Raw genomic sequence first — 55,364 nt, forward strand, 5'->3', positions numbered from 1 at the left:
TAAAGCCGAGAGCTTAAGTGAATATTTTCCTTAAACCGGATGTTGGATTTCAAGTTCATATGATAGAATGTGAATTTACAAGCATGTAGGAAGAAACGGGAGGCTAAACGGGTAAACGGTTCAAAAGTTATGCGTGTTTTAGTGCGTACGGACGACGAAACGTAGCTGCAGCAAGAAACACCTCTTAACTTAAGAGGAGTGCAAAAGAAACACATCTTAACATAAGAGGAGTTCAACAGAACACCTTTTAACTTATGCACAATGCAGAGACCGTTGGCGACGGGCGTCGCCGACGGCTTAGGGGGCGTCGCCGACGGCCTTCCCATGTTCAAAAAACCTGAAAATTGTTACCTAAGTTGATTTGGGTATAGTAGGCTTCGGTTTGTTATCCGCGGACCACGGCGGGCCTCTCAAACATGATTTTAATCGTTCTTCTGACATCTATGGGCTATAAATCTAAGTCTAAGTACCACGTGATTAATATATGGATATACAAGAGGTATGTAAGATCTTGAATGTGTACGTAAGAGTGCATGTACATATGCAGACATGTATTTGGTATATATGAAGGTACGTATGAGTGTATGCATGTATGTAGAGATATAAGAAGGTATGTACGTATGTAGATGTGTAGGTATGCATGTAAGAATGTATGTATGTTTGATAGAGATACGACGAGTAATACGTTATTAATAGTGTGCCTTGAGAATGAAAAGTAATGCAGGTACATTATCGAAGCCTCACCAGGATATGGATACACAGATGAATTGCTTAAAGTCAGAAAGATACCGAAATGGGAAGTGTACGAGACTGAATCTTGTTTATGTATTATGTACTAATGTTATGAATGTATGTGGTGAGTGCAGGTTGTACGAATCACGGGCGGTTATCACGAGCAATAGAGATCGAAGACCGAGTCATAAGATAGATTGTACGGGGATAATTGAGTATTTACTTTAGTAAACAGGACTTATACTTTAATTTTGTAAAAGATACATATTAAGACGAACTTTCAAGTAAGTCGAGATGTTTTTAATGAAATAAATTTTTATGGCACAAATTTCCGCTGCGACTTTTTGTCAAATACGTGTTAGGGTCTTACAAGTTGGTATCAGAGCCCCGGTTTGAGAGAATCAAGTACGAGAGGATAGGTACTTGGACTCAAACCTGTGTGCTCTTGTGATAAGGAACCCGTACAATCCATGACTCGATCAAGATCTAAAGGTAGAAATGGAATGAAAATGTGTATGTATGTATTCACATGAATAAAACTAACAGTATGTTATGTGTAAGGTAAGCATAGTTGCTTGGAAAGGATGATCCGTGAATGCGGTCTAGGACCGGCATCAAGGCAAGTAATAATACGAATTGACCCCAGGTACGTAAACTTAACGTGTGGGCATATGAAATGGTATAATTAAGTAAGTGAGAGCATATTTTAAATGAAATACAATAATGACATGGTAAATAAGTTTTGAAAATATTACACGTGCCGAAACTTAATTCTGCGGACATAAGGTGGCGATTACGCGAAGACACGAAACTAGTATGTGGATTGTGTACCTGGCCAGTACACAAGAAACGTATGACGTTCGTGAGACCGTGATAATTGTTACAGGTATGTTCGTTAGAATTAGGTAGTAGGTGGACGTGGGGGTGAAGAGAAATGCAAGACTTTCATGAATGAAAGTATGAATGATATGTTAGAATCTGCGGGACGGATTCGAAACATGAAGGAAATGAAAGTATGAATGATGTGTTAGAATCCGCGAGATGGATTCGAAGCATGAAAGGAATGAAGTATGAATGACCTGTTTGAATCCGCGAGACGGATTCAACACGCGTAAGGAATGAAAGATATGAATGGAATGTTTGAATTTGCGAGACGGATTCAAGGAATGAAAGGCTTGAATGGAATGTTTGGATCCGCAAGACGGATTCAAGGAATAAAATGCAGAAATGATATGTTTGAATCTGCGAGACGAATTCAAATCATAGAAGGAAGAAAATGTATGAATGGTAGGTTAGAAACCGCTAGACGAATTCAAAATATAGAAGTAATAAAAGGTATGGGTGTTACATTCGAATCCGCAGGACGGATTTAAAACATTTAAAGGATAAAATCTACCCACATCAGAGTTGTGTCAATAGTTGACCGTAGTTATGTAAAACGAATCCTATGAGTAAATGTAAAGTAAATGAGCAAAAGAATGATCGTAATGGGCACGCAAACCTAAGTTTTAAAATGAAAGAAAGAAGTTTTAAACCCGTTATGTGTTAGATGTGTTGGTAAATGACTCTTGGGAGTCGGAACGAATGACGGGCTACGACCCGAACAATAACTTAAGTATGGATGGGAAGGGGGATTTTTGCAAAAAGGTTAATGAAATAATTATAAGAATGAAAGATTTGTGAGCATTTAAAACCCCGAATAAAGTAAATTTGGAGAAAAAGTAATAATGACAAGTATCGATGGAAAATACTAATTCCGATGTTGGGCTTGTTGGCCATGTTCATCTGAACAAGACTTTGTTGAAAGGATGCGCATAGACGGATGCTCAACAAATCAATGGAAACAATCAATGTAGAACTCATGAAGAAATGGGCCGATTCGGGCCACAAACCGTTGGGATACGGAACGAAATCAAGGTTAGTAAGATGTTTAGCTTGTGGTTATGCGTAAGTATTGATATAATTAAATGTTTATAGTATGCCTATGATGATATGTTGACCTCTCGTATGTATATACGAAGATAACTAGAAGTAACATTAGTAATGGGATGTTAAGGATAACTCAAAGAGAACAAAATGAAAGATCGTATATGATGTATGAGTAGAATGAAATAAATCGATTTAGTTCGATTAGTAAATGTATGAATGTATTATGCTTAATTAGAAAGGTAGAAACAAACTGTCAATTTAGGTTTGTGCGACCAAAAACCTGAATATAACCTCGAGTACGGTTTTGCATTAGTACGCATATTGAATGAATTCAATGAATGAATCGCTAGTAAGGATGTTTGCTTGGAACTAGCTTCATACAATGAAAACGACACTAATAAGAGCTCTGGATCAGACTCTGGGTTTTATGGGATTGTGAAAGTAAATTACATAATTTAACAACGTAAGGACAATGCGTACAATCATGTCTAGGTATGAAACAAACTTTTGACCAAGATCCCGAATGTATTCATGTTGTAATGAGCATCGTGAATAAATAGGTGAAAAGTAAGAGTAGTATTGGTCTACTAAGAATGGGAAAGGTTTCGGGGACGAAACCTTCTTTAAGGGGGGTAGACTTGTAACGCCCCAAAACTCGAATATTTACATTCATCATACGATTCCATATGATGAAACATAAAACAAAATGACTAGACTATTTAACCATTTAAATGGTTTAGTTAAAACAAATAAAGAATGAATTTGGGACAATTATGAATACATAACAAACATGAGGGGCTGAATTTGGAGATTTAGGATGAAGTTTGGATTAAATGTAAAAGGCAGAATTTTACTATGTGTAATGTGTGTGTGTGTGTCGTATATGGAGAGGAAGAAAGAGGAGAAATCCTCTCAAGAACAAGAATGCAAATTCAGCCAAATCAAACCCAAGATCAAAGGAAAAACATTGCATGGATGAAGATCTCTCATCATCTAGCTCTAATAAGCAAGTGGTAAGTTGAATTTAACGTTTTGGTGATATTTGATGAAGTGGGTTATGTGTAATCCGTGAATGTATTATGAAATTGAATATGAATGTTAGTTAATATCAATGTGTTAAAGTTGTAATATGCTTAATTTGGATGGTATTGATGAGTTAGGATAAAACCCAATTAGAATTGTAGGAAGATGAAGTATAGTGAAGATTTATGATGAATTGTGTAATGTTGATGTTAGAGTAGTGTTATAGAAAGTAGTTAGATGGATAAATTGATATAGACATATGATGCTTGGTTATGATGATGATTTGTGAAAGATTATGTTAATCCATGATTGAACTACGAAGAATGTGCTTTAATTAGTTGTACATTGTGCTAAGGTAGTGGTACGCACACCAAGTGTTTGATGAAATGTCTAAGTGAAGTTAAGATGTGAGATTGTATGAAATGGCTTGATATATATATATATGAATGAGATGAGGTAATGATGTAATTAGTAGTATACTAACTTGAAGAATGTGCTTTAGATGGAACTCATACAAGAATTCGGGTTGAATGTGTGTCTTGGTCAAGACTATGCATTAAGGACTTGTACATTGTGTTTTATATCACTAGGTGATCATGTGATTGTAAGCACATTTGCATCATGAGTAAGAAATATATATAGTGTCTTTAATATAGCATAAATGATGTTACGGATATAGGTGAATAAGTCGGAAGTTCATATGATAAACTGTTGACTTCTGAAAGTCAACTACGAATATGAAGCACAATTTGACTTGTTGTTGTAAAGGTAGGATATTAGAAAGTCGTATAGTACATGTTACATCTATACGCGTTATATGAAATGACATGGTAAATTGTATGAGTTTGAAAGGACGTGAAATTGGGTATATGTCTTATACTTGTTATAATTGACTAATGAAAGTCAAATGTGAAATATGCAATTGATATGATCTTTAACATGTACAATTGTGTATGCTAACGAGAATGTGAATTGGTGGCATGAAAGCAGAGGAATCATATCAAGATGGACTCAAGCATGAAAGGCTAACGGGTCAAGAGGAGGCAAGGAAGTGGATACGGACACGGATGCACAAGGTAAGTGATTTCCGAATCACTTCTTAGTTTGTTAAGTAAGGTTATGATCTAGTTAATTAGGCATGATAATTGAAGTCAAATAAGAAGGGTTGTATGAAATTGATGATTTACGTTAAGTAGGCCGAATGGGTCAAAGTTGTGGCTTTATTACTATACCGGAAGGGTTGTATAAGTAATTGATTACGGTACTATAACCGGGTATGGGTAGAATTGTACATAAGTACGCTAACCAAGAATCGGAGACGCGGATTGATAGTCTAAAGACTCGGTTGTGAGTCATGGTTAATAGACAAACAATTTCGCATTTGAAATTGTATTAACAAAGTTTGCTTTCGTAAAAATGAATGACATGAATAGGTTTAATGCATACCGGGTATCGGGTGCATAAATCCCAAGTACGAACCCCGGATAATGTAAAAGTATTATAGCTATAACGTTTATGTAAGTTTTGGGTTAAAACAAATGAGTAGTTTGACGAAAACATGAACGGGTCGAATAAGTGAAAGCGGGTATATAAAGCCGAGAGCTTAAGTGAATATTTTCCTTAAACCGGATGTTGGATTTCAAGTTCATATGATAGAATGTGAATTTACAAGCATGTAGGAAGAAACGGGAGGCTAAACGGGTAAACGGTTCAAAAGTTATGCGTGTTTTAGTGCGTACGGACGACGAAACGTAGCTGCAGCAAGAAACACCTCTTAACTTAAGAGGAGTGCAAAAGAAACACATCTTAACATAAGAGGAGTTCAACAGAACACCTTTTAACTTATGCACAATGCAGAGACCGTCGGCGACGGGCGTCGCCGACGGCTTAGGGGGCGTCGCCGACGGCCTTCCCATGTTCAAAAAAACCTGAAAATTGTTACCTAAGTTGATTTGGGTATAGTAGGCTTCGGTTTGTTATCCGCGGACCACGGCGGGCCTCCCAAACATGATTTTAATCGTTCTTCTGACGTCTATGGGCTATAAATCTAAGTCTAAGTACCACGTGATTAATATATGGATATACAAGAGGTATGTAAGATCTTGAACGTGTACGTAAGAGTGCATGTACATATGTAGACATGTATTTGGTATATATGAAGGTACGTATGAGTGTATGCATGTATGTAGAGATATAAGAAGGTATGTACGTATGTAGATGTGTAGGTATGCATGTAAGAATGTATGTATGTATGATAGAGATACGACGAGTAATACGTTATTAATAGTGTGCCTTGAGAATGAAAAGTAATGCAGGTACATTATCGAAGCCTCACCAGGATATGGATACACAGATGAATTGCTTAAAGTCAGAAAGATACCGAAATGGGAAGTGTACGAGACTGAATCTTGTTTATGTATTATGTACTAATGTTATGAATGTATGTGGTGAGTGCAGGTTGTACGAATCACGGGCGGTTATCACGAGCAATAGAGATCGAAGACCGAGTCATAAGATAGATTGTACGGGGATAATTGAGTATGTACTTTAGTAAACAGGACGTATACTTTATTTTTGTAAAAGATACATATTAAGACGAACTTTCAAGTAAGTCGAGATGTTTTTAATGAAATAAATTTTTATGGCACAAATTTCCGCTGCGACTTTTTGTCAAATACGTGTTAGGGTCTTACAAGTTGGTATCAGAGCCCCGGTTTGAGAGAATCAAGTACGAGAGGATAGGTACTTGGACTCAAACCTGTGTGCTCTTGTGATAAGGAACCCGTACAATCCATGACTCGATCAAGATCTAAAGGTAGAAATGGAATGAAAATGTGTATGTATGTATTCACATGAATAAAACTAACAGTATGTTATGTGTAAGGTAAGCATAGTTGCTTGGAAAGGATGATCCGTGAATGCGGTCTAGGACCGGCATCAAGGCAAGTAATAATACGAATTGACCCCAGGTACGTAAACTTAACATGTGGGCATATGAAATGGTATAATTAAGTAAGTGAAAACATATTTTAAATGAAATATAATAATGACATGGTAAAGAAGTTTTGAAAATATTACACGTGCCGAAACTTAATTCTGCGGACAGTACACAAGAAACGTATGACGTTCGTGAGATCGTGATAATTGTTACAGGTATGTTCGTTGATCGGAGTGTCGCGCTCCGGTCAAAGATAATATTTATATGCCCAAATTACCCTTAACAATGTGTTAGTGGTAGTAAGGGGTCGATCCACGAAGAGTATGTGGTTTGTGTATGGATTTGACTGAATTATAAGAACTTGTCACAATTATGAAGCTTGCTAAAGTGTTTTTGTATTTTTGTTTAATAAAAAGATGTGAATTTGAACTACGGGAAATGAATTACTTAATTAACAACTACTACTTAATGATTGCAAGAAATTTTGATATGAGAACAATAATAATAAAAAGGAATCACACCCGGGTTCGGTAATTGCTAAACTAGGATTTCTACAAGTTTTAGTTTCAACTCAAATGCATTTGATTAACGGATTTAGTGTACCGTGACTTAGGTGCTACTAACTATCAACGCTCCGAAGAACGGACAAGAAGACACTTTGTAATCAACACAAGTAAATCCTAACAATGATAATGCACAATTACATATCACCGTTTCGTGAAGTCATAACTTTTAACATCGCTCGACAATTCACGAATTCACAACAAATGTAACACTATTATCAAAAGTTTCAAAAATCAAATACAAATTGTAACTAAGTTAAAACATGTACAATTCGAAACCCTAGAATTAACAACTACCTACACCGGGGTGAAACCGAGATGATTAGCCGCTCATGGTTGAAGAAGCTTGATCACCGGATGTTTGGAACGCGGAAGGATTCATCTTTGAAGCTTGCTTGGATGGAGAATTGATGGATGATTGGGGTTTGTGGGTGAAAATGGTGAGTGTGAATGAAGGATGGAGAACTAGGGTTTAATGGAGGAATTGGGGATTCGATGGTGATTCGGTTGTGTAGATGATGGATGATGGAATGGTTCGTGATTGAGAGTGTAAGAGATGGTGTATATTGGCTCCAAGATGATTATTCAAACTCAAGAGAAGTGTAACCCCCGAAATCCATGAGTCCCCACCAATAAAAATCGAACTTGACCCTTAATTCCTCAAATTTTCGCGTTGCTGGTTTTGACAAGCCGTCGCCGACGGCCCTCAACCCGTCGGCGACGGACCCTGGTTTTGTCTCCTGCTCCGACGCGTTAATTGACTGGTTACGGGAAAAAGAGAGCCGACGGGTTTATCTGGGGGGCGTCGCCGACGGTCTGGACCCCGTCGGCGACGGGCTCTCCTTTGTGAATCCTCCATTTTTCGCTCCCGACTCTCCCGGTTGATCCATGACGCATTCTGGTGCTTCGGTTTTCAACCTGGTGATCCGTAAAGCTCCCGAAAAGTTCCTTAAACTTCATTAAACCTGCAAAACACAAATCTAATTAAAAGTAGGCTATTCCCGATTAAAAGTCAAGTAAAAACATCAACTTAAGCATTAACGAACACCGGTTTTCAACCACGCATCATTCGTTAGAATTAGGTAGTAGGTGGACGTGGGGGTGAAGAGAAATGCAAGACTTTCATGAATGAAAGTATGAATGATATGTTAGAATCCGCGGGACGGATTCGAAACATGAAGGAAATGAAAGTATGAATGATGTGTTAGAATCCGCGAGATGGATAAAAAGCATGAAAGGAATGAAGTATGAATGACCTGTTTGAATCCACGAGACGGATTCAACACGCTTAAGGAATGAAAGATATGAATGGAATGTTTGAATTTGCGAGACGGATTCAAGGAATGAAAGGCTTGAATGGAATGTTTGGATCCGCAAGACGGATTCAAGGAATGGAATGCAGAAATGATATGTTTGAATCTGCGAGACGAATTCAAATCATAGAAGGAAGAAAATGTATGAATTGTAGGTTAGAAACCGCTAGACGGATTCAAAATATAGAAGTAATAAAAGGTATGGGTGTTACATTCGAATCCGCAGGACGGATTTAAAACATATAAAGGATAAAATCTACCCACATCAGAGTTGTGTCAATAGTTGACCGTAGTTATGTCAAACGAATCCTATGAGTAAATGTAAAGTAAATGAGCAAAAGAATGATCGTAATGGGCACGCAAACCTAAGTTTTAAAATGAAAGAAAGAAGTTTTAAACCCGTTATGTGTTAGATGTGTTGGTAAATGACTCTTGGGAGTCGGAACGAATGACGGGCTACGACCCGAACAATAACTTAAGTATGGATGGGAAGGGGGATTTTTGCAAAAAGGTTAATGAAATAATTATAAGAATGAAAGATTTGTGAGCATTTAAAACCCCGAATAAAGTAAATTTGGAGAAAAAGTAATAATGACAAGTATCGATGGAAAATACTAATTTCGATGTTGGGCTTGTTGGCCATGTTCATCTGAACAAGACTTTGTTGAAAGGATGCGCATAGACGGATGCTCAACAAATCAATGGAAACAATCAATGTAGAACTCATGAAGAAATGGGCCGATTCGGGCCACAAACCGTTGGGATACGGAACGAAATCAAGGTTAGTAAGATGTTTAGCTTGTGATTATGCGTAAGTATTGATATAATTAAATGTTTATAGTATGCCTATGATGATATGTTGACCTCTCGTATGTATATACGTTATTAATAGTGTGCCTTGAGAATGAAAAGTAATGCAGGTACATTATCGAAGCCTCACCAGGATATGGATACACAGATGAATTGCTTAAAGTCAGAAAGATACCGAAATGGGAAGTGTACGAGACTGAATCTTGTTTATGTATTATGTACTAATGTTATGAATGTATGTGGTGAGTGCATGTTGTACGAATCACGGGCGGTTATCACGAGCAATAGAGATCGAAGACCGAGTCATAAGATAGATTGTACGGGGATAATTGAGTATGTACTTTAGTAAACATGACTTATACTTTATTTTTGTAAAAGATACATATTAAGACGAACTTTCAAGTAAGTCGAGATGTTTTTAATGATAGAAATTTTTATGGCACAAATTTCCGCTGCGACTTTTTGTCAAATACGTGTTAGGGTCTTACAAATATAAGAAACTGTACTGACTTATCAATATGTAAAACATATTGAGTAATAAAAGAAACTGGACTGATTGAGAAACTGATGATTCAATAAGGTGCTGTTTGTTTTTTCAGAGGTAAAACGTCTGCAGTCCGCGGACAACATCTGCAGACATCTTGGCAGCATAGGTGGACCAAACCTCTGCAGTTTGCAAGAAAAAGACTGTTTGTTTTTTAACTGCTGCAAACTGCTGAAATAAACAGAAATACAAATAAACGGATTTATTAAACTTAAACGGAGTTTATAATAAATTTTCACTTCATTTTAAAACATTCCAATAAATCACCTCAAGAACAATTCAACTTCTTACAACCTACTATTAAAACCATTCACATTAAACAACATATATTTAGTTAAAAATCTAACAAGTCTAATGGCCAAATTAGAAATCAAGTAAAAGTATGTTGGTGCTAATTGAAATTAATCATACTGCAATGATAACTGCAATTGGAACTGTTTAACATATAAACACCATAATTGAAAGATTAACAAAATATAAACACCAGAATTAATGTTTATGAACTAATATTAACAAAATAACAATTATAAACTGACACTAGACAAAAATTAGATCTGAAAGAACAATTATAATAAGAACAATTTTTTGACAAAAATTAAAAGTTAAGAACATACCATGCGTGGTGTCGGCTGGGAGGCAGAGAAGCACCGATGGTGGAGGTTGACGACGGAGAAGGTCGATGTCGATAGTGGAGGCAGTACAGCGACAGTGGAGGCAGAGAAAGTGGAGGTCGACAACGGAGAAGGTGGAAGTCGAGGTCGAGGGCGGAGAAGGTGGAGGTGTCGACGGTGGAGGCTGAGAAGGTGGAGGGGTTGACGGAGATGTGGGGGTGGCGAATGAGGTGGAGGTGTCGGTTGGAGAAGGATGCTTGGGGTTTGAGTGTTTTGAAAGAGCAGAGAGGTATAGAAGAGCCTTGAAGATGTGATGCCAGGTCTGCGCGAAGAAGATGTATAGAAGAGTTTTTTTAATGAAATCATTTCCAAAAAACAAACACGTTACAGACTCAAACGTCTGTACGTCGTCTGCGTGGGGCAGATATAAGAGGTTATGAAGTGTATTTCACAAAAAACAAAACCCTCTTATAAACCTAAGATTAACCGAAGCCTTCTTTCGGTTATCTTACCATAATTTTACAATTTTAACCCCCGTAAGCCTCCTTTTGGTTATCTTACCCTAATTTTACAATTTTAGCCCTTGTACAACACAAAATTTGAGAAATCACAACTCCGCTTAATTCGCCCGCCAGTATTTTCAGCAACCACTCCATTAAATCCCCAAATCCACATAAACCCTAAAAATCTCTTCTTCCATTCACAAAACCCCCAAATCTTCCAAATTGCAAACATCAAAACCCTAGCGCCCAATGCAACAACATCTCCTATCATCATCATCATCGTCAAATTAGTTCCACACTCTTCCAGATTATCATCATCATCATCTCAACCGTCAACAATTAGCATTCTCCGACGAAGATGTCGCGCGAAAACGAGATCGGAATACGCGATATTGTCAAAGCGAGTGTCGTTGTCAGTGACCGAATCGGTAGAGATGTTTCAGCGCAGCTTGATTTGGAAGAAGCTCTAGAAGCTTCTAGATATACTAGTCATCCTTACTCTACTCACCCTAGAGAGGTATACATTGAATGTTTGTTGTTAGGATATGTAATAATTAGGTTAATTTGAAAATTGAAAGTTAAATTAGCTCTTATTTGTTTTGCTAGTTTTTATATAGGGTAGTGTAGGCTGCTTTTAGGACAAAAAGGTAGAACTTTGGGCTGAATTTAATAGGATAAGTAAGTAAGTAAGTAAGTTATGAACTTGTAATTGTTAGTAGATAGTAGTTTAAGAGCTTTAATAGAACTGATTTATAAGAGTTTGACTGATTGACTCAGATAGTCAAAGCTTTTTAAGAGTTTGCCTAATGGTCAGAAGTTTGATTTAGGAACAATAAGGATAGAACTTTGGACTGACTTCATTGGGATAAGTTATGACTTATGAACATATAATTGTTGCTAAATACTAGTTTACGAGCTTCGGTAGGACTGTTTCTTTAGAGTTTGACTTGGATAGTTAAAGATTTTTAAAGTCGGTGTGCATACTAGGTGTTTTATTATGGCTGTTGAGTGTTGAATAGGTGTATCGGTAAACAATGGTTAGAACTCAGAAGTTTGATTTAGTGACCTTGTTACGGTGGTTGAGTTTAGGCGAGTGAAGATTTGAAAAGCTTAGTGTAATAATTGTGTTAAATTTTACGGTTCATGGAGCAATCATGTGTTAGACTTTGTGTGGATTTTTGGTTGTTTCAGTTTTAATGTACGATTCAGGTGTCATAATTGACTTATTACATGCTTGTTCCAAACAAAAAGCGGAGTGGCATTACCTATATTCCAAAAAAAAGATTCCGGTTTCCTTTTTTTACTCAGATTAACCGATTTGCAGATTTGTATATATAGCGTCAAGGGTTTAACAAACGGAATGCCTTGTAAAGCACTGCCAACTACAAATCACAATAAAATTATTTTTGTTAAGAAAGATACAACCGTCACTCATGTTACCACTATCTTATGAGTGGATACAAGCATCTGATCTCGTGAGAGTATTTCTTTATAACTTGTTAGTCAAGCTTCATCAGAACGATGTAGATATATCTGATAACATCATGCCAATGAAAAAGACAAAGTTGCATGCCTTAATTGATACTCTTGACTTATATCTATTTTTTTCTAATGTTATTGCAGTGGCCTCCATTGGTCGAAGTAGTAGATAGCAGGGAATTACCCTCAGTACTCATCGAAAGATATAATGCTGCTGGTGGTGAAGGCACGGCCTTATGTGGAATATTTCCTGAAATCCGTAGAGCATGGGCATCTGTTGATAATTCTCTATTCCTCTGGCGGTTTGATAAATGGTAAGCAGTATCATTACAAATATTATTGTTCTTTTTCACAACGTCTATAACCATCTTAACCTTATTCATCTTTTAATTCAGGGATGGTCAATGCCCCGAATACAGTGGTGAAGAACAAGCTATATGTGCTGTCGGTTTGGTCAAAACCAAGCCCGGAATTTTTGTAGAAGCTATTCAATATCTTTTAGTCTTGGCAACTCCCATTGAGGTAATTAGTTGTACTTTTTTTCTTGGTTAATTTAATTTTATTTGTTACTCAAGTTTAGTGTTTCTCAGTTGCTTCTTATTGGAGTATGCTGCTCTGGAAGTGGTGATGGATCGGACCCGTACGCAGAGGTTTCACTACAACCGTTACCTGAATACACGATACCATCTGATGGAGTTACTATGACATGTATTGCATGCACAAATAGAGGTCATATTTTCTTGGCGGGCCGTGATGGGCATATTTATGAACTGCATTATTCTACGGGTTCGGGTTGGTACAAACAGTGCCGTAAAGTTTGTTTGACAGCTGGCCTTGGTAGTGTGGTTTCAAGGTATACATACGAGTTTTTTTATGTGCATAGTTTCCTTTTTCTGTTAAATTTTGTTGACTGTATTTTTCCACTTTACGTTTCAGGTGGGTGGTACCAAATGTATTCAAATTCGGGGCTGTGGACCCCATTGTCGAAATGGCTGTTGATAACGAGAGGCACATTTTGTATGCCCGGACCGAAGAAATGAAAATTCAAGTCTATTCATTAGGTCAGGATGGTAACGGGCCACTTAAAAAGGTGACAGAGGAGAAGAACTTAATCAATCAGCGGGAACTGCATAGTAGCGGCAGGCAGGCGGCAGCATCCAGATCTTCCGCTAGACCAACAAAAACTTCTATAGTTTCAATATCTCCTTTATCTATCGTAGAGTCAAAATGGCTGCATCTTGTAGCAATTTTGTCTGATGGAAGAAGAATGTATCTTACAACCACTAAATCCAGTGGAACTTTCGGTAATAATCTTCAAAAACCAAGTTGCTTGAAGGTTGTCACGACTCGACCCGCACCTCCGTTGGGTGTGGGTGGCGGGTTATCATATGGGCCACTTTCTCTTGCTGGTCGATCGCAAAGCGAAGATCTTTCGTTAAAGATTGAGTCAGCACATTACTCATCCGCAACACTTGTTCTTTCTGATTCATCTCCTTCGACTACTTCATCACTTCTAATCGCAAACCGAGATTCAACTTCAACCACACAGTCAACATCTTCATCCACTAACTTAGGGACAAGTGTCAGAAGCTCAAGGGCATTAAGAGAATGCGTTTCTACTCTCCCGATTGAAGGACGAATGCTGGCTGTAGCTGAAGTTCTACCGTTACCCGAAACAGCTGCAACCGTGCATTCATTGTATTCGCAACTTGAGTTTGTCGGATACGATAATTTCGGTGAGTCGTTCGAGAAGTTGGCTGGAAAACTATGGGCTAGAGGTGATTTGCCAACTCAGCATATACTGCCACGTAGGCGGATGATTATTTTTAGTACAATGGGGATGATGGAACTTGTTTTCAATCGACCCGTAGACATTTTAAGACGGCTGCTTGAGTCAAACACACCAAGAACAATACTCGAGGATTTCTTTAACCGATTCGGGCCCGGTGAGGCTGCTGCCATGTGTCTAATGCTGGCTGCACGGATCGTACACACAGAAAATTTCATAAACAATGTTGTTGCTGAGAAGGCGGCTGAAGCCTTTGAAGACCCACGGGTCGTGGGTTTACCCCAGGTTGACGGTAGCGGGGCATTGGCTAACACCCGAACTGGAGCCGGTGGGTTTAGCATGGGTCAAGTGGTTCAAGAGGCTGAACCCGTATTCTCCGGTGCACATGAAGGGTTATGTTTGTGTGCTTCACGGTTGCTTCTGCCTGTTTGGGAGCTACCCGTTATGAGTTCCTCCGACGCCGCTAACGAAAATGGAATAGTCGGGTGCCGACTTTCGGTGGAAGCAATGCAAGTTCTAGAAGATAAACTTCGGTCTCTCGAAAAGTTTTTACGATCTAGGAGGAATCAAAGAAGAGGACTTTACGGTAGTGCTGGTTTGGGAGATTTGACGGGCTCTATTTTGATTGGGACGATTGCTGACGTGGCAACTGGTGATAGGAGTATGACAAGGAACATATACAGTCCGTATTCTCGGAATTTAGAGTCCGGTGCAGCAGGCACGTCTAATAAAAGGCAACGACTTCCTTACAGTCCTGCAGAATTGGCTTCCATGGAGGTAAATAACTAAATATAAGTCTAATGTAACATGTATAAATGCATATTTGTTAAGTTATTATTAATAAAGATATGTGGCTTGTAGGTGAGGGCTATGGAGTGTGTAAGGCAGCTGTTGCTTAGATGTGGTGAAGCTTTATTTCTCCTCCAGCTTCTTTCGCGGCATCACGTCACTCGGTTAATTCAATCCTTTGACTCAAGTACGAAGCAGGCGTTAATTCAGTTAACTTTTCACCAGCTCGTCTGCTCTGAAGATGGTGATAGACTTGCTACAAGGCTTGTATCTGCTCTAATGGAGGTAGTTAAATTTAGAAAAGAGTAAAATGCCCTTTCTATCCCTAAGGTTTTGCCAGTTTTGCGACTTTCGTTCAAATGTTTGTTTTTCCGCATCTGGATCCAAAAGGTTTGAAATTTTGCCATTTTCATCCGGCTAGTTAACTCCATCTAGTTTTCTTTGTCAAGTCAGGGATATTTCTTCCTTTTTTGTTAACTTAAGGGCAATTCAGTCTTTTTCAGAGTATTCTATTTTTTACATAAAGTGGAAAAGACACCGAATTGCCCTTTAAGTTAGCAAAAAAGACGGAAATATCCATGACTTAACGGAGAAACATGGGTGGAGTTAACAAGCCGGATGAAAATGGCAAGATTTCATACCTTTTGGATCCAGATGCGGAATAACAAACCTTTGGATGAAAGTCGCAAAACTGGCCAAACCTCGGAGGGATGAAAATGGAAATTTACTCTTTAGAAGAAAATTAATAATTTACTATATCATGTTTTTAAAACTATGCTTGTATAGTTGTATCCCTAATATTGGATTCTTGATATTATAGTATTACACGGGTCCAGACGGTAGGGGAACGGTGGATGATATTAGCGGCAGGTTACGTGAAGGTTGTCCAAGTTTTTATCAAGAATCTGATTACAAATTCTACTTGGCTGTTGAGTGTCTCGAGAGAGCTGCTGCTGCTACTAATAACGATGAGAGAGAAACACTTGCTAGAGATGCCTTCAGTAAACTGAGCGGTGTTCCTGAGTCTGCAGATCTCCAAACCGTTTGCAAACGGTTCGAGGACTTGAGGTAACAGGCCAAAGTCAAAACTGTCACCAATGGTTCCAAATAACAAATTTTCTTTTAATTCTTTATTACAATTTTTTTTGCAGATTTTATGAAGCTGTGGTTCGATTGCCTCTACAAAAGGCACAGGCTTTAGACCCTGCAGGAGATGCTATGAATGAACAACTTGAGGCTGGAGCCCGGGCCCACGCATTTGCTCAGAGACAACGGTGCTATGACATCATCACTAGTGCGTTACGGTCTCTAAAAGGCGAAGCGTCACAGAGAGAATTCGGGTCACCAATCAGACCGTCTGCACAGTCTTCGCTTACTCCAGCTGCTAGAAAGAAATACATATGCCAGATTATTCAACTTGGAGTGCAATCATCCGATAGAATCTTTCATGAGTATCTGTACCGAACCCTTATTGATTTAGGGCTTGAGGATGAACTGTTGGAGTTCGGTGGGCCTGATTTAGTACCTTTCTTACAGAACGCGGGTCGCGAGCCTACAACAGGAGCTTCTCCACTGGGACATTCGGGAGCACCGATTCCCGCTCACCAAACGAAATACTTTGAGCTTTTAGCACGTTACTACGTACTAAAACGGCAGCATGTTCTTGCAGCACATGTACTCTTACGGTTAGCAGAAAGGCGATCCAACGGCTTGGAAAATTTCTCCACACTCGATCAAAGGTACCTTATAATATCTTTGCAGCCATCTTTTCTATATACTCATAACTGGTTTGAACGGTATTTACTGTATACTTTTTTCGATTTCAGACGCCAATACCTAAGCAATGCGGTTATTCAGGCTAAAAGTGCAAGTGATGGTGACAGTTTAACAAATTCTTCTAGAGATAGTGGGTTACTAGATTTGCTTGAGGGGAAACTAACCGTTTTACAATTTCAAATTAAAATCAAAGAGGAACTTGAGAGGCTTGTTTCTAAGTTAGAGTCTGCTCCTAGTACATCCGAATCTGCCCCAAGTAATTCTGAAGCTGAATATCTTCAAACGGTAAAGGAAAAATTGAAGGAGTTATCGTTGGATTTAAAAAGCATCACGCAATTATACAATGAATATGCTGTTCCATTTGAGCTTTGGGAGGTATAGTACTTTTCATTCTCTTTTTTGACAGTAGGCCTGTAAATGAACCGAATGAACATGAACAAAGTCGTGTTCGTGTTCGTTCATTTAACTTTAACCAAACACGAACATTAACATATAATCGGACACATTATTTTGTTCATGTTCGTTTATTAAGAAAATGGGCATTTTCGTGTTCGTTTATGTTTGTTCGTTTAAAACCTAAACGAACAGTTCACGAACATAAAGTAATTTTTAAAATTAATAAGTGATTAATAACGATAACTTGCGTTGGAATACCCATTTTTGTTACTATAAAGCCCAATTACCAATTAGTTATATTTATATAAGTAGTTAGAAAGTTGCTTTTATGTGTAACATTTATACAAATATAACTCCTTATGCATTTAAATTGAAACGAACATAAACGAACAAACATAAGCAAATGTAAATATACGAACGTAAATGAACCAACATAAACGAACGCTCACGAGCATAAATGAACGAACAAAACGTGTGTTCATGTTCGTTCATTTATTAAATAAACGAAAACAAACGAACTTTCCGCTAAACAAGTTGATGAACGTTCAGTTCGTTTACACTTTACAGGCCTATTTGACAGTTTTGGAAAATTTTACGGTATAAAGCCAGATCTATTATGATTAATATTTATTCTTTCGTTTTCAGATATGTTTAGAAATGCTATATTTCGCAAGCTATTCTGGTGATACTGACAGTAGCATTGTAAGGGATACGTGGGGCCGACTGATGGATCAAGCTCTCTCAAAGGGCGGTATTGCCGAAGCTTGTGCTGTATTAAAGAGGATCGGTTCACATGTTTATCCAGGAGACAGTGCCGTTTTACCTTTAGATACATTATGCTTACATCTTGAGAAAGCTGCGTTGGTATGGACCCGCTTGTTTATTAGGTTCTATAAATTCTTGAAATGCATTTTTAGATGTTTAACTCGTGGGTTACCACCCTCGCTCCGCTGTGTGTTCAAAACATAGATAAAAATAAGCAAATCGCAAGAGTTAAAGTTGTTTGATGTTTTAGTTAAGGGGCTAAGCATGTCATTATTGAAGTTGAGGGGCTAAACATGTCATTATTAAAGTTGAGAGGCTAAAGTTGTTTATTATTAAAGTTGAGGAGCTAAAGATGTTTATTAATAAAGTTGAGGGGCTAAAGTTGTTTAGTTAAGGGGCTAAACATGTCATTAAAGTTAAGGGGTTAAAGTTGGTTAATGCTAAAGTCGAGGGGCCAAAGTTGGTTGATATGACAAAATAGCATATTTATAGTATATATTGATATTTTAATGCAGGATCGATTTGTTTCGGGAGCTGAAATAGTTGGTGACGAGGATGTTGCAAGAGCGCTTCTGGCAGCTTGCAAGGGGGCAGTAGAACCGGTTTTGAACACGTATGATCAGTTGTTGTCTAGTGGTGCGGTCTTGTTGTCACCAACTCTGAAATTGAGGCTTTTGCGGTCGGTGCTGGTTGTGCTCCGGGAATGGGCCGTATCTACTTCTGCACGTGGAATGGGTTCAAGCCCAATTGGGACTTCACTAATTCTCCGTGGAACGTTTTCAATGGATCAAAGAACTGCGATAAGTCATGGAGTTCGTGATAAGATTGCAAGTGCTGCAAACAGGTAAACTTAAATGCCATTTTAGTCCCTGTGCTTTGAGTCATTTTGGCAGTTTAGTCCAAAGGTTACATTTTTTGCCTGTGGGTCCAAAAAGGTTTCACCGTTGCCATTTTAGTCCACTAGGTTAAGTTAATCCATTTTCTCTGTTAACGAGAAGGGTAGTTCGGTCATTTTATATGTAAAGGCAATTCGGCCATATAAAATGACTGAATTGTCCTTCTTGTTAACAGAAAAAATGGATGAAGTTAACCCAGTGGACTAAAATGGCAATGGTAAAACCTTTTTGGACCACAGGCGAAAAATGAAACCTTTGGATTAAACTGGCAAAATGGCCCAAACCATAGGGACTAAAATGACATTTAACTCTTTCTTTTTTTTTATACAAGTTTGTATGGGTATATATGAAATTAATCATTTATAGTGAGTGGCGGTTTCATATATACCCCTACAAACTTGCAAGATATCATATATACCCTTGGAAAATTATAAATATCATATATACCCTTACAAAGTAGTTGAAATATATCATATATATACCAATTCATTAAAAAGAATTTAATAAATGACAATTTTACCCTTATTTTTTTAAAGTTTTGCAATCTCATTTATGACCTTTAACTTTAGATATTATATTTTCTCATTTCTAGCTTAATTTCTTTAGCTTAAATATTATATATGAAGAATACTATTGTTTATAAAAAAATGGGTAAAAATAAATTTAAGCTTAAAATGTGTTATATAAAAATATGAAGTTAAAAGATGAGTATATATGAAAACTTGAAGTTCAAAAAACAAGGGTAAAATGATTATTTATTAGATTGTTTTTAATATATATTGAGTATATTTGATATATTATCTATTTTGTAAGGGCATATATGATATTTTTAGTTTTTGTTGGGTATATGTGAAATTTTCAAGTTTGTAAAGGTATATATGAAATTAATCCTTATAGTAAAACCGTCTCTAATTGCTTTATTTTTATGTGTTGGTCAACAGGTATATGACTGAAGTACGGAGACTGGCGTTGCCGCAGAGCCAAACGGACGCGGTTTACAGAGGTTTTAAAGAGCTTGAAGAGTCCCTTTTAACTTCCTTTTCTTTTGAGCGATTTTAACCTTCTTTTTTCGTCTTTGTTACTGTCGATTTTATTGTATGTGTTATATGGCTAATGATTATATCATTGAAAAGAATAAGAATTTTGTCATTAGTGCCGATATTTTTCTCTTCTTGTTTGTACTATTTGTTTAGAACACAGAAATGACACATCTGTAACATGTGTGTTTTAGATTGTTTTGTTCCCCTCTTTCATGTATTAGTAAACAATCATGAGATTTTGCAGAAAATGTCATCAATTTTGGTTGCTTAAATGATTAAATGTTGCAAAATAGGCTTATTTCTTTTGACTTGAGGTTTAATGATATTTTTGTTATCAAGTACATAGATTTGTAAATAAGATCAAAGGTAATTCAAGTGTGGTCATAACACTTTTGAAAGATGTAAAGTACAAATTTTATGTTTATATGTTAACATTTAACTCTTCCAGTGATAGCCTAAGGATTTTATCTCTTCCAAGGTTATAGTTGCATTAGATATTTGCCCGTAAATATAACAACGTTTCTCGCCTTCCATAGGTTCCAACACGAAATAAAAACGAGCCCATATATCAGTTATGTTAAAGGTGAAAACACCCCAATTATTTTATTATTAAATATAAACAAACATATCCAACCCAATTATTTTAGGGTTATTAGATTTTATTACCCTCAACTATTGTCTATTGACCGCTGCCACCCCCAACTATTACTTTGACGCCCGTCACCTCCAACTTAACACTTAGTGCAGTGACGGATCTAGAAAAAACGTTATAGGGGTAACATTTCAAAACAAAGAGGTAACAAAATCGAAAAAATGTCAAATTTTTCCAAAATTTACACTACCGCTACCCCTATTATAGTGCTAGGTCCGCCCCTGACTTAGTGTGTTATGTCACCACGTAGTTAACTGATCCCTAACTTTTGATCCTGTTACTACACTTTTTAGGGTGTCATAGGGATCTTGGGAATGTTTTAGGGATCTTAGGACACCCTCAAAAGTATAATAACAGGATCAAAGGTTAGTGATTTGGTGACAGAACACACTAAGTGTTAAGTTGGGAGTGACGGGAGTAAAAGTGATAGTTGGGGGTGACAGCGGCCAATAGCCAATAGTTAAGGGTGATAAAATCCAATAACTCATTATTTTATTATTGAACGTGAAAACACCCCAATAATACAAAGATTATCCAATATGGATTCATTTATTCTACGTGCTCAATGACGTCCGTGTCACCATCGTTGCTTATTCATAGATTCCCGTTGAATTTGGAATTTGTTTTTATTCAAATTTTGTATTTATATACATTATCCAATTTTATTGGATAAGAAAACATCTTTTGGCCGAACTAAATTATTTGTCTCCCACTTTAATAATCACAATGAACAAATACGTCGTTATCTCAATGTTCTCTTCTTTTTTGTAAACTACACATTGAATCACTGTTGCAGATATGAAAAAACACCCCATGACAAATATTTGTCTATGTATTGTGAATTTAAATATGTTACGAAATTAGTTTCAAGACTTTGTGCATTATATAATATAATAACTAGATCCACAAAAATACGGGACATAAGAGAGGCACATTAACATATGATTTGAACTTCTTAAGAAAACATACGATATCGACGCTCCATGATAAAAAGATGATACATATATGATGTGTTTTGTGTACACCGAAAGGCTTTTCATGTAGTATTTGAATGAAAGATGACACTAGACATGTTATCACGTAACACTTAACTATAACAATTATCTTTTTGACATTACTATAGATAGTATATCGTGACTTAAAAATTACTACTTTATTGATTAGGAGATAATTTTATTAATGATAGAAAAATTGCACAAGAATGGTAGGTAAACCGGCAACAAATTGCATCGCAACCCTCTTTTGAATAACAAATCCAATTCTACTGAAAATAAAACTTTGGTTCTTTGACGTCGAGAAATTGTTGTGCATGACCCTCTACACTATGTCCGATAAACCAACAACTTCAAGAGCAAGGGAACCAAAGGTATCAAAGGTAAAGAGAATGAAGGCATGTTGATTCTCAACACAAACTTTTTCATGTCAACAACTTTTCCCAATTATGCCTTCAACACAACCCGACCAACCAAGAAACGGTTTCCCTGAGTCTAACAAGGTGGGATACTCCGTTAAGGTCTAGACAAACGTGCTTCCCTCCTGCCCAATCGAAAACAAGAACATCCGCCTGCCGCAGAGTTGACCTCCATTCAAGTGGGTATGTCAGAAAATTCACAGGGGCTTCATTTTTTGTAGAGATTCCAGCCCGCTTAAGCGCATCACATAAGACATCTTTGGCCTAGTTACGTCTGTATTTAAAACCCGGTAACTCCTTACAATGGACCGCATGCTCCCAAAAGTTATCCAAATAAACCATGCGGCAAATTGGCAAGGCTCATTGACTAAAAACAAAGAGATCATTAACCGATATTTAAGGATGGCTTGATACTCCATCGCCAACATGTGTAGGCCTTTAGTGGAGATAATGATCAAGAAGTCTTGAGCATGAGAACCTCAGTGATAGTCTAACACTGCTTTTTAACACAAAAATAGGTTAAACTTTTCTCTCAAACTTTGGACGACTTCACTATTAGGCAATCGCTAAAGTAATTTGATGTGATATAACTTTGATAGTTTTGTGTGCATGGGTCGGTTTTGACCAAAAACCATAATCATAACCGCGATGTCGGTTATTGGATAACCATAACCATAACCGATCAGTTATATTTATTCGGTTTTGATGGTTATAGTGAGTCGGTTATGGGTGGATAACCGTGTATTTAGCTTAGCTTAAAATAGCTTGATTTTTTAACATGGAATAAATTGTTATTGCATATTTGTATATATTAGTATATTACCTAGTATTAAAAATACATATAATCTATAATATTAATACCAATTATTATCGAATATTCAAATAAAGTGATATGATACATTCCATAAATTCAAATAAACATTCAATCAAAACCACAAAATGATATGAAAAACCCATAAGTAGTAAAAATCTCCAGTTAAAAATATCAAATATTAAATATATGGTGAAAAGTACTAAATCCTACAAATATTTATTACATGGCAGTTCGGTTCGGTTATGGTGGGTATGGAAAAAATGATAACCATAACCGATCCAGTATTTTCGGTTTTCAAAAAAACCATTAACCGATCCACTGGTTTCTTATTTGCTTCGATTTTTCGGTTTGGCTTTGTCGGTTAATTCGGTTAATTTGTTTTTTTTTCACACCCTTTGATGTAATATTGTTTAGTTTATTCCGTCCAAATCTCAAAATGCCAAAAACACCCCTCCAAAATAAGAAACCAGAAAAACAAATCAAACACACCATTTATACTCCATCTTCTCTTCTGTTCTTCCCTAACCCTAAAATTCCTCTTCAGATCTACAATTCACTCAATAACACTCTACATTCATCGATTCCGTAACTCAAAACCGTCACAATTCGTTCATCGTTCCGTCAATTTCGTATAACATGTTCCAATTCGCACAACAAAAGATCAGAAAACGGATTTGATCATCGTTTGCTTTGATTCAATTGAAATCGTCCGATATGTCGGACGCATTCACAGCAATTCCGGCTGCCGTTCTTCGGAATCTCGCCGATAAGTTATACGAGAAGCGGAAAAACGCTGCTCTTGAGGTTAGGGTTTTGTTGATTGTTATATGCAATTTTAATTGATTTTGAAAGTTTTGAAAGGTTTAGAGGTTTTGGATGATTGTGTGATGGTTTGAGTGTTGTTAGGTTGAAGGAATTGTGAAGCAGTTGACAGTTGCTGGAGATCATGATAAAATAAGTGCTGTGATTAAGCTGTTGGTTCATGAGTTTACTTACTCTTCACAAGCGAATCATCGCAAGGTATAGGTGAATTACATCAGTGAGGTTTGGTTTGTGGTTTTTCAGTTTTTGTAATTGTGTGTTTGTTTTCAGGGAGGGTTGATTGGATTGGCTGCTGCTACTGTTGGTTTGAGCTCGGAAGCTTCACAACATCTTGAGGTTTGCGTTTAGTTCTTTAGTTGCTTTTTAGTTTGTGATAGTAATTAATAACAACTTGTTTTTGCCAATATTCTTTAAGGTTGTAATTGTGAGTGTTATTTGATAAACCACTTAGTGACTTGAGGGATAGTGTATTGAACTCTTGTACCGGAAGCGGACTATAGCCCTTCTTACCAAGTAATTAAACTATTAATGTAAGATAAGTATAAGAAAACGACAACCATTATTTCCATTAGTAAAAGTTGATGAGGGACTGATAACTTTAAATGGTTGACTTGTACTTGGATCAATGGGAATGCGGAAGAAGAGTGAAGAAACGAGTCAACAACTCTAAAAAATTTAGACTGGATGGTTTTTTCTTTGCTATAGTTAAATCTACAATATTAGTTTTTTAACCAAGTTTAATATTACTTTAACCGACTTAATAATTTGGTTATTAGAAATTCTTAGGCTAATGCTTTAGGGACAACTTTTGATTATATGATAAGCATTCTCTCATAGTGGAGGGTATCGATAGATCAAAAAAATTTATAACAGACGCAAACGTGAAACTAGAGGCGGTGGAGGAAGGATTTATGGAAGTGGCTAAACTAAAGCACTCATCAACTAAAACTCCATACTCCAAGAACTTGAGGGAAGATGACGATGGATCTATTACTCGAATGGTTGATTTGTATGTGGATTGATGCGAATGCGGAAAAACTAAAAAGTGAAGGAACGGGTCAATAATTCCTCAAAAATATTAACAAAGATTTCTAATTTTGATAATTTCGTTATCGTTTTAGATTGGAGTTTTTATTCTTTGTTTTATTGAAGTCTAGAGTTTTAGTTATTTTGATAGAGTGTAATATTATTTTGGTGACAAATTTGATACATAATGATAAACATTCTTTCATTTGGGTTTTATTCAAACGTCCACTAGAATGTATCTATCCTTATTTGTTTTCGCTTTGCGTGGCATGTGCATGCGATGGTTTGCAAGATGTTAAAATGTTAAATTGTTCACCACCAAACAACATGAAAAGAAAAATATTCCATGCAAGCTATGATAGTAATTGATATCACTATCTGGTTGTATTCCACTGTTCTGCATGCCAAATACACGTTGTGGCTTATCAATTACGCATACTTTAGTTTCTAGTTGCATAAGAGTAAAAAGCGTAGCACATAATATTATCATCACATGATAATATATCTTATATAACAACAATAATTTGCCAAATGGATTGAATGTTTATCTAATCGAGATGATATTAAAAAAACAGTGATTGTTCTTATATGACGTACTCCTTGCTGTATTTCTGCGTATGCATGCTGCAAAGTTATTAATTTGCTAAAAACTTTAATTATTTCACATTATATAGGTTAACATTACTGAAGTTTTTGTCTTTTCTCTTACAATCCATCTGGCAGCAAATTGTACCACCTGTGATCAACTCTTTCGGTGATCAAGATAGCAGAGTTCGTTATTATGCTTGTGAAGCTTTATACAATATTGCAAAGGTGATGTGAATTCTGACATCACAAAGTAGTTATAACGTATAAACAATACGTTTTGGGTTTAGCTTATGCCCTTTTGCAGGTTGTGAGAGGAGACTTCATCGTGTTCTTCAACCAGATATTTGATGCATTATGTAAGCTTTCAGCTGATTCAGATCCCAATGTCCAACGTGCAGCTCATCTTTTAGATAGACTTGTGAAGGTGAACGCCTTTTCTATTTGTTACTTCTGTGTTCTGTAAATCGTGTGCAAATGCTAAATTGCATATCAAGGATAAATTGATGTTTTTATTGCTGGAAACAGGACATTGTGACAGAGAGTGATCAATTCAGGTGATTATCTACAATTTTTGTAATACGAATATTCTATTAATTTGGGTTTATAACTTATAAGTAGTCCCGTCTTTTGGTTTTTCTATGTCAGCATTGAAGAATTTATACCTCTGTTGAGAGAGCGAATGAACGTGTTAAACCCTTATGTCCGTCAGTTTTTGGTTGGATGGATCACAGTGTTGGACAGTGTTCCAGACATAGATATGCTCGGTTTTCTTCCCGATTTTCTTGATGGTAAATGATCTCACTTCAGATTAAATGGTATTACCCGTGAACGTTCATGTTCTTTTGTCTCAGACCTTTGTTGGACCACTGACTTGTGGAGATCTCAGGTTTATTTAATATGTTAAGTGATTCCAGTCATGAAATCCGACAGCAAGCTGACTCAGCACTTTCAGAGTTCCTTCAGGAAATCAAGAACTCACCGGTATGGCCCTTGTAACTAATCTTTTATCATTCTATGACTTGCTGATATGCTATCTAAGAAACCATTGCATCTTTTAATCTACAATATTAGGGCTAGTGCCTAGTGGATTAAAAACCTTTCATATTTTTTTGAGTAGCAAGTGTTTTATCATTTATTTATAAATTTCTGACTCTAGCAGTGCTACTCATGAAGTCTGTAGATTATGGTCGCATGGCAGAAATACTTGTGCAGAGAGCATCTTCACCTGATGAATTCACTCGTTGGACTGCAATCACCTGGGTAAGTACCATTTGGCATGTTTCTGTATCAAGTATTTTTTTATGTTTTATGTGTATGACCCTTTAGAGATGATATATAATTTGAATCGATCTAATTTATAAGTAAATGAGTGGAAATTGCCAACTATTAGATTCTTCTTGGATATATTTGTAGTCTTTTTGTGTACATACTTAGATTAGACAACTATTGCAGATAAACGAGTTTATTAAACTTGGCGGTGATCAGCTAGTTCCTTATTATGCGGATATGTTAGGAGCTATCTTGCCTTGCATAGCCGATAAAGAAGAAAAGATACGTGTTGTAAGTTTTTTTCTGTTATTATTATTATTTTATTAATAAGAATACTAATACTAATTATTATTATTATTATTATTATTATTATTATTTTATTAATAAGAATACTAGTAAAAAGATCTTGTTGTTATTACTATCAATAGAATTAGAATTTGATAAGTAAATAAAAGAAATCAGTGTCAGCTTTTATAATTCGTGTATCTGTAACTTCAAATGCCGCATCATAAAAATGACTTACACAAGTCAAAAATTTTAAAAAGTAGACATGTTTACTATAAGACAAATAAGCTAAGGTAATTGATAATGTAATTTGGGGACTTATTTGCGAAAAATTGGGAAAGTACGTGTTTTTTATTTGTAGTTTAACCCTATTTTTGAATGGTATAAAAGTTTTCGTTTTTGGCTTTGGTGACCATCAGGTAGCCCGTGAAACAAATGAAGAGCTTCTTGCGATTAAGGCTGATCCTGCTGAAGGGTTTGATGTTGGAGCAATCCTCTCCATTGTAAAGAGGTCAGATACTATTATTTTCCTTAAATCCGTTATGGGTTTTAGGGTTAGCTTATGGGGTTTATGAAAAAAGAAAATCAACTAGTAACTATGCTGCACATATTTTTTTTGCTCTTCATTTTCCTCTTAATTTTCCAGGCAGTTGTCTAGTGAATATGAGGCCACCCGGATCGAATCATTGCACTGGATTTCAACGCTTTTAAATAGACATCGTACTGAGGTAACCTTTGAATACTATTTCATTATTCAGTTTTCAATGATTTTTTTATGCATGCTCTCTGTTATATGTATTCAAATTCTTATTGGTAATGAAAAGAAAATAAAACTAAAAAGGAAAAGGTTTATGTGTGTAACAGGTCCTGTCGTTTTTGAATGATATATTTGACACACTTCTTAAAGCATTGTCGGATTCCTCTGATCAGGTAATCTTTTCATCGCTACTTCATTACCTCGGTTAAATTATTTTATCTAACTGTATATATATATATAGAGGGAGAAAAAGTGTAACGTACAATAGGGCTTATCGTACGCTCGTACGCGATTGTGCAATCGCATGTTATAAAAAAGCATGTTGGTAATTTTGATGAAATCGCATGTTGGTTTTTTGTAGCAATTTCACATGTTAAAAAACAAAGTCGCACGTTGAAAAACCAGTCGCGTACAGTTCGTACATTAAGCCCTATTGTACACTAACCAACCTCTCTCTATACACACACACACATACACACACTTAAGATGGTATGTGTAACAAACCAACGTACCCATTAAAATCTCACTCATAGCAAAGCTATTGGTAGTATCCAGGTAACATAGTGTCTTATAAAATCAAAACAATAATAAACAAAAAGTACGAAAAATAGCAGTAGTAAACTACCTATAAAGATGGTGTGTGTAAAAAGTTATATGTTTATATGGTAATTTGTTAGGTAGTGCTTCTAGTACTGGAGGTGCATGCATGCATAGCGGAGGATCAATATAACTTCCGTCAGCTTATTGTTTTCCTAGTTCATAAATTCCAGACTGATAAAGTACTCCTGGAAAAGTGAGCTTCATTCTTCTGTTAAATAAAAAAAATGTCTGGTTAATTGTTTTTCATTTTCTTATATTGATGTATTCGTGTATTGATTAAAGCATCCTTGTATAGGCGTGGTGCTTTGATTATCCGCCGGCTTTGTGTACTTATAGATGCTGAAAGAGTTTACCGGGAACTATCTACAATTCTTGAACAGGAAGCTGACCTGGACTTTGCATCTACTATGGTTCAGGTTCTTATATAATGTAACTAGACTCAACAGAAGTTAATAATAAGTTGCAGTTTCCGACTCTTTTGTTTTTGTTGTTATAGGCTTTGAATTTGATTCTGCTTACTTCTACCGAGTTGTCGGGCCTGCGGGATCTTTTAAAACAGTCACTAGTAGATGCTGCTGGAAAGGATTTATTTCTTTCACTATATGCGTCATGGAGCCATTCATCAATGGCCATATTAAGTCTATGCTTATTGGCACAGGCAAGTACTCAAAAGTTGAATAATAAAAAGGAAAAACTCACACAGCTAAAAATTCAGGATACTTTATCTTCATGTTAAGTCTGATGATGCTTGTTTCGTTTGATAGGCTTATCAGCATGCAAGTTCAGTCATTCAATCTTTAACGGAGGAAGATATTAATGTCAGATTTTTTATTCAGCTGGATAAATTAATAAACCTATTGGAGACTCCAATTTTTGCTTATCTTAGGCTGCAGGTGCGTAATGTGTTGCTATTCAATCACGGCATACCTGAAAATTTAGACGATGAATATCTGCTTCTCTTTGTTGTTGTTATTATTATTAGAGTAAACTGCCATTTTGGTCCCTGAGGTTTGGTTACTTTTGCCACTTTAGTCCAAAACTCAAACCTTTTGCATCTGGGTCCCTGTGGTTTCAGTTTTATTGCCATTTTGGTCCAAAAATGAAATCAGGTCATACGTGTCTTATAAAATCCTGCAATTTTGTCATTTTCCTCAGGGGCAAATCAGGTCATATTTGTCTTATAAAATATGGTATTTATTTATAAAAAAGAAATGATCATTTTGCCCCTGCGGAAAATGACAAAATAACAGGATTTTATAAGACAAATATGACCTGATTTCATTTTTGGACCAAAATGGCAATAAAACTGAAACCACAGGGACCCAGATGCAAAAAGTTTGAGTTTTGGACTAAAGTGGCAAAATTGACCAAACCACAGGGACCACAATGGCAGTTTACTCTTATTATTATTGTTGTTGTTGATGTTGTTATTATCATCATCATCATCATCATTATCTCTATTGTGGAATCATTTGAGCCTTTTTATCTTAATTTCAGCTTCTTGAACCTGGAAGATATATATGGTTGTTAAAAGCCTTATACGGTCTTCTTATGCTGCTTCCGCAGGCATGTCTCGTTTATGTAATTTGTCACTTGTTGATATTTATCTGTTGGCTTTGCAGTATTATCGATGCTATTGAATGCTGATGGACGTATGATGAGATAACAGTTTTATGTTTTTTCTACTCATTACTGCAGCAAAGTGCAGCCTTTAAGATCTTAAGGACTCGTTTAAAAACCGTACCTTCATATTCATTTGACCACAAGGGGCAAGTCAACCGTACATCATCCGCGAATCCTTCCATACATTTTTCAGATGATGGTGACGGTAACATGAACATGCATAATGGAATCGACTTCGCATTTTGGCTGCAAAGGTTCCAACAGATTCAGCAAAAACATCATGCACATTTTAAATCACAAGCACGGTCAAACAACACTTCGACACACACCTCAAAGGTTTGTCTTCTTTACACCTTTCACTAGAGGTGCCATTTATATTGCGGGCTCATGCAGGCTGGGTTTCAAAAGGGTTATTTTTAATGCGGGTTGTTAAAATAGCAATCTCATTTTTTTTTTATAAAGTAAGATGTATGCTTTATTTTTAGTAAGGCGTGAAATGCCATTTTCGTCCCTAAGGTTTGCCCAGTTTTGCGACTTTCGTCCAAATGTTTGTTTTTCTGCATTTGGATCCAAAAGATTTGAAATCTTGCCATTTTCATCCGACTCGTTAACTCCATTTTTCTCTTTTAAGCTGTCTTTTTTGCTAACTTAAAGGGCAATTCGGTCCTTTTCACTTTATGCAAAAAGACCAAAAATGCCGTGGAAAAAGACCGAATTGCCCTTTAAGTTAACAAAAAAGACGGAAATATCCCTGACTCAGCGGAGAAAAATGCATGGAGTTAACGAGCCTGGATGAAAATGGCAAGATTTCAAACCTTTTGGATCCACATGCGGAAAAACAAACCTTTGGACGAAAGTCGCAAAACTGGCCAAACCTCAGGGACGAAAATGGCATTTTACTCTTTAGTAAGTAATAAAAACCGAAATCACTTTTTTATTTGGTAAACAGTTGAAATATCTACCTGTACGTAACTACCGCTCACCCAAAAATTTTCTGTTAAAATGGCATAACTAGAAATAACTTACCCCTCTGCAGGTGAAGGAGGTCCAAAAACCCGAAGAGTTTAAAGGACCTCCTGCGCCAGAGTTGAGCAGGCCTCCTTCAAGATTATCCCGTAGAGGTCCCGGACAAGTATAACTATGATGGTGGATGTTGACCAAAGGCTCATCTTGATACCATAGTCAAAATCGGGTATGATTTGTATATTGTATATCGTGGTATTCATTTTCATTGAACTCGTGAAGGCGTTTTTCTGTTTTACTTTTCCGGTCTCCAGAATCGTGCTTGGATGTCTCCGAGCGATTATTCTTTACTCTGGACTGTTTTATTGCTCTTGTGGTTGTGTTATTTTTGTTGTAAACCACAAGACCAGAGTTTTGATAATGTTTCTAAAATAAGTTGTAAGATTTCTATTTGAGACATTTGATTTTATTTCAAAATTTCAGTTTATGGTATCTGTTTCGATGAATTGCAAATGCCCAATGTGGAGCTTGATACCTTTTTGTTTGATACGTTTGTGTTTAATACGATTACCGCCATCTTTGCAAATGCTTCGTAGTTTCTTCCTTGCCTTTTGACAATAAGATGTATGTTAAATCATCAGGCGCATTTTCATGCCAAGTTCTAGTCAAAATCGTTTGATCAGGCTGAAGCAGCTTAAATCAACAAGCCCGGAATCAACCTAAAACCTAAAACATGTCTAAAACCTCTAAAAAAACCATCGCCTTTTATGCACCTTGCACCTAGGCCCAGGCTAGGCCTTTGCGCCTTTGACAACATGGAGGTTTGGTTGTCATCCTGGATTGTCGGGGCGCCACGTCAAGACATCAGGGATTCAGGCCCAAACAGACTTAACTCAAGCGTGTTGGAATGTTTTAAAATGGGCTTAACCACGGGTGCCAAAAGGAGGGTGGGGGAGACGTTAGGATAGGTCGTCATTTGGAAGGTGCAAGCTTTAACGTTCAAAGAGTTTGTTGATGAAGCGTTGGTAAGCTTGGCAAACGGGCGGCTAGGTCATGGTGATGGGTTGGGATGGGTTCGTGTAAGAAAACGCCGATGAAAAAAACTTTCAATTTGGAATAAGGTCATAAAGGGTCTCACCAAGATAGGTTTGGGTGAAAACGGGGAATTCTAGAAAATTAAGTCTAAATGCGTTACAAAGTCTTTAGATTTGTTGGCTGAACTAAATACGTTACAAAGTGCAACCACATGAACCATCGATACTTTTAGAAAGCTAAAGACTAAATCCAAAACTTTGATAAACTAAAGAGACCATCTGTGTACTTTACTCTAAAAAACATAGTATAAAATGGATCGAAAAGAAAAACAAAAGGCTTAAAATAAAAAATATCAAATGCTTATTTCTTTACACACAAATATTAACAATACTGCAATAAATATAGGGATATTGGATTTAGATAACATCACTTTTCATCATTTGGCCGATAACACTCCCAACTTGCGAATTGTATCAAGCTACTCACAACTTTCAACTTATTTTCCTCTGACACTTTCAAACTAACTGAACCCTATCCCATAAAAACTAAATGGCTTAGGGTTCAATTACTTTGAAAGTGACAGAGGAAAATAAGTTGAAAGTTGAGAGTGATGTGGTATAATTCGTAAAGTTAAGAGTGTTATCGATCAAATAGTGAAAGTTAAAGTTATTTAAATAATTAATAACGCTAAAATAACAAGTAAAAAGAAAAAAAAAAGATATTATAAGACAAACTGATTTGGTATAGTGGTGCATTTAAGGTTAAATAGATGCATATGTGATGCATTTAATAGGATGAGCAGAGAAACCGAAAAAACTGAACTGAAAAAAATTGATTTAACTGAACCGAAAAAATCAAACCACACAAAAGATTAAAAAAACTGAACTGAAATCTACAGTTTAGTTACGGCTTTGCATTTTATGAAAACCGAAAAAAAACTGAACCGAATCGAATAACCTAATTTTTTTAATGGTTGTTATATATTGATTTAGGAATTATTAGTTTTATTCTTTAATGTTAAGTGTTTATAATAAAAACATTAAACATGTTTATTTATATTTGAAATAATTTATCCATCGCCTATAATGAAAAAACAAAATTTAACATAAAATTAAAAGATTTTTAAAATATCATAAAAGAAAATGTCTTAATAAAAACTTTGGAGAAACATAACAATAGATTAGAAGTTAGTTTTATGTGAATGATATTATTTAAAAAAGTTAAACGTAATAACTTAAAGGTAAACATTTAAGAAAGATTATTAAATTTTGGATTATACCTTTTATTTTTTAATTTTACGTAATTTTCTTCCAAAAACTGGAAAGCCAAACCGAACCGTTGCTAAAACCGAAAAAATCAAAACCGAACAGTTTTCATAAACCGGAAACCGAACATTTCAGTTACGGTTTTTATTTTACTATAAAACCGAACTGAACCGTACACAACCCTGGCGAGTTCATCCCTATGACTCCATTTATGAGGGATGCGACACCAATTGGGAGATAAAAGAGAGGAAGGGGTACGGCTGGCGTAACAGGTGAAACACGACACGATAAGACATGATGACCTGAGACGTTAGACACAAATACAACATAATAACTTAGAGTTAGTTACACCTTTAGTCCCTGTGGTTTATGGAAAGTAACAAAGTTAGGTACTAATAGTTTAAAATCACATTCCGAGGTTCTAACTTTTCATTTTGTAACAACTTAGGGTATTAACACTAACTTTTGTTAACTTTTCTGTCAAATTTGATTAAAATTACTTAAATAACCTTTTACAACTTCAAGGGCCATTTATGTAATTAACTGTTTTTAAACTCAATGGACCCTTTATGTAAATTTAAAAAATTAAGTTGACCAAATTTGGGTAATCTGTCTTAAAAAACATTCTGAGCTAAGTTGACTCCAGTGAAGAATCCGGTTACCAATACGATCCTTTTGTCACAGAAGGAACTTTGGTAAGCAGGTGGTTGCCGGCTTAGATGAGGGTGCCGATTAACAGTTTAGGTGAAGTATGATATACTTGCCAACAGGGCCGGCCCGTAAGGCTTATCAACCTAGGCTAAGGCCTAGGGCCACCAAAAAACAAGGGCCACAAATTTTATTTCCTTTCATATATTAGACTTGTTTTTTGCCATTTAAAAAACGTTTCTAGGCCCAATATTTAGGATTTACACTAGGATTCTGCATTGTCCATGCACATAACACATCAACCCTCGTTACTTGCGGCGTCTTTTGAGTAACCAATGTGAAACTGATTGTGTATTGAGCGAAATTAGGGCCAAGATTAGGAAAAATCATCGCTATGATTATTCAATGTCTCAAATCTCAATCTCATTTCCTTTATATCAATTCAATTGGGCCATTACTTTATAGTTCGTTTAGGGCCTCCAAACGGCCCTGCTTGCCAATTGAATGAATATATTGATATTCATTAATTGATACTCATTGTGAATCTGTTTATGCAGGAGTAACCTTCAATGATGATACCATCAGGTCTCACCTTTATTGTCGGAACACCATCGCAGCGAACGATAACCATCACCACAACATCACCGTCACCGTCGTAACCCTTGTCAGAAACCTAGTTGCTTCGCCGGAACCTGTTCATAACTCCCACTGTCGAAGTTAACGACACACTGTCATCATTATCGGACCACCGCTGACGTCATCACCTAAACCCACCTCTGTCTCCATGTCTTTGAACCCAACCCACCGCCTCATCACGGTCTTCCCGTTCAACACCATCGATCATCGAAAACACTAACGCCTTCGTCTGTTGCCGTCGACTAAAGCCGTATCACCACCGTTATCGCCGGAATCCTATCCAGCATCACCGTCGTCTCCAAATCTGGTTCACTGGACTTTACCTTCAGAAAACTCAACTTTTTAAATTTACATAAAGGGTCCCTTGAGTTTAAACAGTTAATTACATAAATGGCCCTTATATTTGTAAAAGGGTATTTAAGTAATTTCAATCAAATTTGACATAAAAGTTAACAAAAGTTAGTGTTAATACCCCAAGTTGTTACAAAATGAAAAGTTAGAACCTTAGAATGTGATTTTAAACTATTAGTACCTGACATTGTTAATTTCCATAAACCATAGGGACTACGGTGTAATTAACTCTAATAACTTATCATGTTATTTTTTCCAAACACGAATAATCTAACACACCCTGTTTGAAAACAGGTCAACACAAAACGACCTGCTAACAACTATAGTTAGGGACACTACAAATATCACATACTTAAGAATATATGATATTTGTTAGGAATAATGGATTTTAATAATCCAACTATTAGCCGTTGGCCGGCAACAGTCTCAACTTAAAAAATAACCAGTGATGTCTCATCTTTTAGATATTGTAAACCAATGGACCTTTACAAACAGAACCTTAATTTCTTTTTGTCCCTTTTTCCTTTTCTGTTAGTAAAGGTCCATCGGTTTACAATATATGAAAATGTGAGACCACCTCTGGTTATTTAACTTGGATCCGTTTCTAATAGTTGAGATTTTTATTCCTATTTGTTTCCTAGTATTGTGGATAAATGGTGACGGGTTTATGTGTGGAGATAATTGGATGGGACTTTTGGAGATTGGTATATAAGTCAATCTTACAAGGAATGCAAGTGTGAGTTGTCCAACCTTTCTTAAAGCGTCAACATCTTTATTTATTAACTATCATTTGATAACTTTACCATTATATTAAAAGGAGTAAACTGCTAAAATCATTCCTGATGTTTGACTCAAATTGCTAGATCAGTCTAAAATCAACTTTTTTTGCTAAAACAGTTCCTGAGCCTAATTTCTGTTGCTATTTCAGTCCAATAAAATAACACAGTTAGAACCTCCGTTAATGAATGGGTAAAACTGCTAAATTCGTCCCTGAGGTTTGATTCAAGTTGCTAGATCAGTCCAAAATCAAGTTTTTTGAATTTGTTAATTATAAACTTATTTAGGTATATAATTTTTCTAGACTTGCATTAATTTTTTGAATTTGTAAATTATAAACTTATTAGGTATATAATTTTTCTAGACTTGCATTAATTTTTTGAATTTTTTAATTATAAACTTATGTAGATTATAAACTTATTTAGGTATATAAATCATTAATATCACAAGATTATAAACTTATTTAAGACGGGTCCAGTTATATTTATGTTCGTTGAATAAATCATTAATATCACAAGAGAAAAAAATGGTAAATGACAGGTTCTTAATGCATCAATACTTGTACCGAATGCATTATATATTTTCTTAAATGTCTTAAAATTTAAGATAAATTACAAGTCTACCCTAAATATATAATTTAAATTTGTGTTTAGTTATAAAAATATAAACAAAATGTAGCTCTTTTGGAGAGCGCAATTTTATTTGACCTGTCTTAAACACTGGTTTGACCCCGAACCCGTTTTGACTCAAACCAAAATAATCCTTTTTATGAGACTTGTTCTGGCACGACATGCTGTCCGACCTTACCTGAATGATAAGTATTATTAAATAAGAAACCACTTAATTAAGTAGAAAAAATGAATAAAAGAACTTTATAATACAAATATTAAATTAAAATAATTGATAAATATTAAACATTAAATATTACGATTTAAATAAAAACAAATAAAAATTATGTCAATTTCTTAATATTTAAATTTACATATAATGTTTGTATTTTTCATAACTAAATATTGTTTAAATTAACTGTTGTCTTATTTAAATCCTTAAATAAATACTAAATATTTACATGGTAACAACAACAACAACATCAAAATAAAATCAGTATTTAAGGCTGCGCCGGTTAAATTACGCTCTTCAAAAAAGCTACATTTATATTTTTAAAACTAATTTTATTTAAATTAAATTAAGTATTATCTTATTTAAATACTTAAGTATATAATTAGTAAACATTTAATGATAATAATAATAATAATCAAAATAACTAACAAATAATTTTTCAAAATAACTAACAAAAGGATTTTTTCTCTTGTGATATTAATGATTTATATACCTAAATAAGTTTATAATCTAAATAAGTTTATAATTAACAAATTCAAAAAATTAATGCAAGTCTAGAAAAATTATATAACTAAATAAGTTTATAATCTACATAAGTTTATAATTAACAAATTCAAAAAATTAATGCAAGTCTAGAAAAATTATATACCTAAATAAGTTTATAATTAACAAATTCAAAAAACTTGATTTTGGACTGATCTAGCAACTTGAATCAAACCTCAGGGACGAATTTAGCAGTTTTACCCATTCATTAACGGAGGTTCTAACGGTGTTAGTTTATTGGAGTGAAATAGCAACAGAAATTAGGCTCAGGGACTGTTTTAGCAAAAAAAGTTGATTTTGGACTGATCTAGCAATTTGAGTCAAACCACAGGGATGATTTTAGCAGTTTACTCTATTAAAAGTTTAAAACATGTTTAAATCATATTACACCTCTAAGATTTTAAGACTAAACGTAGCTAGTAAGGTGGTAATTAGTGTGCATCACTTTCTTATGGTACAACAAATCACATAATGCAAAGATCAAAACTTCATAAGCGAGTCGCCTCGACGAAAAGATGCCACACACGGTTACATCTATCGCGGTTAGGGAGCAACGTTTATACATCGATATAAAACTACTAAAACCCGAATTCCTATACACTTATATGTACATAATGTGACAACTCGAATTTCCAAGATTCGATTTCATATGTATTACACGATCATGTATTGACTAGTCACTTATTTGCACATATGGTTGCCATGAAATTTTATACGTTTTGTTTGTTTGATTGTACATAGTTGTTTGTTTGTTACATTGTGAAACTTGTAAAATGTGTAAACTTGTTAGTATGAAACACATTTCATCACACAAACAACCTTCGAAGGATGTCCAACCTTCGAAGGATGTCCAACCTTCGAAGGATGTCCACGAAACATGATAGATAGATCGAAGGATCACGAAAGATAACTTTAGGTTCGAAACATAATCCTTCGACATCTTTCGGCCCAGTCTTTCAGATGGGCTTGGCCCATTCCTGTGATACGATTTAAAAACGTGAAAACATGTATGTTGGCTGTTATTGTTCAAACCCTAGCTCCATTGTGTGTGACGGCAACCACGAATTTGCGGAGACTACTTGCTGATCAACTCTTGTTGCTTTCTATCCCGGTTAGTGTCTAGTGTATATGATTTGTCACTAAATGTACGGTATGAATGTTATAATTGTCTAATTGTCTTGCAATATGTGTTTATATGATCGGATACGTACGGTATGAATGTTATAATGGTTTAGCAAGGATAATTAAAGTGAACTGCCATGATTGTTAAGATTCTGTTGATTAATCGGCTAGCAAATCGGATCCGTTGTGATATTGTATGATGATAAGGTTTTATGGATTGGTTGTGATATTATGCAATTCGGATTTGTTATTGTTCGTTGTTCTTGAAATCGGATCGTATAGGATAAAGTGTCAATCTTGTTCTTTTGGTTAAATTAGGGTTCATGAGGTTTATTATGAAAGTCCCTGTTTGATCGATTTTGGATAACCGATTTCTGGAAAATGTGTTAATTGATAATCACGGATAAAACTTAGAAACTTTGAATAAGCGTAACTGATTATGAAAACGTAACTGCTTATGTCGAAAGATACTTGTCTACTCGAAACATAGTTATTGTCGAAAGATGCTTGTAGTCGAAACATAGTTGTGACCGAAAGATATCTGTTGACCGAAAGATACATGTTGACCGAAAGATATGTGTGTGATCGAAAGATGACAATAGGTTCGAAACATAACCTTCGGTCCGAAAGATAACTGAGATAACTAATGTGTCGAAAGATAAGGGTGGATCGAAAGATGCTTGGTTATGAATGTACTTTGAAAGATGGAATTATATGTTTGATTTATTTGGCATGCCATGCTTGATGAACGTTAACATTTGTATACGTGAAGTAATACGTGTTGTGCCGTTATGCAAACTGACTGTTATGTGAACATTAAATTGCATGCGTATCATTGCGAACATGAACTGATTTGTTATACGTGCATACAATAGGACGTGACTAATTACTTGTGAGTGCATAATCTAGCATACCGAGCAAACCAAGGTGAGTTCACACTCTTACCAAGGCATGGGATTCCCGGGGTGTTGGGAATGGGATTGAAAGGTTGATTAGATACTTTATTGACACTATGCCTAGACTACTACTTTACTATCCTCGGTTGTGAAGGATACCTATAGTTACGAGTAGTCTAGTGGTTATACAACGTGGAACACCACCACACAGTAACGTGGAACACCACCACACAGTAACGTGGAACACCACCACACAGTAACGTGGAACACCACCACACAGTAACGTGGAACACCACCACACAGTAACGTGGAACACCACCACACAGTAACGTGGAACACCACCACACAGTAACGTGGAACACCACCACACAGTAACGTGGAACACCACCACACAGTAACGTGGAACACCACCACACAGTAACGTGGAACACCACCACACAGTAACGTGGAACACCACCACCAGTAACGTGGAACACCACCACCAGTAGATCATACAATCGGCCCAGTAGAGCCACCTGTTACAAACGAACTTACTATTACGCATTTACTTTCTGTGAACTCGCTCAACTAGTTTGTTGATCATTCTGTTACATGCCTTGCAGATCGTTAGGTACTTGGAGCTTGCACTGGTGAAGCGGGTCGTTGTGGACAAGGATCGTGACTTTTCCGTTAAACTATTATGACACTTAAAACTGTTAACTACTACTGGTTTATTTACTATGCTTCCGCTACATTTTGAAACGATGATTTGTTTGATCACCTTTTGTATTGAATGGATGGTTTTTATTAATAATTAATGTATGTTCAATATGATTGGTGGCTTGATCCTGGTCAGTCACGCTCCCAAGCGGTGATACTCCGCAGGTGGATTTTGGGGGTGTGACAGATTGGTATCAGAGCCATTGGTTATAGAGAACTTGGTTTTAATATGGAAAAACGTTTTTTATTAAAACCAGACTATAACCAGAACAGGGCTCTCAACGATCCACAACGACGCTTCGCTCCACGTGCAAGACTCAACTTCCTAGGTAATAAGGTTTATGTTTATTGCCTATATGTTAGAATTTGCATAGAACTTTGCTCGTAGTATGCTTACATTACCTTGCTCACAACTTGTCATTGCATGAGAATACTTATGTGCTTACACTCTTCTGTCATCGCACTATTCGCGAACCTTTCTCACTTATATTGCCTTTGATGTGAAGATCAATGGCCGCACGAATTACCATGACTCAAGCCCAGCTAGAGGCTCTCGTTGCTGCGGCAGTTGCAGCCGCCCAAGCAGGTAGTATACCCTGCAGTATAGACACTAGGATCTTTAGATCCTACATTAATTCTCGTACTTAACTTTGCCCTATTCGTACACAATAGGTCAACCCGCTCAGCAACAGCCTGGGTGCACCTTCAAGAATTTCATGGAATGTCGTCCTAGTTCGTTCAGTGGCACGGAGGGAGCAGTTGGACTCCTCCACTGGTTTGAAAAGCTCGAGTCGGTTTTCGAAATGTGTGAATGCCCTGAGGCTCGCAGGGTGAAGTTCGCCACTGGCACACTTGAAGGGATTGCGCTCACTTGGTGGAACGCACAAGTGCAGATCTTAGGGTTGGCAGCTGCTAACGCCACCCCATGGAACGACTTTAAGGAACTCATCAAGCGTGAGTACTGCACGCGTGAAGATATTCATAAGTTGGAGGATGAGCTCTACAATCTGAAGATGGTCGGATCGGAAATTGAAGCGTTTACTAAACGGTCGAATGAGCTGGCCGTTCTGTGCCCAACTATGGTGGATCCTCCTTACAAAAGAATCGAGTTGTATCTCAAGGGATTGGCCCCAGAAATACAGAGCCACGTTACCTCGGCTAACCTCAACAACATCCAGGAAATCCAGCGTCTCGCTCATCGCATCACCGATCAGGCAGTGGAACAGAATAAACTGCCTAAGCGTGTCAGTGCTACTGCTACCGCTACTGCTTCTACTACACTTGCTACTCCCAGTGAAAGTAAGAGAAAATGGGATGGGGATTCTAGCAAGGGGTCAGCATCAGTACAGTCACAAGCCCAGCAGCGAAGGACAGACAGTTATCAGAATCCCAGTCAGCACTCCTCTAGCAGCCACAGACAGGGAGGGTATCGAGGAAACCTTCCGAAGTGTAACACCTGCAACAAACATCACAGTGGCCAGTGTAATAAGGTTCGTTGTCAAAGATGCCTCAAGATGGGTCATGAGGCCAAAGACTGTAGGAGTCCACGGCCTGCAAATCAGAACCAGCAACTCCCACCGCCAGCTCCACAGAACCAGCAGCAGCAACCACAGCGTGGAAACCAGGGATGTTTCCAGTGTGGGGCAGAAGGACACTACAAACGCGATTGCCCTCAGTTGAACCAAAATCAGAACCACAACAATAACCAGGGCAACGGGAACAACGACAACAACGGGGGAAACAACAATAACAATGGCAACGAGGCAAGAGGTCGAGTTTTCATGTTAGGAGGAGGAGACGCAATGAACGCTAATTGAACTTATAACTTCTTTTTGGGTTTTTCATTATTATGTTTCCGCTATTCGAACAGAGTTTGGTTTGAACATCAAATGTCTTGGGTTTTATGAATTATTTTAACTACTATATTTTATGTTTGATGTGATGAATGGTTTGATATTATTGAACACACCTGCCGTATTTACGGACTTTACGAACAGGGTGCGCAAACCTTGTCTTGACAAGTTCGTTATTGTCTTTATCGACGACATTCTGATCTACTCCAAGAGTCAGGAGGAGCACGAGCAACACTTACGTCTTATCTTGGAACTTATTCGAAAGGAGCAACTGTATGCAAAGTTTTCAAAATGCGACTTCTGGCTTCGTGAAGTCCACTTCTTAGGCCATGTGGTGAACAAGGATGGGATTCATGTTGATCCATCCAAGGTTGATTCGATCAGAAACTGGCCAGCACCGCATACACCAACAGAAATACGCCAATTCTTGGGTTTGGCAGGATACCATCGACGGTTCATAAAAGACTTCTCCAAGATTGCTCAGCCGCTTACGTTACTGACACAGAAGGGTGTCACCTATCGCTGGGGAGAACCCCAGGAGACTGCTTTCCAGTACCTTAAGGATAGGCTCTGCAGCGCACCTATTCTCCCATTGCCAGAGGGCACGGACGATTTTGTAGTATACTTGATGCATCCATACAGGGTTTTGGATGTGTGTTGAAGCAGCACGACAAGGCCAATGCTTATGCCTCGCGCCAACTCAAGATTCATGAACGAAATAATACGACGCACGATTTAGAGCTGGGAGCTGTTGTTTTCGCGCTTAAGATATGGCGACACTACCTGTACGGTACCAGGTGCACGATTTACACCGATCACAGGAGTCTCGAGCATATCCTTAAGCAGAAGGATTTGAATATGCGTCAAAGACGATGGGTCGAGTTACTGAACGACTACGAATGCGCCATCAAGTATCATCCAGGCAAGGCCAATGTTGTGGCTGATGCCCTCAGCCGGAAAGACACTCTACCTAAGCGCGTGCGAGCGCTGCAGCTTACTATTCAGTCCAGTCTTCCTGCACAGATACGAGCTGCTCAGTTAGAAGCACTGAAACCCGAAAACGTCAAAGCTGAAGCCTTACGCGGCTCAAGGCAATGCATGGAACAAAGGGAAGACGGCGCCTACTATGTAACGGGGCGTATTTGGGTCCCACTTTATGGCGATTTACGCGAGCTTGTAATGGATGAAGCTCACAAGTCTCGCTATTCGGTACATCCAGGGTCGGATAAAATGTACCACGACATCAGCACTACTTATTGGTGGCCTAGTATGAAAGCCCACATCGCCACCTATGTTGGAAAATGCTTAACCTGTGCGAGAGTCAAGGTTGAATACCAGAAACCCTCAGATTTACTTCAACAACCCAAGATACCACAGTGGAAATGGGAAGAAATTTCCATGGATTTCGTTACAGGCCTACCTAGATCCCAGCGTGGGAACGATACGATATGGGTGATCGTGGATCGACTCACTAAGTCTGCACACTTCCTACCTATAAAGGAAACGGATAAGTTCTCCACTCTCGCAGACGTATATCTCAAAGAAGTTGTTTCGAGGCACGGAGTGCCCACCTCTATTATTTCGGATCGCGATGCACGATTCACGTCAGAGCTTTGGCAAGCGATGCACAAATCCTTCGGCTCACGATTAGACATGAGCACAGTATATCAACCTCAGACGGATGGGCAGTCTGAGCGAACTATTCAAACTCTAGAAGACATGCTTCGAGCGTATGTTATCGATTTCGGCAACGGCTGGGAAAAGCACCTCCCTTTGGTGGAGTTCTCGTACAATAATAGTTATCACACCAGCATTCAAGCCGCTCCATTCGAGGCATGGTACGGGCGTAAACGCCAGTCACCTCTCTGTTGGGCAGAGGTGGGGGATAGTCAAATCACGGGTCCAGAGATTGTAGTGGACGCCACAGAAAAGATTTCAGAGATACGACAACGCATGGCGGCAGCACGCGACCGTCAGAAAGCCTACGCGGGCAAGCGTAGAAAACCATTGGAATTTGAGGTCGGGGACCGGGTTTTATTGAAAGTTTCACCCTGGAAGGGTGTGGTTCGATTTGGTAAACGAGGCAAACTGAATCCGCGGTACGTCGGACCATTCGAAATCTTAGAAAAGATTGGTAAAGTAGCCTACAGATTAAAACTACCAGCTGAACTCGGTGCAGTTCACAATGTATTTCACGTGTCGAATCTGAAGAAATGCCTATCAGATGAGACCCTTATAGTTCCTTTTAAGGAACTCACTATCGACGAGCGGTTGCAGTTCGTCGAGGAACCAGTTGAAATCATGGACCGGGATGTTAAGGTCCTCAAACACAAGAGAATCCCTCTTGTTCGAGTTCGTTGGAACTCCCAGCGTGGCCCAGAGTATACCTGGGAACGCGAAGATCAGATGAAAGAAAAGTATCCCCAGTTATTCGAAACCAATGCATCCACTTCTGAGGCTGAAGCTACTACTACTGAATTTCGGGACGAAATTCCAAATCAACGGGGGGATGATGTGACACCCCAGGAAAACCAGTGAACGATGTAACTTACCTAGCTTCCTCAGTGAGTGCGTACCAAATTTCGGGACGAAATTTCTTTCAAGTTGGGGATAATGTGACAACTCGAATTTCCAAGATTCGATTTCATATGTATTACACGATCATGTATTGACTAGTCACTTATTTGCACATATGGTTGCCATGAAATTTTATACGTTTTGTTTGTTTGATTGTACATAGTTGTTTGTTTGTTACATTGTGAAACTTGTAAAATGTGTAAACTTGTTAGTATGAAACACATTTCATCACACAAACAACCTTCGAAGGATGTCCAACCTTCGAAGGATGTCCAACCTTCGAAGGATGTCCACGAAACATGATAGATAGATCGAAGGATCACGAAAGATAACTTTAGGTTCGAAACATAATCCTTCGACATCTTTCGGCCCAGTCTTTCAGATGGGCTTGGCCCATTCCTGTGATACGATTTAAAAACGTGAAAACATGTATGTTGGCTGTTATTGTTCAAACCCTAGCTCCATTGTGTGTGACGGCAACCACGAATTTGCGGAGACTACTTGCTGATCAACTCTTGTTGCTTTCTATCCCGGTTAGTGTCTAGTGTATATGATTTGTCACTAAATGTACGGTATGAATGTTATAATTGTCTAATTGTCTTGCAATATGTGTTTATATGATCGGATACGTACGGTATGAATGTTATAATGGTTTAGCAAGGATAATTAAAGTGAACTGCCATGATTGTTAAGATTCTGTTGATTAATCGGCTAGCAAATCGGATCCGTTGTGATATTGTATGATGATAAGGTTTTATGGATTGGTTGTGATATTATGCAATTCGGATTTGTTATTGTTCGTTGTTCTTGAAATCGGATCGTATAGGATAAAGTGTCAATCTTGTTCTTTTGGTTAAATTAGGGTTCATGAGGTTTATTATGAAAGTCCCTGTTTGATCGATTTTGGATAACCGATTTCTGGAAAATGTGTTAATTGATAATCACGGATAAAACTTAGAAACTTTGAATAAGCGTAACTGATTATGAAAACGTAACTGCTTATGTCGAAAGATACTTGTCTACTCGAAACATAGTTATTGTCGAAAGATGCTTGTAGTCGAAACATAGTTGTGACCGAAAGATATCTGTTGACCGAAAGATACATGTTGACCGAAAGATATGTGTGTGATCGAAAGATGACAATAGGTTCGAAACATAACCTTCGGTCCGAAAGATAACTGAGATAACTAATGTGTCGAAAGATAAGGGTGGATCGAAAGATGCTTGGTTATGAATGTACTTTGAAAGATGGAATTATATGTTTGATTTATTTGGCATGCCATGCTTGATGAACGTTAACATTTGTATACGTGAAGTAATACGTGTTGTGCCGTTATGCAAACTGACTGTTATGTGAACATTAAATTGCATGCGTATCATTGCGAACATGAACTGATTTGTTATACGTGCATACAATAGGACGTGACTAATTACTTGTGAGTGCATAATCTAGCATACCGAGCAAACCAAGGTGAGTTCACACTCTTACCAAGGCATGGGATTCCCGGGGTGTTGGGAATGGGATTGAAAGGTTGATTAGATACTTTATTGACACTATGCCTAGACTACTACTTTACTATCCTCGGTTGTGAAGGATACCTATAGTTACGAGTAGTCTAGTGGTTATACAACGTGGAACACCACCACACAGTAACGTGGAACACCACCACACAGTAACGTGGAACACCACCACACAGTAACGTGGAACACCACCACACAGTAACGTGGAACACCACCACACAGTAACGTGGAACACCACCACACAGTAACGTGGAACACCACCACACAGTAACGTGGAACACCACCACACAGTAACGTGGAACACCACCACACAGTAACGTGGAACACCACCACACAGTAACGTGGAACACCACCACACAGTAACGTGGAACACCACCACCAGTAACGTGGAACACCACCACCAGTAGATCATACAATCGGCCCAGTAGAGCCACCTGTTACAAACGAACTTACTATTACGCATTTACTTTCTGTGAACTCGCTCAACTAGTTTGTTGATCATTCTGTTACATGCCTTGCAGATCGTTAGGTACTTGGAGCTTGCACTGGTGAAGCGGGTCGTTGTGGACAAGGATCGTGACTTTTCCGTTAAACTATTATGACACTTAAAACTGTTAACTACTACTGGTTTATTTACTATGCTTCCGCTACATTTTGAAACGATGATTTGTTTGATCACCTTTTGTATTGAATGGATGGTTTTTATTAATAATTAATGTATGTTCAATATGATTGGTGGCTTGATCCTGGTCAGTCACGCTCCCAAGCGGTGATACTCCGCAGGTGGATTTTGGGGGTGTGACACATAACCTACAAGATATAGATCCCTTAGTGGCAAGCTCAACATTCACAAAGCATATATCTTCTCATGATCAGATTCATCATCCGAAATATTAGCCGAATACGCCGACCACGAAAACGACTTACTTCCACTCGGCCTCCTAATCCGCCTATGGGAATCGTTACCAGAAGACCGAAACCGTTGCCTAAAAGCAAACCAACACAAGCTCACAAGTGTCCCCACAAGAATAGGGACACCAACAACGGTAATCGTAATCGCCATCCAAGTACTCCTTTTACCAACCACCACAAATGCAATCGAACAAAACGCGCCACTTGTACTAATCCCGGCTGCCCACATTAACTTATTCACAACCGAAACAATCTGTCTCTGGGCCCGCGTGTCCCACGCCACCAACGTGATTTGAACCACCACAACCGCAAGAGATATGAATAGTGATGTGGCGTTAAAAAGACAAAAAGCCCGAAACGCTGCTTTGTGGGCTATATGGGCTTCACCCGCTTGTTCACCCGAGTTCCAATACTGGCCCGGGAGATTGAAAATCGCCAAAAACGCAATCGATGCGAATAAAACCGCGACGACTGTTAACGAGTTAATCGTGTTTTGAACCGCTTCTCTATGAATCTTTTTAAGTTCTTTAGCAATACCCGAAACCCGTCTTTGTGTTTTTTCGTTTTGTAAGAGTTGCGAGTGGACTTCGTGTTTGATGTCGCTAACGGTTCGTTTAAGTTGCATTTCTTCGTCGATTCTGCCAACGTAACGAGCATGTTTCGCACCCGCTTCAGTTAGCGCCTCCATGATTTCTAACTTCGGTGGGCCGTAGTTCAGCTTATCCGCTATATCCATTGCGGTTTCTTGTTGATGATTGATTACATTGACACTAATTGAGGTGAAGCTCAGCAACAAGGTTACAATCTGAACAATTTAACAATTATTTAAAATTAAACATGATAAAGATGATGAAATAAGTAGGGCTGCAAACGAACCAAACGTTCGGCGAACCAGTTCGTGAAACGTTCGGCGGGAAGTTTGTTTGTGTTCGTTCGTTTATTAAACAAACGAACACGAACAAGAAGTTTCGTTCATTTATGTTCGTGAACGTTTGGTAACATGTTCGTTTGTGTTCGATAGTTCATTAGCGTTTTTAGTTTTTGTATTTTATTTTAATACTTTAAATTCCGACAAACAAAAAACTTAATTAGTGTCGGTGTATTATATATTATAGAGTGAATTTCAAGGATTGTCCTTTATCTTTATACCTATTTTCAGGCGCTGTCCTTTATGATTAAAATTGACGAGTTTTGTCCTTTATATTTTCATATCATACACGTTTTGTCCTTTAGGCCTAACCCAGTTAGTTTTTTCAGTTAAATTTGGTCATGTGCAACACATGAGGGCATTTGTGTCAATTCAAAGGTTGCAGAAGCTTTGAGCTGTAAATCTGCCGTTGAACTTACCTTTGAATTGACAAAAATGCCCTCATGTGCAAAACACATGACCAAATTTAACTGAAAAAACTAACTGGGTTAGGCCTAAAGGACAAAACATGTATGATATGAAAACATAAAGGACAAAACTCGTCAATTTTAAACATAAAGGACAACGCCTGAAAATGGGTATAAAGATAAAGGACAATTCTTGAAATTCACTCTATATTATATATTACATTCATGAACGCTTGTTTGTGTTCGTTTGTTTCCATTTGTGTTCATGAACATTAGTCTGTGCTCATTTGTGTCCATCAACGTTCATTTTCGTTCGTTTCCTAAACCAAAAAACACAAACGAACATGAACATAAAATCTCATTCGTTAAGTGTTCATGAACAGTTCATGAACACATATATTTCGTTTGGTTCATTTGCAGCCCAAGAAATAAGCAATAATTTAATAAGACGTACCTCTGATCGGCATTTCCTAGTAGCTATATGAATAGCGGTGTTACCCTTCTTGTCACGCTCGTTTAAAATCGAGTGATCCGCAAGCAACAACTCCTCCACAACAGCAGTACTCTGCCCTTTAACAGCCATATGAAGTGCGGTTTGACCTTTTTTATCTTTAATCGCCACAATTCCCGAATCTCTTTCGATAAGTGTTTTTACCATACTTGTTTTACCATATCTGGCTGCTGTATGCAATGCAGTTTTACCGTTCTTTCTCACTATCCTTATGCAAGTAGCATCTGCATCTAAAATGGCGTTCACGACATCCAGATGATCCTTCACGGCTGCTGAGTACAATGGGCTCGTGTTTTTTGCATCGCAGACTTTACAAAGCTCGGGCCACAAACCCAAAAGCTTGTTAACAATGCCTGGATTATAATAGCAAACATTGTAAAATGTTAGGCAAAATCTTATATTTTCCATCACCCGAATGATAAAATAGAGCTTAGGATTTTAGTTATTTGGATAAATGGCGGGCGCTATTCTATAAATAGCGATACCATAGTTTTTTTTTTTTTTTTTTTTAAATATATGTATATTATATCATAATACCATGGTATATAGGCTATTTCATTGGCGCAGCTTTGAACGGGCCGGGAGGGGCGCCCGACCCCCCGAACTTTTCGCTTATATGTAGTTTTCGTATAGAAATTTTTGGGTATATACGTTTTCGACCCCCCGGTTCTATAGAAATTTTTTGGTATTCGTCGAAAACGTCAAGCTTCGCCACTGGGCTATTTTACATGTATATTTAACAAAAACTTAAAATCCAGCTATTTTACAGCTATATTTAATCCCTATTTATATTTACAAAATTAAAAAAATAACTGAAATCCCGTTGTTTATGGCTACATACCCTGTAGCAACCTTCGACCTATACGCTACACTATCAGCTATAGATATCATAGCGACCACTAACAACCAGGGACGGAGCTACCTTATGCCGGGGGGCAACGCCCGCTACGGCTTGGCGCGGAAAAATTTGGAAAAATTAGTGTAAATTTTGGAAAAATTTGAGGTTTTTTCGATTTCGTTACGGCTTATTTATAAAACGTTACGGCTTGGCGGATTTTCTAGATCCGCCACTGCTAACAACTATGACCGCCTGTCCACCCATACATGACATACAAAAATGGTCATATGGGTTGTATGACAGGCGAAAAATGATCATATTGGTCGTATAACGGTCAAAAAATGGTCATACCCACATATGACATGACAAACCAAATCCCTAAAATCAATCAACTATCAATAAATGAAACTAATAATAAAAAGATGTAAATAATAAAATATGAAGTTAGTTAGTTAGTAAGAAAGTAACGAAAATTACCTAAATGCCCTCGTTGAGCAGCAACATGAAACGCATTAAAATCAGCTTTAGACCTTATCTTCACACTCTCAACATCACAAAACTTAATCAAGTAATCAAACACTTCCATCGAATCACTCTCCGCCGCCATATACACCACCGTCTCTCCGACGTCGTTTTGCATCCCCATCAAACCATCGGAATCTCCATCCTCGTTTACAATCCGTTTGATCGTTTCAACATCTCCCGATCGGACGGCTGAGAACAACGCCTGATGCGTAATAAATCGCGGCGATTTTGATGATGATGAGTCCATAATCGTCTATCAACCCTGCTGTCAATTCTCTCTCTCTCTCTCTCTTAGTTATCTTGTTTGTTTGTTTAACTAACGATTTTAAACGGTGAGAAGAAGAGAAGAGAAGAGAAGAGAGAATCTTTTGTTGCCACTAAATTGAGTAGAATAAGAATAATAATTGGTCGGGTCGTGGGTTGGGTTGGGGATTACAATATTCGTTTTGTGGATCTTAATTTGTTGTTTTCTGCTGTAAAACTTGCTTCATCAGCTTTTATGTGTTTGAAAGTGATCAAGAATTCTTTTTACTGTTTTTTTATTTATTTTGAAAAATGCAGGCGATAAGATCAGGCCGGCGTGTGAGTTTATTAAAGGAATATTGGATTTTAATAATTTTAGCTATTCGATGTTAGCTGTCAACAGTCCAAATTTTAAAAATAACCATCGTAAAGATCTTCCTGGATTCAAATATCGGCATGACTGGGTTTGGGATGCTTTGTGAGACATACTAAGAAGAGCTGGGATTTCTGCTAAGAAAGAGGCTCCTGTGAATTTTCTCACGGACCCTATGGAATGGGAGATCTACTCTGCGACCAGCGGATCTGCTTGCTTTGGCTGGGCTGGGGGGAAACATGCTTGTGTAGACCTTACGGGAGTTTCCCCTTTGGTTGGTTTAAGGGAAAACGGGTTTGTAGCTGGACAAGCAGCAAGAAAGGCAGAATCAAAGAAAGTTGATAAACACGCTAAAGCTTGCACAGAGAATCAACATGTCTTTGTCCCTTTTGCCTTTGATACATTTGGCTCCCTAGCGCCAGAAGCTATCCGCTTTTTGACCAGGGTCCAACGGGTTATCCACAGCAATTGTTCAACCCCAGGCGGGCAGGGGTTTGTCTTTGGAAGGTTAGGGTTTGCAATTCAGAAAGGGGTGGCGGCGCAGCTTGTTGCCCGTCTACCTTCTATTTTGATGTAACTTGGCAAATTTTTTGATGGAAAATTGTATAAAAAAGAGAAGAATTTCGTGAAAAATAAATAAATAATTTTTTTTATGAATAAAAAAAAAACCACTGATAGTCTCAACTATTGATATATTGGCCACCAATGGACCTTGACTGGCAGAACCCTAACGTCGTTAGTCTCTGGTCGCCGGAAAACCGTTTTTGGTCAGAAAAAAAGTTTCTGAAGCTTTGATTTAAGGTTACAAAGAGGTTTGGGATGAAAATGTTAAGTTTTTCAGCCAAAAAGTTGAGTTTTCGGACCAAAAAGAAGTTCTCCGGCGAAAAAGGAGTTTTCCGGCGACTCTAATAATTGGGTTTTTACTAGAAAAAGTTTTTAAAGGTTCGTAATAAGGTTACAAAGAGGTTTGGTACGAAAATGTTGAGTTTTCCGGCCAAAAACGTTTTTCCGGCGACCGGAGACTAACGGCGTTAGGGTTCTGTTAGTCAAGGTCCATTGGAGGCCAATACGTTAATAACTGGGACTGCCAGTGGTTATTTTTAAAGTTGAGATTGTTGGTAGCCAACGACGAATAGTTAGGATTATTAAAATCTAATATTCGTTTATTTATTACTATAACTAGCATCTATACTTTGAAGGAACTTTCAAAGATGGCTTGTGAATTAGGGATGCTAGACAGGCCATATTTTGGGTTGATGGGTTTAATTCTGAAACGAACCCGAAAAATTGATATGAATCTCAACATGAAGCGAACTTGAAAATCACGTTAGATATGTGAACCCAACTATGACATGAATATTTGCGGGTTAACACAAATATGACGTGTTTAATCCGGTTTTTTTTTCTGTATGTTGGTTCTAAGTTTATATTTTTACAAAAAAATACAAATGTATTTAAAATAATTACATTTTAACTAGAAAAAACTTATTTTTGTTTCCTTTCTAAGTTTTAGATTTTGACGTAAAATACTCAATCAATTTAATTTATAAAATAAAACACAGGTTAAGAAAATAAAATAAAAAATCAAGGGGTTAAACAGGTCACCTACAAACCATCAATGGGTTACACAGGTTAACATGTAAACCGTCAAAATTAGTGTTAGGTTCATATCGTGTTTTCATGTCATGTCACAAATTCATACCCTTACAAATAATGTTTAAACATGAAATTTATATGCTCTACAAAAACAAAAACTGAACACATGGTTTTTATTTTGACTTTTTATACTGAATTATGTGATACTTGTTATACTTTTGTGTTTTCACGCCCAATCTATGATTTTTTTATCAGCAAGGTTGAAAATAGACAGGATAGGAAACTTGGTTTTAAAAGGCGCAAAGCGCACAAAAGTGACGAGGTCTAAAATTGAGGCGCAAAGCGCAGTCTTTTCGTACGCAAGGCTATTATATAACTTTTTTATATATATTCTATAGGTTTCTAGGATCATTTATCCTATAATTGGACCCATATAAGCTTAATATATGTTTCAATATCGAAAATACATACATGTACAACCTGAAAAGCATGATGTACCACTAGTTGCTGCAAAAAACAATGTCACGTACATGAGGCATGCACCTCAGGGTGGAATTTTCACCAAAAAGTTGTGCCTCAGCTGCGCTTCTTGTACAGAGTGCGCCTCAGGCTGCATAAGGCGCTGAGTTAGTGCGTCTCGTGCCTAGGCGCGCTTATTTAAACCAAGATAGGGAAGCAGTCGAGTTAAAACGAGGCCTACCTCCTTCCCTTACTTAGGGATGGCAATGTGCCGGGTTCGGGCCAGGTATTGGTAATCCCATACCCGGTTGTAAAACCGTGTCCCATACACAGCCCAATACCAGTTGGGTATTTATCGGGTAATTACTCGTTAGGTATCGGGTACACCCACTAATTTCTTTAAAGGTACCGATTGGGATTTCCAAATACTTTTTTTTTTTTTTTTAAAGGTACCGATTGGGATTTCCAAATACTTTTCTTTTTTTTACTATAATCATTACTGTATAATTTTTAGAGTTAATTGCCAAAATCGTCCATGAGGTTTGGGCACGTTTGCCATTTTCGTCCAAAATGACACTTTTGTACCAAATTGCCCCCAACGTTTGTAACTTTTTGCCATTTTCATCCAAATCACTAACTTAGTTTATTTTTCTGTTAAGTTGAGGATATTTGGATGAAACTGACAAATATAAAACCACAGGGACGATTTTGGCAATTTACTCAAACCCTTTTAAATTCCTTATATTTAATTATTTTTGTTACATATATAATAAAAATGAATATTCATGGAGTTTTTAGAAAAAAAAAAATAATAGTTTTGTCACATAATTTTTATAAATTTTCATCCAAATCACTAACTCAGTTTATTTTTTCTGTTAAGGTGAAGGATGTTTTAAATTTTATAAATTAAGACAGAAATTAATTTACAGCTTTTTTTATATAAATCAGTTTTATAAAGAGAAAACGTCATTGTATGCAACACATAACAATCGATTACAACTTTTAGTATTTATCAGTTGTAGAGATAGAAAAAATTGTAAAACGTTACATATTTTTTAAATGCGTTGAGCACCTAGGAAATATACTGATAGAAATAAAATATTTATTTAATTAAAGATTATGAGGGTAACTAACTAATACTTATTCTGAGTGGCTTGAGTAATGAAACTTTTGGTTCATAGCATTATAATTACAATTTGGTGGATAATTTTAACGTTTGGTAACGATACGTTGTTTGATATAGGGGGGAGGGGGCACTGGCTTCTGTTTTTCCTTATGAGCGAATTTAAAAAAGTAGAAGATGAATTACAAACTTTGTACATATAATAAGATTTTTTTATTTGACCTTTTTCAATAAGGTCATCAGCATTTTAGTTTTATAAAATTTAAAGGTTTAAGTAGATTTTACTTTTTGTAAAACTAATCTATATAAAAAATTCGAAATTAATTTCTGTCTTAGTTTATAAACATTCTTCGCCTTAATAGAAAAATTAACTGAGTTAGTGGTTGGATGAAAATTTATAAAAGTTATGTGACAAAGCTATTATTTTTTTTTTCATATAAAAATTGTATGTGTATTCTTTTTTATTATATATGTAACAAAATTAATTAAATAAAAGAAATTTAAAAGAGTTTGAGTAAATTGCCAAAATCGTCCCTGTGGTTTTATATTTGCCAGTTTCATCTAAATATCCTCAACTTAACAGAAGAATAAACTAAGTTAGTGGTTTGAATGAAAATGACAAAAAGTTAATTACCTTCGAAAAACATCTTTTTTTCCCAACGCAATGAAAAGTAAAGCCTTAGTCTCCGATTTCCAAGGCGAAGCCGAGGACAAACGTTGGACGTAATTTGGTACAAAAGTGTCATTTTGGACGAAAATGACAAACCTACCCAAACCTTAGGGACGATTTTGGCAATTAACTCTAATTTTTGTTTGTTTAACAACTTTTATAAATTAAAATATACATAAATACATATAAGTTTTATCATAGTAATTAATAACACTATATTTTTATATAGTTTTATTTATATACTTCAGGACACACAAAATATAAATATAATATTATCAAATACATATTCCAAATAAAAAAAATCACATAATGAACCTACTAAAGTAACTCACTAATAGATAAAGGTTAAGGGAAAATAAAATATAAATAAATGTTTTTGTTATGATTGGGCATCTAGATAAACGCGTAAATGGTTTCGGATATACAGGTCAGGCATCATCTAATCATATACCCATCCCATACCCGTAAAATTTTTAAAACTAATCTCATACCCGTCAGACTTCGGATATACCTGTCCCATATGTTTTGGGTTTCAGGCATACCCGTCGGCACTGATATATATTTTTTTTGCAACCCCTACCCTTTGGTACCAAAGATTCATTCGGCTGTTGTGTGAATATTAGTTTTTAATAACGTGTCTTTATACAATAATATTTATGAATACTTTTTGTAAAGCAGGCATGTTGTTACAGTGAGACAAACATAAGTTGTTAGTAACTTATTTTGTTTGGAAAGTACAAGTATAAAAGAAAAAGAACATTTCAATGGGCTAAATATTAGGAAGGGGGCCTAATTCCAAAGAAATATGAATTATATAAAGACATCTGTATGTAATTTCTCCCACATGGGAAGTATATTTATCAACTAAATAACATGGTACTTATATTTGAATTTAATTATATGTTTACATTAAAAAAATCATTTCCAAACTTTTAAAACTCATCAAAATAGCGAAGTAACTGTTTCGAGTGTCATAATTCTATAGTTATATCGGAGATTACTTACATCCATAGTTGTAAAATATATGGAGTTGTGGTTACGTATTAAGTTTAACTAGTGTGAGTTGCAACATGCTTGAATCCTAACAATTCAGGTAAAAAGTTGCGTTGTATGTGAAAAGCATCACTCGTGTACGCATGTTTTACTCATATAGTATCGAAAAACATATTTTTCGAATTCTAATTTATTCTAATTTAAAATAAAAACATTCTTAGAAGATATTCTTACGTATGTAAATAAGTATTAAAAATATATGAATGGATTTGTAAATATGGTCATTATTTGAAACATAATAAAACTTTACTATATCA

At 36.8% G+C, this 55,364-nt stretch overlaps 3 protein-coding genes across 5 annotated transcripts; 2 read left to right on the forward strand and 1 right to left on the reverse strand.

The window, feature by feature from the left end:
* The first annotated feature begins 11,077 nt into the window (after positions 1 to 11,077).
* LOC110871954 (nuclear pore complex protein NUP155) lies at positions 11,078 to 20,176 on the forward strand. 3 transcript variants are annotated; one of them, XM_035976402.1, is made up of 12 exons: positions 11,078 to 11,483; positions 12,590 to 12,759; positions 12,865 to 12,967; positions 13,036 to 13,298; positions 13,382 to 15,011; positions 15,096 to 15,308; positions 15,844 to 16,091; positions 16,175 to 16,762; positions 16,850 to 17,174; positions 17,841 to 18,059; positions 18,476 to 18,804; positions 19,798 to 20,176. In XM_035976402.1, the coding sequence occupies exons 1-12, from the start codon at positions 11,325 to 11,327 to the stop codon at positions 19,913 to 19,915; spliced, it is 4,365 nt and encodes a 1,454-aa protein (XP_035832295.1). In that variant the 5' UTR covers positions 11,078 to 11,324; the 3' UTR covers positions 19,916 to 20,176. The 3 variants fall into 3 exon arrangements, with proteins under 3 accessions (XP_035832295.1, XP_021976415.1, XP_035832296.1); XM_022120723.2 differs by having other exon boundaries at positions 11,079 to 11,483; positions 12,841 to 12,967; XM_035976403.1 differs by lacking the exons at positions 11,078 to 11,483; positions 12,590 to 12,759 and having other exon boundaries at positions 12,850 to 12,967; positions 13,052 to 13,298.
* Positions 20,177 to 23,218: 3,042 nt separating this feature from the next.
* LOC110871953 (protein VAC14 homolog) lies at positions 23,219 to 31,198 on the forward strand. Its single transcript, XM_022120722.2, has 20 exons — positions 23,219 to 23,577; positions 23,680 to 23,793; positions 23,866 to 23,931; positions 25,345 to 25,434; positions 25,514 to 25,633; positions 25,735 to 25,763; positions 25,855 to 25,997; positions 26,096 to 26,190; positions 26,383 to 26,469; positions 26,662 to 26,769; positions 27,183 to 27,274; positions 27,410 to 27,491; positions 27,628 to 27,693; positions 28,198 to 28,313; positions 28,416 to 28,536; positions 28,617 to 28,778; positions 28,885 to 29,013; positions 29,618 to 29,686; positions 29,819 to 30,079; positions 30,780 to 31,198. The coding sequence occupies exons 1-20, from the start codon at positions 23,488 to 23,490 to the stop codon at positions 30,879 to 30,881; spliced, it is 2,142 nt and encodes a 713-aa protein (XP_021976414.1). The 5' UTR covers positions 23,219 to 23,487; the 3' UTR covers positions 30,882 to 31,198.
* A 15,082-nt stretch (positions 31,199 to 46,280) lies between these two features.
* On the reverse strand, positions 46,281 to 50,034 carry LOC110871951 (ankyrin repeat-containing protein At2g01680). The gene is made up of 3 exons (XM_022120721.2): positions 49,543 to 50,034; positions 48,171 to 48,580; positions 46,281 to 47,186 (listed from the first exon to the last, which is right to left on the reverse strand). Exons 1-3 carry the CDS (start codon positions 49,835 to 49,837, stop codon positions 46,317 to 46,319), a joined length of 1,575 nt encoding a protein of 524 aa, XP_021976413.1. The 5' UTR covers positions 49,838 to 50,034; the 3' UTR covers positions 46,281 to 46,316.
* Between the last annotated feature and the right edge of the window lie 5,330 nt (positions 50,035 to 55,364).

Source organism: Helianthus annuus, chromosome 8, assembly GCF_002127325.2.
Source record: "Helianthus annuus cultivar XRQ/B chromosome 8, HanXRQr2.0-SUNRISE, whole genome shotgun sequence".
Lineage (NCBI taxonomy): Eukaryota > Viridiplantae > Streptophyta > Magnoliopsida > Asterales > Asteraceae > Helianthus > Helianthus annuus.

Excerpts from the sequence above, each read along its gene's own strand:
- LOC110871951 (XM_022120721.2), bottom strand. The coding sequence starts at position 49,837 with ATGGACTCATCATCATCAAAATCGCCGCGATTTATTACGCATCAGGCG. Across the intron at positions 48,581-49,542 it reads TGCTCAACGAGGGCATTTAG|GCATTGTTAACAAGCTTTTG; the intron begins GTAATTTTCGTT and ends ATTATAATCCAG. Across the intron at positions 47,187-48,170 it reads CTAGGAAATGCCGATCAGAG|ATTGTAACCTTGTTGCTGAG; the intron begins GTACGTCTTATT and ends TAAATTGTTCAG.
- LOC110871954 (XM_022120723.2), top strand. The coding sequence starts at position 11,325 with ATGTCGCGCGAAAACGAGATCGGAATACGCGATATTGTCAAAGCGAGT. Across the intron at positions 15,309-15,843 it reads TTGTATCTGCTCTAATGGAG|TATTACACGGGTCCAGACGG; the intron begins GTAGTTAAATTT and ends TTGATATTATAG. Across the intron at positions 18,060-18,475 it reads ATCTTGAGAAAGCTGCGTTG|GATCGATTTGTTTCGGGAGC; the intron begins GTATGGACCCGC and ends ATTTTAATGCAG.
- LOC110871953 (XM_022120722.2), top strand. The coding sequence starts at position 23,488 with ATGTCGGACGCATTCACAGCAATTCCGGCTGCCGTTCTTCGGAATCTC. Across the intron at positions 28,779-28,884 it reads GTCTATGCTTATTGGCACAG|GCTTATCAGCATGCAAGTTC; the intron begins GCAAGTACTCAA and ends TTCGTTTGATAG. Across the intron at positions 29,687-29,818 it reads TTCTTATGCTGCTTCCGCAG|CAAAGTGCAGCCTTTAAGAT; the intron begins GCATGTCTCGTT and ends TCATTACTGCAG.